At 39.6% G+C, this 72089-nt stretch overlaps 2 protein-coding genes across 2 annotated transcripts in view; one reads left to right on the forward strand and one right to left on the reverse strand.

Annotated features, from left to right (window-relative positions):
* The window catches only part of LOC131671671 (opsin, blue-sensitive), a 5320-nt gene extending 4612 nt beyond the window's left edge, over positions 1-708 (reverse strand). The window contains 2 exon segments of the mRNA XM_058948284.1: positions 242-478; positions 595-708. Of these exon segments, the coding sequence (XP_058804267.1) occupies positions 242-321 (80 nt within the window). The 5' untranslated portion in view covers positions 322-478; positions 595-708.
* A 16966-nt stretch (positions 709-17674) lies between these two features.
* LOC131671659 (cell adhesion molecule 3-like) lies at positions 17675-51846 on the forward strand. The gene is made up of 9 exons (XM_058948268.1): positions 17675-17971; positions 19758-19927; positions 26899-26974; positions 32826-32949; positions 40456-40591; positions 41777-41910; positions 44072-44190; positions 44346-44416; positions 47826-51846. Exons 2-9 carry the CDS (start codon positions 19864-19866, stop codon positions 47909-47911), a joined length of 810 nt encoding a protein of 269 aa, XP_058804251.1. The 5' UTR covers positions 17675-17971; positions 19758-19863; the 3' UTR covers positions 47912-51846.
* Positions 51847-72089: the final 20243 nt, after the last annotated feature.

Below are 72089 nucleotides of genomic sequence, written 5' to 3' on the forward strand. Positions count from 1 at the left end.
AGAGGCTCTGCAAAATTCGTGAAGGAGCACTTGCTGGGGCTTCGCGAAACTGAGTGAATTTTCTTATCAGTTCGCACTGTCTTCGCGTCTTATCTATCACTTGGCTCGTACTTTGTTCGATTCACTTTTGAAAATCCGATCAATGAGAGAGAGAGAGAAAGAGAAAGAGAGAGAGAGAGAGAGAGAGCGAGGGGGAGGGAGAGGGAAAACAAAATAATAAAGTCCGCTGCTGCTTTCTTACCCAACGTTTGGTCCTACGGAACCCATGCCGCCCATGACAAATGGCATTGTGTTCGACATCCGACTCTCGTTGTAGTACATCTCGACTGCTGCTGCTGCCACTGCTATTTGCTGATTGTTCTTAGTTGCTTTTACTTCGTCTCAAGCTTCCTTACCTCTTGCTAGGTTTATCACAGACTTAGTCGTCCTACACGGCAGCAAAGTGAGACGCGCTAGTGGCAATATAAGTCTCGGTCGGCTGCAATTTAAAAGCGGATCTGTTCAATGAAATCGTCGGGTTACATAGTCGACAAAAGTGAAGTCAAATAAACAAAAGTAATGATATTCAGCGGAGGTTGTCACCGTTACTTGTACCATTGATAGTCATCGGCGTCGCGAGCGGAGCTTTTGAAGTGAGACGTGGCGAAGGTTGACGGTGCGTTCCGCAGCTCACTCGAAGCTGACTGCGACCAGAGTGTTGGCTTTTATATGAGAGAGAGAGAGAGAGAGAGAGAGAGAGAGCGCGCAGAGCCTTTGAAAGGCCACGAGGGAGAGAAAGAAGGAAGGGTACTGCTGCTACTCGCTTCCAAGATCAGCGCTCGCGTGATGCATGAGAAGCTTTAATTCGATTGCGAGGGATCGCGGCGTATCCGAAAGGAAACCCTTCGCTTCGCATTCGTGCTGATACAAGCCCGTCACGCGATCCATTTGCAAAGTAGCCATATGCACCAAACGCATGCAACCTTAACGCGACTCTAACTGTAAATGTGTTAGTTTTATATCAGATTTTCTAGCCACCCGAGCCTCAACCCTCGCTCCCTTCTCTCATTAGCACGCGGCAGTGACCCCTTAACTTTGACCACTTTCCTCGCTTTAATTAGACTTCTTACTAGCATTATCAGTGTCCGCGTGATTCTCTGGTATTCTACGTGCCAATTAGAAAGTCGAATAACATACTCACGCATATTTCATTCTATCGACATGCACCTCGCTTCTCATCGCATTGCAATTGAACGTAACGGAAAATAATCACGCAGAGAGCAATTTGTTTGACTGTAAAGTAAAGAAGAAACTTACTTGGCAATTCCAACGGTCAGGATTATTTGGAGAGTAAAGTTGTTTTGTAGCACGAGCGCTGCTAGGACAGCTGTCGTCGAACAGTAGTAGTTTAGCTAGACTGAAAGCGATCGTTGATGTTTCAGTCGAATAAAAGCCTAAAGTATACTAACAATATTTTGGGAAAGGGAGAGATTTCCATGAATCTAAAGCTCATCGCTTTTATGGTTTCGTGCCTGCCTTCTTTCTTCTTCATTTTTTCGCCGGAGATCGTATCAATTACATACAGGAGCATATTAGTTTAGTTACTTCTATAGTTTTCCAATGTGAGCCCGTCCCTATTTGAAAATCGTGGCAAAGAGAAGCCATGAAATTGCCAGTGGGCATTAACCAAAGGAAATTCGGTTTAGAGTTTGGCTACAGTTGTATTTATATAAACACCTTCATCAGTCCTTTAATCCTACCTGATAAAAAAAAATTTCTGATATAATATTCAATAAGGTAAGTAATTCGATTATTGCTAGCGTCACGACGGCGTTGATTTGTTTTTATTGTAGATCCTTTTCGATTTAAAATAGCCGTGAGAGAGAAAGAGAGAGCGACATATTACGTGATGGATGCTAGCAAAGTGGAGAGTTTCGATCGTAAAATAGGAATAGGAAAAGAAGATAGGATAGATATAGAGAGCAAGTCGATGATGCATGCAGAAAGATATAGGAAGGGGAGGGGGAAAGGAGATTCGCATGGATAGAGAAATGTACATAGGTGAATTTTCCACATAGAGTCCAACTCCACCTGTGCTAACCTTGTCATTTGTTCCAGCCGTTTTCCTCCTCCTTGCGATCAACGCCAGCCCCGTGCAAAAGGGCTATATGTATGAGTCTCACCCCATCTCTTTCTCGCCAAGACAAAGAGAGAAAGCATTGCATAGGCTCTACTCGAAATTCTTCGGTATATTTCCATAATTTCGGCAATTGCCTTTTGATGTCGAAGATGAAAGACCTCTCGTAGTGGGTCTCCTCCTCCTTCTCCGGCTACACGTACACTAGTTCCTGCATGTTCATTCTTTTATCTTGTTTTTCTTTCTATCGATCTGCATTCTCGACTCTTGTCCTATTTTTCGTCGAAAACTCGCTTTACTGCTTTATATTTACGGCTAACTACTTGCTTAACTCGCATAGCTCATCCAAAGCACCTCTTTATTTAGTCCGCTGATTCTTTTTTTTTTCTTAGCTAACAATGAAAAGTTCACTAATTAAAGGGATGTAGTAGAAGCATTTTCATACTACTTTTCGTAATAACACGAATTATGAAAGATGAAATGCGCGCAAAAAAGGAGCCATTTGCAAAAGTCATCAGCGTGGAGATGTAGAACAGCGTGACTTAGGCTTGTGATGTTAATCGCGAAGGGTCCCGTAGATTCAACCCGAGGTTATGTAATCGACGTGCGGTGGATGAAAGTTAATGCCGTTCCGAAGGCACAAGCGGTCTCGCAGAAGGAAAAAGCCGGCAGAGAAAAAGCAAGTCCGCAAGTTAGTTAGTCATTCTGAGATGTGGGGAGTCATAGTTGGAGTTCGATTAGCGAGTGCTGCTCGCGCAGCCACTGATCGGTCCTATTAATCTGCGATCTGTCTGGGCGATAAGCGAGCAGCAGTAAATTATACATCGACTTGACTAGGACGCAGGAGACGTGAAAATATCATAGATATAATTCAAAGTAACGAGGTCCCTCGGTCCTTCCTCTTCTTCTCCAAGAGCATTTCCGGAATAGAGCTATTAAATGGATATTCTTTCTCTCTCGGCTCTTAATTCGCTTTTTTATCTCGGCAGTCCAAGAAGCTAAGCCGAAGAGATGTCTGTGAAAGCGATCCGCTTAATCGCCTGCTTTTCTTCAGCTCTTTCTCTTTTCCACCTCTCCACCTCCGCGCGCCTGTCCTAGTCCTTTTCCTTGCTTCTTCGCCCGCCATCTCAAGCTTGCGCTCAGCGCGCCGCACGCTTCAAGGAGCATTCACGTCTGCCGCGAGAGATGTTCCTCTCTACTGTGTCAGACACTTCACCTCTTCGCATACTCCAGACCTCCTTCTTTCTGCCACCTTTTCACTTTTTTTTCTTTTTGCTAAATGACTTTACTACCTTCGTTGAGACACCCATACACCTCCGTTATAATTCAGTTGTCGCTTGCTTTTTTTTGACAATACGGTCTATCGGTCAAATTGTTCGCCATATCATATTGACACAAATTGAAGCATGACAATCATTTTGTCTGTGAGATCATTGTCTGAGGTCTTGTAAGCTAAAAGCTACCTTGTAAGCGCATGAACGAAGACCTGTCTTTGGAAAACTTGATAGTGAAATCCCAAAGATTATTGTCTTGTGAAAATTGTAATCGTGGTATTCTTTCATAATTCTAGTCTAACTGGAGATTTCAGCAGCTAGAGTGGAAGGGCAATGTAAAAACGTTGTAACTCCTCCTTAATCTTGTCGAGGATTTTCTTTCTCTTAACTGGTTGCAGCCCATATTGTTAGATTCTCTTGCTTCCGATAGTTGAATACTTTCTCTTCCAACTTCCTATTTCAAGCTCAGCTTTTCCATATCACTAAAGATTAGTCAAAGAAGCAAGTATACGTAAATGCAAATTGTACTCCCGCTCCCTGCAGTTTATGTATAGTAGTTTAATAAAAGCAATATAAGAAATCGTATGTTTCTCTTCTGAAAAAAGTTCACCTTCTTATCCGTACAGTGATATAAATCTGAAAAGCAAAAACTATTCAAAATTTCACTAAACACTGTACAAATCGAATTGATCTAATGTATGTTCTCGGAGAAAATGTCATATTACGTGATAGCAGTTGTACGTTGAGGCGACAATTGTTCGTTATATAAAATAGTTTCAATGGTAATTTTAATAAAACTATCAGATGAAAAAACAAATGTAATGGAAAGAACTCTTAGGATGGTCTTTCATAGCGCCTGTGAGCTTAAAATTAAGTTCATTAAAAAAGTTGGATAACTCGCGCTTCCTTCCACTAATTTACAGATTCTTTTTTCATAAATGTCATTATGACTAGCTACCATGGAAGCACTTGAAATAACCAGCTTTTTTGCAGCAAGGTCATTCAAGAGCATTAGATGAACGAGGAAAATGAGTGGTAGTGCGGTGGTTTGTGAATTGGAATACTCGCTGGAATGCTCGAGATTCGCTAGGTTGAGGAGTTAATTCGGAAGTTTTAATAAATAGCAGTATCCTGGTTATGTGAAAGGTGAACCGGAGTTTAGAAGTTACGAGGCTTCCGGACTGCGGCGACTATGAGGGAAGAGCGGATGTGACGGTATATCTGCGTATGTACTCGTGTCTACCCACGTATACTGACAGCCACTCTTGTCCACTCTCTGCTTTTCTCGTCTCCTCTCCCTCCGTCCAAGCTCTTTCTTCTGGCGATGGGCAAGTGCTTTAAATAATTGATTAAAGAGCAGCAACTGCGCTGCGACTGTTTCTAAATCCGATGCTCCGATTCGTTTTCCCTGTGAAACTAGCAGTGCTTGCTATTTCAAAACCCATGCCAAACGACTCATCCACATTTGACTGCGGGAGCTTTTAAATTCGTTATTTTTTCCATTCCATCCAATTACTCTTTTCGCAAAGAAAATGTAATTTTATCGTCTTTTCTAAATTGCACAATTTTAAAGTCATCAAAGTAAAATTCTTCCGATTCAGTTAGATACTTTAAAGCCCGTAGTTTTGATTCAAGACTCTATAACTTTAAGTTGGAGTAGTTGCGCGCGTGATCAAATGAACTTTTCGACCGAATGCTATTATAACTTTCTACTTTATTTTTTCTAACCGTTTATAGTTAATATTTTATCCGAACGGAGCGGTTTGCTCTGAATTTATTTTATTTTTCCAAAAGTGTTAACTAATATACTCGAAATTGTACAGTGTTCTGTTTTCCACTTATACTCGTTTTAATTTTATTCAGTCTCTAGTCTATGTACAAATGCTTCAATAACGTAATTGTTAAACATATTCCTTAATAAAGTTCGGTATCAAACAGTGGTTTTAAATGAAAACGATAAAAATACTCTTAGTGCGGAGCTAAAAATATAATCCTGAGCGGCGGCTGACGAATAAAAGCCATTAAGTTTTTATACTGAAAGCATAGCTATAGACTTGACCGCCAGTGCAGTTGAGACAATTCGAAAGTTTCCCATGAACAAATAAAGAGCAGTCGCCGACCTAATCTTGCAGCGGAGTCCTTTGTTTTTCGTCTTTTCCACTTGGGAGCATCGTACGCTCGTAAAGTTTACGTGCTAATTTTGAAGTTGGCTGGGCGTACACACGTGCAGCAACTAGGTAGCTAGGAAAAAGAGGAGGCACTGAAAAGGCTGAGACTCCCGCAGAAGAATCAAGCAAATTACTCTATAACTTTATTTCCTTCGGTCACGAAAGAAAGATCAAATTAGCCAGTATTCATTCGTAAATCAACTAATAGAAGAGTACGACAATGCAAAATTAATTTAAGTGTTTGGTCTTGCTATTTGACGATTTTTCATTGCAAACGCAATCATAAAGGAAACGACTCGTAGAAATGCTGATGTTCTAGCAGAAAATGATGTGTGATTAGACGAGTGGCTTTTGCTAGTTCGTCGAGGCAGCGACTGGAGCAAGATAGCGGGTCGTATTTGCCAGTTGGCTATACTTAAACGAATGCTCGCGTGCGCGCGCTCGCCGAACGAGCTAGGCCAAAAGGCAGAGACGTTAGTGTCGCAGGTAAAACGTGCGGCGAAATATGCATGATATAGGCGAGGGAGGTGAACCAGCCGGGAGGTCACGCTCGGCGCATGCAAGTTCCACGCAATAAAAAGTGCATGCTTGTCTGCCGGGAGCAGAGCAGCCGCGTGCATTTTCGAGTGGTGCCACACTGACAAACGATCTTGCCTACTAGTCTCTCTCTCTCTCTCTCTCTCTCTCTCTTTCTCTGTTTGTATATGCGTACGTGCGTGACGCAAGAGAGCACCAGCTTTGGCGCCGTTTTGCAAACATATCGCACATCAACATGTATTCAGCTGAATTGAATGAAGCCTGTGGATGGAAAATATGGTGGGCGGTAGGAAAGGAGGGGGGTAGTTACGCTCGCCTAACTTACGGGTTTGGCAGTAAAAAATTTATTACGTTTACCAATGCTGATGTGTTCCACGTAACTTTATGCTCGTGGAATTCGCTTTTTATAGATAAAATTTGCCCGTGCGTTTTTTTTTGCAGATGTGTGTTTGCTTTTCCAGCTCTGCTGCTGTTTGTAATCTGAATACGGATATCGATGTCACATGCCCTACTTGATCGACAATGCATTTTATAGTAAAATTTGGATTGACTCATTCCACTGGTTCGATCGATAAATTAATCTGCCAGGTATTATTCAATCTCGACGTAGAGCGTTAAGTTTAGCGCCGTAAGTAGAGTAGGTCTGCGTTGAGTCGGACTTACTTGGGAAAGCCGACTAACAAGCGCGCTCGCCTTCCATTCGGCTTTCGACCGCAAACATTTCACTTCATTATTTCGAGTATCTTTGACAATTGACTTGCCTCATCTAAACTTCATTTTCTCTTAATAGAATGTTGAAAATACAGCGCACATCTGCGAAAAAGATCTATTTAGAAATATATTACAAGCAAACCCGTAGAAAGTCTTCTATGACTGCGAGCACGTTGAGTTGATTTTTAATTTTCCATGTTATACGTTTCAATAAAAAAATGTCAATAAAAGACAAATACGATTCGGCTTTGCATTTTGAACTCTCATAAAAGGAAACATGAGTTCAAAAGCTTTTACCGTTGTTTATACCAAGTGTAATCTTGCAATTGAAAAATATCTGGAACATGATTTTCCATCGAAAAAATGGATGAAGTAATGCGATTATTTGAGTTAGTAACATTATTATTGTAATCTATCGATTTAGACTAGTCTCGAAAGAAGGAGCGTTTCCAGCACTAATTTCAGCTAAGCTAAGCTAGCTAATGGAGAAAATGTATTTTCCTATACTATGCGTAAACTCACAGCTTCCAGCGTTTTCATGCAATCTTCCCACCCTTTGCTATAATTTGAAGTTAATGAATTCATGTTGCTGATGCTGACAAGCCTGCTTAACTATAATTGTGGGGGCCGCATAGATGTATTTGTTGCACAAAGTCAACCTATTAATAATTCCAATCTTTGATGAATACGCTTTAAATTTTTCATTGACTGGTTAAAGGTTCACTGACTTAATTATATAATATCAATTGCATGTTGGAATACTATGGCACAAGAAATATTCCATGTCCTTTCAAATATTTTATGGATCCTTATATCGAAGAATAGCGCGTACTTGTCAGATGCTTTTCCCGTACACTATTACTCAACATTTCCGTTTACTCAACAGAAGCAGCGTAAACTTACCAATCACATTAATATATGGCATTTAACAATTTTGTTCATCATTTTGATTTAATCGAAGTTTCTAATTCTCTTTTTTAATGATTATTATAAAAATTGCACGATATAATTATACATTCGACGTGATAGCAATGGTTCAACAGCTTCTAGTATAAAATAAAAAAATCTGAAAAAAAGATCAACCTTCAATCGATAATAAGACGCGTTAAGGAGCTAACTTCTGATTATAAATTACTATCGGGACTAGACGGGGCAATAAAGCTCTTAAAGAAATAGAAAGATGTGAAGCATAGATTAGAACATTAACGGCAGGCATATATAGCTGAGAAAGAAAAATTTCTCTAGTCTCTCGATGAAAATTACTTCAGGATCAACAATATTTTATTTTCATTAAAACTTACATTATAATAACATTAATTTGTTGTCGCCTCTTTATGATTTTCCGTTTTATTAACTTATTTTCGAGTATAAAATCTATAAGTGTATTATTCTCCTTATTAACTAAATTAGACTATTTTATAAAATAATGTATAATTAATATATAAGATTAGATCATTGTCCGGAGAGTTTGCGAAGAATGCACGAAGAATTAGGAGTGAAAATTAATCGCAATAACGACATGAAGAATTTATAATCGATAGTCAGAGCTGGAAGGGAAGTTGAATTTATTGAATGCATTGATTTTGATTGCCAAGAATGCAGTTTGGTTGTATCTCTGATCGGATCACCTTCTTGGCAGGACAAACTGGCTGGTACTTTTCTCTCTTTCTTTTCTGCTCCTTAGCTGATGAAGATAAAACGGGATAATTATAGAGTCGAGATCGCACGCCGCTAGTAAATTTCGCCGGAGCACGCGAGATTGTTCGGACATAAGCGCACTCTCCCGATAGAGCTAGCGAGAGAGAAACGATGTGTATATACGTGCGCGCGCGCGGAGAGAGCAGCCTATGCATTTTCACCGAAAGACCGGGGGATGGGGTTGAATAAAGGTCTAGATCGCATGGAGAAAAATCAAAGTTACTTAACAAAAGGTGCGAAGGCATTAACAGCGACACTGATGAATTGAAGACAGCTGCGGTCTCGGGCACGAGAAAATATGAGTTTTCTAAATGGTGCTCGATCCGACAAGATAGATTGAGCCTGGAGAATGATCGCATTCGAGCCGCGTACATTCGCGTTGCTTATTTTACGACGAAAGAGTATCTAATGTAACGGTCTCGGTATGAGCGAATATGCGATAACGTTATGTTACACAGGCATCGCGATGGAGAGGTCGACCGGCTCACGCAACTGTCACGGAAGTTTTTAGTATACTCTTCGGCCTTCGTTTTTGTTCCTCGTCTGTCGCAGGTAAAGCTCGCGCAGCCTGCATAGCTCCTGCGAGTGCTATAAAGACAAAAATCGGGTCTCGCGATTGTCTTATCACGGCTCGAGATTTACCGGTATTACTGGCGACGGGGGACACACGAGAACTACTACTGGCTTACCAGTATATACTGCTCGACACTCCTTACGCGATCATTTATATCTTTTCTTCTTCGACTGTTTCTGGCTGTTTCTCGTTCCTCGTCCACGAAATTTCATTGAATTCATACCGAAATTTCGTGGCTCATTTGACATCGCTTCCATCCAACAGTATATTAGCAAGTTGTTCTAATTCTCACATTAAGAGCTTCAAGTCCTGGTACTTTGACTGTATACACGCGTCAGAGATTGAATTTATTATTGTCTAAAATTGAACACTGATAGAGAATAAATATACTACAGGTCCGTGGCTCTCTTGGCCTTTAAGAAAACTTTTTATGTGCTCCAGCTCCAAGTTTTAGCACTTCTGAATTCCATACTGTTCGTCTCCTTCATTTCTGAGCCCTTAAAACTTTTCTGTTTTCTTATCACATTTAATGGCTTCCGGGAACAAGATATTCTCCTGCCGTATTCTAACCCGAGCGAGTCATTGCGGTAATCTCTTCAGACTTGCTTACATATTCGATTAAAAGACTGTTCGTAAACTTTCACTGATGTCTACCAGATCATGTAGTTGATGATCACTAATGGCCGCTAAAAAATCTGAGCTCGTTAACTTTATACATCTTGGGATCGTCTCTGTTGTTTTATAAGTCATACATCGGTCAATTCATGTTCATTCATGAATTTGAGGATTTCTCTGGCAAAGGCATTAATCACTGCTGACAAAGTACTCGTATATTTTTCTTCCACGATTTATTACTATGTTATGAAGTAATTACGAAAAGAAAATGAGAGAAATAAATGGCGCTGAATAAGTTGGTTAATAAATTGTTACGATCACGCTGCGTATTTTAGAATTGTTAGAGATGTAGAAAGTAAAAGGGTAAATAAGCCAGGCGAAAGCAGCTGTAGTACTATTAAGAAGTCGCGAGCTCGTTCAATCGTAACCACTAGCTACGCAATAATTAAACTTTCCATGGAGGAAAATCCGACGATATCACGTAGTTGCACTCAGAGTGTTCCAATCAGCCCTTTTCAAGTGCAGTTTATATATTCAACGCGTTAGACACTTGCTCCAACTGATTTCTGCTAATGGCGAGATTCGTAATCATATTTACGTGAGCAGCGATAACGAACCAAGTTTTAATTGAACTCTAGCGATTTGCCGGTTCTCGAGGCTTCGCCAATTATAAATGTGGCAGAGCGAAAAATCGCAGCGAGTTGTCGATTATGCCGCGCGCAATTTAAACACTCAAAGCGACGCGAGTCGGAATCGGGCAAACTGTTTCGCATCGAAAACTGCGCGGACGTGGGCTTTGAGGAGAGATCTCGGCGTGGAGGTAGCCGAGTGGAGGACGAGGCACGCGCTTCATTGAACCAGCAATGCAATAGAGATTCGCGGGAGTTCGGCCGAGAAAAAATTTATAGCGACGTTGGCAGCGCACAGACGGAAGGGCTCGGTGTATACGGGGGCGGTCGCGTACTGTAGGTACCCTCTGTTGCCGCCGCCGAGGCTCGGCGCTCATCGGACGTGCCAGGATCGATCGAGCCCCCGCCGCGCAACGGCAGTTTTATGACATCGAATAATAAGCCAAGCCATGACACGAGCCCTTTATGGCCGGCCATTATTCGTCCTCGCGATCGCACGCATACCTCTCAAGTTGCACGGTGGCACTTGACTCGCTCGCTCGTCCACGGCAGATCCTCAAGGGCAAGACATTAGCTGGCGTATCGTTACTTTTGCTCCCGACATTAATGAGTCTCACTTTGTGCGAGTTGGGCAGACGAAGATTCCGTGTACACAGCTGCAAGTTTTCCTTTCACATGATTTTGCTTGATCTATCATCCTAAGATTGATACTCGCCGAGTGATAAGAATTAACTCGCAAGCAGCGGGCCACTACGATATGCATGCGGTTATGTGTCACTGGACGTGTGGAAATGTGAAAATGTAAGAAAGATGTAGCGAGACGCAATTGTTGTGCTTCGCCAGGCGGTAAGTTTTCGAAGTAAGTTTCAGCCGGTGGGAGACCGAATGGGAATGGCAAGGTCCATTTTCTCAGAGTGCTAGAGTATACGTTAGAGAGAGAGAGAGAGAGAGAGAGAGCCCGAGGCAGGAGAAACTGTATAGACGATGGCGAGGAAGAGAGCGTAAGCAAGTTCCGCCGCAAGGAATCAGTGCACACCTCAACGTGGCGCAATAATAAACTCGACCAAAGGATTAACGATCAACTTGCACGCATTTATTCCAGCGTCTACTACTGTCATACCTAGGCTACTCTCGCACCTGTCACACTAGGTCTTTCTCCTGTAATGTTGTTTATAGTGATGCGCCAGCAGTGTGTTACTCGTTAATACGAAATAATGGTCTGGCGTTACAGGCGCGCCGAGCCGCCGAAAAAAGAGAAGAGAAGAAGAGAAACGAACAAGGAAAAAGAAAGCAAGCCAGAGACGCGCCTGCAAGCGGCGCGGCGTAGCGCGCGGGAGGGGAAAGAAGAGATGAGGCTCCCGCGAGAGCCGCCCGCAATATGAATGCGAATGTTACGCTCGCCTACCTCATCACCGACCCCATACCGGCATCCGCCCACCCCGTACGCGCAAGACCTGTACGTGTGTGCGCGCGTTGCCTATTTTTCTTCTCGCGTCTCATCGGCTGCCAGCCATTATTTACAATCGTTAGATTTATTTTAGTTGTCCTCGCGATAAACCCATGCTGGCAGCGGCTGTTATCAACGCCACATATATACTCTGTAGATTTATACACTCGCCAAGGGATTTAGCCGTAGTCATGCAGATCAAACAGAATCTAAGCGCTGCAACTGCTGCTGTGCATGCAGACAACAGTGATTCCGGAGGGCTATTGTGCTTCCTGTCTAAATACCCACTGTTCATGGACTCAGATTTTCAGGCTATTTGTAAGCAACTATCGCTTAAGATCTTCCGCCAAGAGGATGCTAACTGTTTATCGGTCGGCTGAAGCTGTATTTGCGACTAATCGCCGGATTCCAGATGCATGGAATTTTAATAAGTCTCGTGAAAGCGGCAATCAGGAAAGAAAAATTGGCGGCCAAATAAACTTGACGATAAATAACAGAAACAACGAGGACGATGCGAAAGCTCTCGATAATGCACATGATCACCAGCTCGAATTGTCTTGAGCTAATCAGCAGAAGCACCCGAGCCAGCAGTTGGTGGTTTCAACATGGATGGATGAGTTACAAGGCATAAGTCGTGTAGGTATCGCGGTGAGTTGAAGGAGGGAGGAGGAAGGACCGTTAAACCTGCAACGTATGTAAATTGGCTGGCATTTAATTACCATGAGTGGCTCCAAGCCACCAACACGCCAGGGCTTTTCTCCTCCCAAGATTCGCGCGTGTATGAGTTGCGCACACGAGTTCCAGCAGACGCTATACTAAATTCAACGGCTCATACATTGTTACTGTTCTTAACTGGCAGTCGGTCACATGGGCAATTCGCATGTTCGACTTAAAGTAGAATGAGCCTTGATACCAGTTTTTCTTTCTTTAACTCACATTGAGCCTCGCATCATGCAATTGATCTTCATACGTTTAAAATATATCTCATTCTCAAACTTTAATCTACTCCAAACTATATATATTTTTTATCTACAAGGTATAAATAAATTATATAAGAAAATAATTGTTATTGAACTTGTTCATTCTAATTTACTTTTCAAGAAATCAATCTATATATTTCTTGAAGTTGAAAAAAACCATATTTATTAGTTATAACACTAATTTTATAGCATATTGTTAAAAACGTAGATGTTATAAAAAACATTGTTGTAATTTTTTTTATTATCAAGGTAGACGTATACACATTTTCTTTATAAAGTATGGATCTTTAATATTTTTGTTGTGATAAATTGGAATTTATAGCTACAGTACCATCATTAAAATAAAAATAAAACCAATGATGAATGATAATTCACCATTACAACAATGCTTTGTATTTATTTATCAAATTGCTAGAAGTTTTCTTATTTCGATCGCAGCGTAATTTTCAATCTCCTACAAAATATCTCTTTCTCGATTCAATGTTTCAGTATAACTTTTTATGATCTGCAATTTCCGTACTTTTTTAGTTTATTAGTGATAACATTAAATACAAACTGTAGTTTATTAATAAAAATGACTTTTCAATTTCATAATACAATTTTTTATTAACCTACTAAAAAGTTTTAATCTTAAATATTCAAATATGAGGATTGTCTTTTTATTATCTACTGAAAACTACTAAAAGATCTTTTAGAAAAGTTTTATCAAAAACTGAGAATATTTCTTTAACAATAGAGTCGTTGCCTTATCTTAAAGGATTATCAAGTTTTATTCAAGAGTTTAAACTTTTATAGGCCTGAACAAGAACAGTATTCGTTGCTATCTAATGTAACTATATAATATTATTTTACATTTAACATTTGCTACGAAAGTTGATGTGATGATAAACGAGTATTTTTATGAATTTATGATTATACTGATGCAATAGCCATAAATAATACTATTGAACTTGTAAGTATTATGTTTCTTAAACATACTTGCATCGATAACGTTGTTCAGTTTTTCTTTATATTTTACAGAAAAATATCTGATTGCTACGTACCAAAGTAGATTCAAATATTGAAATTGATAAAAATATTTCAATTGCTCCATCAAAACGTAAATGTTTACTTTGTTCCATACGATGATCTATCAGGATTCCACATTGATAACATTTCCCGTCCAACATAGCCTTACCTTTGTGGTAGGCCGTCCACACATAGCAAGTTGAATGCCGTAGAGCGAGGGTGATATTGATATTCCGATGCATACATTACAGCATTTCAGTGCGTCATGCAATCAGATTCGCTGGAGGTAATTAAATCTCTACGAGCGTTTATCTGTGTGCCGTTCTACGTTCCATCGCTTGTCATATTTTTATATGCTTCTGTGGATCTTGTAGCTGTCTGTATCTGAATAAATCTAGAATCAAACTTTTACTCAAAAAATCGAATTAGAATCATGAAAGTTCGCAACTATTAAATATACATATTTTTAGATAAAAAACGAAAATGACGTGATTTTTCACCTGTCATTGAAAAAAATAGCACTAATTTTTAAATGTAATAGTGTTACGTTTAAACGTGATTTAAATCATATAGTTTTACGTTTAAATCACTAAAATCAGTTCATTAAATTCGCTTTTATTTCACTTTATGACGTAGAAAAGAAATTTTTTTAACTTGCAGTAATGAAATATATGCATCTCTAAGCTGAAAAGAACGAAGTATATTTTATAACTAGATTCACAAATAATATATCTAAAAGAGTTGATTTAGTGGTTTAAAGTTTCTTCACTTCAATTATGATATTCCACTAAGTACATTCTACATTGTGTGGGCGTAATAAGGTCAAGTGCATCTTGCCGAGTGTATCTCAAGTTCTATTGCTCATTCCATATTAACGTGTAACTGGTTTGCTAATTTCAAATTGTAAGATCACAGAACAGAATTAAACTTAGTAATTTAATGGAATGACTTTTACATCTTAATAATCTACAAATTGATGTAAGCAATAGTTCATATTAAAATAACAGTTTCTAGGAATGTTAAAATATTATAAAAAATGTCGTTTCAGGCAGTGTATATTAAACAAATAAAAATAGTAATAACGACATTTAAGTTTTGTTAAATAATTAAGGTAAAATAGAGATTAAGAATTGTTGTATTAAGTTAGTCGACGAGAATAATAAATGTATACTTTTTTTATTTATTTATAGTAGATAATTTACTCTCAAATTCATCAATTTGTGAACACATTGTTAAATTTTTACATTCTGTCAATTTACCAATTAAATTAATTATAAAATTTGTAAAATCTGTATATAACTGGATGAATTTATATTTTCTTAATAAAATTATAACAAAAATAAGACTCTAATTAGTCATGAAATGCTTATATAAAAAAGAATTAAGGCTTTTAGTACACTGAAAAACGATATTTACATAAGTTAATAGAAATGATGATTTCAGAACATGTTTGGATTAGTATATTTTTAATTACATAGTTATAACAAAAGAAATTCTATGTACATCCTTACACTATTTCTGCTTCATCTGCATTATTATTTGATTATTACTTGTGAATAATTAAAGTATCTGTAGCATTTATCAATCTGTCAGTTGATAATTGTGTATTAGAGTCCAGTTTTATAATTTATAAATTAAGCTATTGTATAACAAATGTACAAATCAAGAAAAATCTTAGAAATCTTATACTACTAATAAATAATTTAATAGATCTATATTTCTGTAAATCTAACCGAGTATTTCTCATTCAATATACAAATCTCCCGATTGTCCTTTTATAAAATTCTGGTTGAATAGACTTTATTTTATTGTACCATAGTATATTATAAGAAATCAATCTAGATTAATTGAACAGCTAAAAGTGTAAGTGGAGTAATATAAATAAATAACTTCCTTGTATTCAATACACTTAAGAAGATAAATAATCTATTTATACTTTCTATAAAAGAAACACTCTTGATCATTGTTCCTTCTGAAAGCGGATTTCGCTAGCTACATAGATGCGTTACAGATACGTAATCATTAGTGGAGAGAGCTTTTTGCAATTTAATGCCATCCGTTTGGTAAATATGTATAGAGGGCTATATCAGTAGCGATGCACAAAGACTAGACTATGTTCAAAACTCTAGGAAAGCTGGCGGACAACGTCGAACATTTTGTTTTGGTAAATAGATTCTGATTCTATGTAAAGTAAATTCATACTGCGATAGAAGACGATTTTTGGGTTTTGTGTTTTGATTTTGGCTTAGTGCATTCTCAATTAAAATGTTTTTTGGTCTTTCTTTCAATTAGCTAGTAGCTAGAGATTTTCTGTTTTATGTAGTTTTAAAGAAAGGAGACCTACAATCATAAAAATTCTACGTCGAACACTTACACGGTATATAGGTGGTCCTCTAAGGAGTGCTCAAACCTTTACTCGTACGTTAAGAGTAAATAAGCCAGGATATGCATAATATATACAGAACGCATTAGCTTCCTAACATAGTCACATACATATGCACAAATAAACATAGTTTTTCGCTTTAATTTTGCATGAGCAAATGCTTTTTGATTCAACTCTAAAGCTCAATTACTGGTAATAAATTCAAAGTTTCTGAACTTAACTTCAGTGGAAGCACAGAATCGAAACTTCGGCAGATTGTGGCACTGAAAATGTATGGAGTTCAGCAAAAACTTCGCCTATTTATGCACGAGAAACTATTTGCCTGACTCAGTTTTATGTTTAATTCAAATTGATGAGTCTCTAGTTTGCAAAATGGATAACGATACTGTATCTAATATAGATTCTATTGTCTACACATTTCACAAAGGCATTATACAGACTTATATATATATATATATATATATATATATATATATATATATATATATATATATATATATATATATATATATAAAACTAAATATATACTAAATAAATGAGTTTGTAACGAGTCTCAAATATATCATTGTTTTCTGACGAATACATTTTAACGCTCAACACTTATTTTTTGGAAGATACGCGCATGATTGATGTGAGAAGTACAGTATAAAATAAAAACTTTAAATATAGACTGATCCTGCTCACCTATTCAAGTTCAGTTCGGATAAATAAACGAATAAATTGTATGGATCGTAAAGCCCAGATATAAGATGATCAATGAAAGCAAAGAAGCGAAACTGCTTCTATACGTAGAAACAGAGTAGTTGACCCTTAGCTGTGCATAAGAAAGATCTACTCTGACTTTGCCATCTCTGTGGTCCGCAAATGTTTTACATAATTGATTAAAGACAAAAGAGCGCTGCACTTGCTTGTGCTGTTCAGATGCAGCCAACTTTCCAGAAAGCTGCGTTTCATTTTGTTTTCCTGCAAATGACAAAGCAAGTATAGTTTTTGTAATTAAATAAATAACTTTGTTCGAGCCATTAGCAAATTTAGTTGCATATTTTACATTGAATAATATTTGGAAAAGTTGAAAATAGAAGATTAGAAATGCGAATGATAATAAATCGTGTATGCAATAAAATCGCATTTTGTAATTTAAATTCTATATGTAATAAAGTACCACTTGAAAATAAAACCAGAGACCACGATGAATTCATCTGCAAGTAAAAAAAAATTTTATGAGAACATAGTTTTCTCGTGAAAAATAAAAATGCCAGAATAGTAAAGATGAAATTAAGTTGATTTATCAGTAGAAGTTCTAAAAGAAAACGAGGCATAGGTATAAAAGTACACGTGACCAAAGGATGTTTCCTACTCGTTACCCGTACAGTGTTCCCCTTCCCCCCTTCCATAAAATATAGCGCCGGAACGCCTGCGCGAGATCTGCAGGTGGCGTAAGACCGGCGCATGCGTTCAGGTGCGGGGGGTGAGCGCGCGTAAGCGCTCAAACACTGCCGAATGGTGTAGTGGCGTGTAGTCGGCTTTTGCCGCTCGCAAGGTACACTCTTATTACGTCGGATCGTCAATATTTTGCTGTGACAAACGTTAATGATTAGGTTTTTTTCGCGCTCCCTGTTTCATTTTGAACTGACTCCCCCCAGAAAATTAGTCGCGTCACTTCAGTATTTCTAGTTTTCTTCGGAATATTGCTTCGAACGTCAGCGAGTTATGTTGCTACTATGTGATGTGTGTGATACTGTTGCAATTACAGTGAGACACGATGTTCATGTCGATGGCAAGAGTAACGAAGACAAACATGTCAAGGAATTGCGAAGGATTTGTTGAAGAGGTATGTACCGCACATTCTTATAAGCCTAATAGTCTGATAATAATGCTATTAACAAAACAGATGAAAAAGACAACTTTCAAATTACAAAAGTCAATTACTAATTTGTTAGTGTAATATACGATTAATTCTTGTTTTAATTTCTAATGAAATTATAAATTAAAATTAGTTTTGAACTCTATTCTATCCACTCATGTTAATATTGTTCACGCTGACAACTGATTGAATTTCAATTCAATTTATTTTATAAAAATATATTTAATGTATCACAAAGTACAAGGCCGTCACGAATGGAGTTTTATTTAGTACATCCATTGCATTTATATTTCAGACAGAATTTTTGAGTATCAAAGCGGATGAACAATATTTTATTTTTGAATAGAACGTGTCGTGATATTAATACATTCTAATAGATGTATGTGGGAAAATTCTTCTGTAGGAATATTTAATAACCATTGAGCAAAATATTTTTACAAAAATTTCTTTTATTGACAGAACTCCATTTCAATTATCTAGATTCAATTTTTATACGGTATGGATACCAAAGAGATGGAGATAAAAGTCATGCAATGAAATTAAAAAAAGAATTTAATATGATTAAAAAAGTTTATACATACTTTTATAGCGACTTAAAAATTGTCAAATTGTAGTTCATATTAGTTCTGTTACAACTTCATTTGGATTTTAAAAATTGCGAGACATTAAATTGAGATACTAAAATATAATGCTTTATAAAAGAATAGAAAACTATTTTTTGGGTCATTTAAATCAATAACAACGATGCAGATTCGCTTATACTTAGTACTATTAAATTTATTATTGCTAATGACTTTGTCGTTATGATAGATCTATTCTCAGGTGCAATATTCCGCTGATAGGGAGACTATATGTAATCATAAACGTTCTTCTTCTCTCTTTTTTACTGGCTGTTTTGTTACGATTCGCAAGCGCTCGGTCAGCAAAACTATTTTGAACAGCATAAGCCTGTTGCATATCAGCGGCATAGCGGCCTAATTTTTGTGGTATTCTAGGCAGATAAATTTCACTCAATGGATGTTCTTATGGATGTATTATATGAAATGTAGATTTGAGAGTTTTAGTTAATATTCATCCTTGCATAATTTGATAAAAAAAAATTTTAAAAGTAATAAGAAAGTAAACGGCATAAAATTCAAAAATATTCTGTTACTATGTTTTACTGTGTGAATCTACTATATTGCTCTCAATATGAAGTGCGATTGAATGAATTGGGGAATCTCCATGTCTCGAGTGGCATGGACGGTTAGTATTGAAAAATTCTTTGACAGTATATGAGCGAAGTCTGATTACAAGTTTGTTCCATCAAAAAGTATTCGGTATATTACATTTACAACGTTTTTAAACATTTGCAAGTATAATTATCTAGCTTTCTGTTTTATAAACTCTACTGTTTTTACTTCGAATATAAGAAATATTCCTACCAATTAACTAATGTAACAGAAGCCTTTTAAATCTATCAACCAAATTGTTTTCTGGCGTCGTTTCATTTAGTGATTTTATCAATGCCTGTTATATTCCGTTAGAGTTGGGACAGTTTACGTTTATTATTTCTTATCGATCCCATTGCAAATGTTATATCCATTGTAGTTATTATATTACCATTGTTCAATTAGTTTAATATAGTGTATACATATTCTTTATTTGCGAAATTCTTTCATAGATAAGTTATGAAAGTGAGCGATATTTTAACGCCTCATTATATATATATTTATAAACGTAAATAGTAATGACTTTATAACTTATTTTCTAGGATAATTGGGAAACCAAAAATGAAGAGAATTTCAATAAAATAAAAGAAAATATAAGAGTACCCACGCCAATCATCTACGACGGAGGGAATTTCGTATACAACGAAAATGAATAATTCCAATATACCTGGATTATTGCTTACAATAGGGATTTTGTTGCTCATGTATCAAGGTAAGTTTTGCACGTAATGGTTTCAACTGTATTTGAAATTTAATATAATTAAACATATAGTTTGATAGCAGTTTGATAACAGAATATTAAAGAAACCGAGGTGTATTTGAGGTCCGTAACTTATGAATCACTTATTTATAAAATATTTATTTCCATGATTAAAAGCAATTGCAAATAAATGTTATTGTAATCTCATAAAAAATGTTTTAAATTATTGCTAAATATTTCTTGTAAAAATCGACAATTCAACGATACAAGTGCGATCTATAGAAATATAAAAAACGCCATTGCTTTCTCAACGTATAAAACAGAGTTTATTTGAAAGAGTTAAAATGTATAACCACGCGCTTGAAAACAAAGCATCTGCATCTCTACTTTTCTGTGTGAGAGTAATTTTAATACCACAGACCTTGGATGAATTTAGCATAAATAAATAAAAGATGAGTTGCAAACAGTACGAGAAGATAGGTGTTGAGTAAGAGAGAGGGTGGGGGGAAAGAAAGACGAAGGGGAAAGATATCCTTTTTTTGATCTACCAGATATCGTCAATGATTTAAACTGAACTTTTATGCGATTAATAAGTTATATAAGAAAGAATGTTTCGCATGGGACTTCTTAAAAAATTATAAAAGGCAAATGTTACGTCATAACACTTTGTTTGCATGTGTGTATGTATGAGTGAATGATGATTTGCAGTGACATTCGGTAGCAACGCTTGCTGGACGTGGCTTGTTGCTCGTCACTCGAGTGGTTACCCACCATGACCTTATCAGTACCGCTAGAGCCTCTGAACGGCGAGGACGTTTTGGATTTTTATCCATTAAAATCATGGCCGTCCGTGTCCCTCAATGAAGACACAAACAACGTATTGTGTAACCCTCTTTCGTTTTATATCATAATTAAATTCTTTCGGGCAGATTCTTTGTCGCGTTTCGCGCTCTAAAATGAAATATATTTTTGTCTTTAAAATTGAAATCATGCTTCCGACATCGTTGAATAATATATGTTTACCGAGCATTTAAAATGTTGATTAATGCACGAGTGCATGTATAATCATAATTTCAATTGATTTCCTCAATGAAAATAGATTTAGTGCATATACTGTGAATGTGTCCGTTGCACTGTCACTTAGTGATTGTGAATAGTGTTAATTTTAATTTTAATATTTTATTTGATCATTCATTTTTTACAAAAATATGATTTTTTATGCTTTTTCCATAAGTGCATATTTGACAAATAACAGATATTAAAAATAAATTCTTGAGTGTCGATGCCACCTAAAGCATGGCAGTCTACTTCGGATTATAAGAACACAATTGTACAAAAAAGAATGTTTTACATGATACTTTTAAGCAGTCTGTAAAAGAATAAAGGAGTTAAGAAAAAAGTATAATTAGTTTTATCACAATATTTTTTACGTCAAAAGAAATTTTCATTTGCTAGATACATCTTTAAGTTATTCTACTACCTTAAATAAATAAAATATACTAAATTCCCACTAGATAAAATCTTAGTAAATTAATTTACTAATTTTGTCCTGAGCGTATATTCACTAATTATATTTAATTATAATTATGAAAAATAATTTTTGTAAATAAATTATATTTAATTCAATAATATTCAGTGCAGTTGAGCTTTTTAAATGGATAACTGGTAATTTTTATAATAATATTTAATAATTAAAAAATAATATTCATTATTCTAAATACAATGTAAATTTAAAGTTTTTTTTACCGGTTATGAATATTTAGTTTATGTCTGGATGTGTACACACACTAGATTTAGAAAGAATGTCTTATCAAAAATAATCTTTTCAGATATTTCACACCGATTTTTAATATCCTGTTTTAACGACGAGATTTTTATCAATTTGAAGTATTGCCGGAAGTTTCGGTATTTACAATATTTTTTATCAGTTTTTTTATTCGGAGTACTATTTATGAATAGTATGAAATATAAACAAAAAAAGGAATGAAAATCAAACACTTGTACTGCATTGAATAGTTTTTGAAAGAACTAATGAATGAACATGCAGGAATATGAAGCTTTTCATTTTGTTTCCACTTTATAATTAACTACAGTCGCTATAACAATATTTTCGTATTTTGAAATATCTGTATGAATATATTATTCGCATTTTGTGGAAAAAGCAGATACTGAAAATAGCCCGTTTGAACGTTTAAAAGTAGACGGTCACGTACTGCACTGTGTAGATTGAACTACGGCATATGAAGATAATATTAAAATTTAAACAAAAGCTACCTACAATTAAAGCATGAAGTTTGACATAGCTAAAATTTATTTTTGCTGGCTCTTACCAAAATATTAATTTCGGGATTCAGTATACAAGGGAACTCGCGTTTATGTGAATATTATAGAATTGAGAGGGAAAATTTGAAAGCGAATAAGTACTTTGAAAAGCGCTATTTTTATGTCTAACCAAACGCTTCATTTTCTTGAAAAGCGAAAAGCTGATGGAATGCGTGAAAGATGATTTGAAGTAATGAAGATCTCAGAACGATTTGAACGTAATGCCTCAGCCTGTTAGAGTTAGTTCAGCCAACGTGAAGTTTGAAGTGAGATAATAAGGCAAGATGTCATTTTCTGATAGTTGAATGCGACGAAAAGATGAGGTGTGGCAATTTTTTAATTGAAAGTGGCGTCCGTATCATTTAACCTAGGCTGAAAGCCTCTGGTAGCTCACTAATTGTATCCAGCTCACCTTTTTAGCAGCAAGCTGTGCTCGCGTTCCAGTCCGTGCTTTCCTTATTTTCGAGGCCTTTGCTTCCCTCGCCACCACCCCTGCCCCATCTCTCGACTTTCTTTTTATCTAGACGTGCACGACTTGGTCCGCCACGACGCGGCTCGCATTCGTTAAAGCCGCTGGCTTTGGCTCTGGTCGAAAAAGGGGAAGGCGGCACAGCACAGCGTCAGCGCGACGTCTCCGACGATGAAAGAAATTTTTTACTCGAGCCAACAAAAAACAGCAAGGAAAAAAAATTGAAACGCCAGATGCCACTAGCGTTTCTTCATTTCTCCGCTTTCTTGTCAGATGCTGCTTCATTTCGTTTAGTTATTTCCAAATCAATATATCTTCAGTTTAGACAAAATGTGCACGGCTATATAGCTGTGCTCATTTCGTATATACTAGCAAAAAGAAATTACGCCATTTCCTCTTAGCTTATTGTATTAGACAGAGTCTTTGTTGCGTGCTCAGGTGTTTGCAACTTTTTCACTTCTGTTTTTAACGTAATTGTTGAATTCCGAGAACCATAAAAATAGAAGAGGAGGAGGAATAAACTTTAAAGGGATGAACATACGAGATCATATTCCGCGTTTGGAATTTGAAGCAAAATACCGCGCTTTGATATGCAAAGCGTTGCAAGTTTGCACATTAAATCCAGATTTCATCATTTGCCGAAATTATTAAACTTTAGAGATGATTTTATCGAAAAACGTTACACGTTGGTTTGTTCGCAAATCAGAGCACGCAGTAATGATTATCGATCAGACGCTCACTTATTAGTGGCGCAGCACCGAAATAGCGGTCGTTTGTATATTGTTCCGGCTGCGGATGAAAGGCAGCAACAATCGGTTATTGTTATTATCGCCATTGAAAGCCGGCTGGTTTTAATCTAGCAGCTACGACCTAGCACTCGCGGCCCAGCACAAACACACACATCATCGGTGCACGCAGGCCGAAACAAATAGGCGTAGTGCTTGCCTGTGGCTGGTTGCAAGCTCTCCAGAAGCCAAGTCACGCCACCAGCCGGAAGTTTCTGCCGTTCGCTTCGCCTTTCTCTTATTCTCGTAGGTACACCTTTGCTCCCCTTTCCCCTGCACAACCCCTGCGAGGATCATAAAGACAAAAATCAGGAGCCTTATCGCGCTTCTGAATTTATCGCCATAACAACCGACGAGGGACACACGAGAGCTACTGCTGCCCCCCCCCTACCCCCTCCCGCTTATTCTTTCTGACCTCGGGCATCGAGCTCGCTCTCTTGCTGTACGTCTATATAAATGCGTCAGCCTCCGTGTGTCTTCAGATTGATCAACAGACGCCATAAGTCGCCGTTATCAGCTAGCAGCGAAGAACGACAAGGGCTAATGAATGCACATTTGTTATGAGAAAAGCCCAGACGACGATACGCACGAAGAAGACTCGCAGTTACTCGATTACCGATTCACGAGCTCTCACAAATGAATCGTTACAAAATGAACCGAATGAATCCAATCGAAATGGCGGGCACATGAAGCGCGCAACCGCATCCATAAATAACGCGCGGCAAAAACGACCTCAGCTAAATAATACTGGAAGTGCTTCGCTTCCAGCATAACGCGACCAGGGTAAAGCCTCACAGGTAAAGCCTCGAGAAGAATGAGAAATTTACGAAATGACTTTCGCATAGGAAATGGGAAAACTAAAGTACAGCATAAATAGATTCAGCGAGCTTCGGAATTAATGAACTCCGAATTCGGCGAGGCAACCTTCAGCTTTCAACGCTGATTAACGACGAAAAAATGGAAATCGGAATTCGAAATCGAGGGCCGCTGCGGCCGTGTAATCGCAATAAGAAATCTCGCTACATCAGTGCTTTGAGCAAAGCCAAGCGCGTACAGTCGCGTGACCAGCTGTTCTACAGGTTGACGTATATAAAAAGGATACGCGTAAACATGAGCCACCTGTCGAAAATCGCTTTCTCGCGCGACAAGAGAAAATAAAGAGCGCGAGAAAGAAAATCCTCGATGAGAGCCGACTCGTGCCTGAAGGGAGAAGGAGAGGGGAAGAAAATGTCCTGTCGGAATAATCGGACGCTGGTTCGAGCCGAACAATTCAATTACCCAAGTCCCGGGACGGCTTGCCCCATTCGAGTGCTCGGCTTCCAGCTAGTTTGCCGAATCCCTGGTTTTCGGGACGTGACTTTCGCCGATTCAGCCCCGTGACTCATTCGCACTTGTACGCCGATTTGCATCTTTCGCTTTCGTTCTTGCTCAGTTCTAGACTTTTTTCGTTCGCTCATAAACTATGCATTAGCCGCGCCTCCCCAGCCCCGCCCCCGGAGTCTGTTCCCTTATATCCGACACGCAACAAATGTTTATTTTACATCTTTTTTCTTTCGTATGCTTTCGCTTTCCGGTGGTTTTCCCAGCATCAATCTTTCAGCCTGCGTTCGAGTGAAACGCTCGAGGATTATGATTTTCCATTCGGAACACATCCGAAGCAGAGGCCGCCGCACTGTTAATAATTCTAGATTGACAATTTAAATATCAATTGAAGTTTAATGTGATTGTCAACGTGGTGGTCGCCCGTAGAGGTCGCATGTCCGCAGGCGGCTCGTATAAATTTCAAATATTTCACAAGCTTTTACTCGCCGTGCAGCAAAGTTTTAACGGTCGTAGCGTTTTCCGCAGCACGAATTTATGCGTCCCTGCAGATAAGTTGAAATTAAAACGCGAGGGGCTCGCTCTCTTCATCTCTCATCCTTTTTCACTGCTTTACGATGCGCATCGTCCTCTGACTTATGATACAAACCACTTTATATAGCCGTTCACATAAATCTTTACTTTTCAAACGTCAACTTTATTCCTAGCACATTTATACGCACCGGTTATCCGCTCGCTGTCGCAAACTTGCACTCGAGATAAAAGAATTTTTTCGCTTTGCTCTCGGCTGCATCGTCATTTGATTTATGCATCTATGCGAATGAGTCAAAATTGCTGATGTATTACCACATTATGGAACGCGCTAAACTTGAAACTAAAAAAGTTGCAAGTTACGTGAAAAAAAGGTTGGCATTACACGCGCGTTGGTTTCGCTGTTGGCTGCAAAAATGTCGAGCGGCATATCGCGAATGCGGAAAAGTCGCGCGCGCGAGCGAGCGTTCCGGAGCGATTGGAGCAGTGGCAAAAGTTTTAGGTACTCGGCGATTGGTTTTTCTTAGTCGAGAACGAGCGGCAGCCAGGCCAGATCGGAGTTGGGCTATAAGTCGCGCGCGTCTTCGGCGCAAAGTGGCACGAGCGAACGAGGCGCGAAAACTCGACTGGCGCTACTTTATAAAGTTGTCGCGCCAAGGCACTCGTTCGCCGGCTTTCTCACAGTCACGGCTACTCAAAGTCTAACTGGCGCGCGATTAATTCTCCAGCAGCAGGATCAAGCAGAGTATATATATATATGTGTGTGTGTGTGTGTGTGCGTGTGCGTGTGTGTGTAGCTGCTTCGGTTTCTTGAGAGATAGTGCCGCCGCTGCTGCACGCTCCGCTAACTTGAGCCTCCTATATACATCGCGAACTTGCTCGCCCGTTCATTTACTTGTGCACCGAGCTACCGCCTACATCAATGAGCTGCTCGTTCACGGTGGAAGATTCAGACCACTCGATTCAATTTTACTTGCATCCAAGCTTTTCTAATTTTACCTCACGATCGTTTTTCACTTTCAGCAGGCTCACTCTGATTGTTAGCCAAGTGTTATTTTCGCAAAAACTCGCTGATTTATTCTCTGCAAGCTGAAAGTCTATTTAGTCTTTATTTTTTATACCTTTGTCGGTATTGCGCATCCAACTAGAGAGACTACACGTATGAGAAAAGAATAACAGAATTTAACAGAACATGAGTGATTATTGTTACTACACAATAGGATTGGCGTTGTAGGTCGAAAGTCTTGAAGTACTCACAGTTTGAACTACATTTTTCGAACGTGGGAGCAAATAAGATGTATGCCTACGAAAGTATTTTTTTTTTTAGTTAGAAACAATGGATTGGTGTCGTTGCATCGAGCTGCTCTGAACTATTTCCTCGGAATAATACTTGAAGCGAGCGTAGGCTCTTTGTTTGTCGCATCATTCAGAAGGGTAAAAGAGTACCGAAAAGATGTGTTACTATTCTTGCAGCAAATCGCGCGCGCATGTGGGAGGCACGTGTAGGTGTGTCCTCTTTCAGAGCTAACACTCTTCCTTTTCTTTGTATGTTGCAGTCGGTGCTCTAAAACTACTCGAGATAAGCGTTCCGCCGTACCTCCGGAGAGGTGAGTCTGCGCGTCTCGAATGCAGGTAAGAGGGCAATTCGTCCGCCTTTATTTCTTGCGTCTTTGCTCCATTTTTTACAACTGTTAACATGCATAAACGTTCATTTTTCTTTTATTCTGCAACAACTTCACTTTTCCCACGGAACCTTGCGTTTTATTAAATAACTTGATGTTTCATGCTAAATTATTTTACCGTAAAACGTGATGTTCATTCTTTTTCATGTATTAGGGATATTTTATTTATTTACAGATTCTAATAGAACATCGGTTTACTGCAAATTCATAATGTTATTTGTTATCAATCAATACTAAGTATGCACGATGTGTATAAAACGCTTATTCTATATGAGCCGCCGACGCTATCAAGAGTACGTGTTTGCGGTAATTAAATAACACGGTCAGATCGGTCATATTTTACCGTACGTCTATACGTTTGAACGGACGGAATAAAAATAAAATGAAAAAAATCGATACCCAGCGGAAATCAAAGGTGCGCTATAATATTGGCTTTCATCATTGTGCCGTATAGCATTTCAATGGTTTCCGAATGGAAGATAGTCGCGTAGAGTACCCTTAGTCGTTAGAATCTTCATTGAGTTGATCTACCTATTTCAAGAGACGGTTAACTTACTTTCAAAGTAAAAAAAATAACACATTGATAAAAAATTATGATTTGGTTTGTTAACAATTATTTCTGAATTTCATAGCTCGATTAGATTTCGATAATCAAAGAGATCCGATTCGCATAAAGTACATCGATGCGGAGGGTAAAGAATGCCACGAAGGTGGTTGAGGGCGAAGGGAGGGGTGGAAGTTGAGAAATTTGGTGTTCACGTGCCGCTCGTCTATCTTGGCGTTATCTTTACGAGATAGCTTCATTTATTGAGCGAAGTGGCAGTGTTCGGTACACGTCGATGCGACTTGACGCCGACGTGGCATGTCTCGAATGACATCGTGACTGACATACAGGCGAGCCGTCTTATGTGATTCTTTACAGGGTTTTACTATCCGCCACGTTGCCTTCTTCTCTTGCTTTGCTGAATTTTGCTTTCATGCCCGCCGCTTACGAGCGACCTTTAATTAACGGATATCTCGTGTTTATACGTGCTTTCTCATTATCTTTCCCATCACTTCTCGAAGGGAAAGAGAATGGATTCCTATAGAATATCTGGAACCTCGACTAGTAACGTTGACTCTTCTCTGTGGCGTGTAAAAATATTTATTTCGTGCTGTGAAATGTTATAACTGTAAATAGACTACAGGAGTATATACGGGGTAACCGAGAAGACTGATGTTCGATCCGACGTCCGCAGGATTATAGAAGCACAATGAGAAGCTTGCGTCGAGTCGACTGGAGAAACTACTAATTAACCGATATCCTGTTCGCTTGAGAGCAACTTGTTAATTAGCTTCCAAGCGCCAAAGTCTAGACAAATACATAAGGCTCCTTCTCGAACTGTGTATATGAGCATTGTTAATGTTTGTTGTATGCACGCTTCGCCTGCAACTATTAACTCTCATCTTTTGATTCAATAGCCATTTTTTGTCTACTAACTAGTGTGGGTTAAAATTACATTTTCAATTAGAATGTCTGTCACGTCGTTCATGCAGAGTAATTCATTTACTGAACATAAATTCTGAACAATATGTGGCAAAGAAACTTGTTGAAAACTGACGTTCGACTAAATAAAGCGCATATAACGCAGTGCGCATGTTCAGCTCTATTGAGATCGAGTACATATTTGCGAGAGAGAAATCGGAAAAATATATATCGCGATACTTGTCCGATAATCGATCTCGCACCTCTTCAGACATTTCTTAAGTGTCTACGTTGCTCCCCCTCTTTTTTCCAGCTTTCTCTCTCTCTCTCTCTCTCTATCTCTCTCCTTGCCAGAGCAGTGCCAACTCTGCAGTAATATCTCTGCAGAGATTTCCGTCTAGCCTCCAGCTCTTATTCAGACGCGTCTTGCATTCCGCCATAAAAGCAAAGCTTATAGCGGTGAAAATGGTATTATTGAAAAAATCTAGTCGAGGCATATAGAATTTTCCCGCTTTCTTGCTTGTATTTTGCCTTTGAGACGTTTAATTGATCCTGACCAGCTAACCAGTTCGAATCGCGTTCACTCGAGACTGCTCGTTAAGCAAGTCTTTATCAGTTAGCTACGTCTCGAAGAAAAGAGAAGTATAGTTGGAGTGAGACGAGCAGAGCTCGACTACGAGTGAACGTCGATTCGAAGAGATGAACGGAGAGTTGCTAAAGATCGCGCTCGATAGCGAACCGAGATAGCAGAAACGAAAGAAGGGAATCCCGTAGGAGGCGGCCCTCTGCAAATGAGCCGAGGGATGCAAATCAAACCCAAGTTGTGCGCAGAGGAACGTCTCTCTCTCTCTCTCACTCTCTCTCGAAACCTCAGCGGCAATCCCTTTCCCCGGCTGTGAGCGCAGCCAGCTACCCCCTGGGTACGAATGCCGCGCGTCACTGTTTCGCGTCGGCAGCCGGAGCGCGAATACGTCAGCCTCGTTATTACGCTTACGCCATATTATTGCTCCTGACAGCGAGCGCAGCGCTCTATGGTCCTCTGACACTTGACGGGGCCTCTTGCTCTATCAGTGTCCTGCTTGCTTTATCCATGCCACTCACCCCCCCCCCCCCCCCCGGCCCCGCTACTTCTTCTACTTCTACTTCTTCTTTCACTTCTACTTATCCACTCTGACTGTTCAAGACCCGGTGAACTTTTGTTAAAATTCTGACTTTTGTTTCAACCCTCTTAGAATATCGTCGAGTGCCCTCCTAATAAGTTACAGCGATCCATCAGCCGCGAAGAAGCCATAACGCCATTGATTTTATTCACATTATAGCACGCATCAAATGATCAAAACACACTTTGAGAGGCTTTTAAGCAACAACAAAATATTTCATTTCCAAACTGAAATATATTGCTATTTAAAAGAGATCGGTTAATTCATTCGGTTTGATTTATTATTTTCACGCGTTAGTAGCTCCGCTCAACACCACTTGAATATTAATAACAATATCCTCACATTGTGGAATTCGTTCAAATATTACCCTCATCAATATTTGATGAATGAATTGGTAGATACAATCACTTGCAATTTTAAAAAGTTTTACGATCCCCTCATTAAAAATGCAAACCCGTGTTTTCTTACTTATTCACTGTTTTCAATCTGCTATCTACGCGCGCGTATTTATTTTTTTCAGCCTCCCCGTCGCGATTCTTTGAGAGGATCTGGCTGCGGGTTGCTCCTTTGGGGATAAACGCTACTAAAATGAGTTACGAACGGAAGAATAAAGCAGGAGAAAAAGAACACCGATAGGTGCAGCGAGAGAAGGAAAGAGTGAGAGACCGCGTCGGGGATTGACGAAATCGAATATTTCCAATGGATTCGCACGCTGACTCGCTCCTTTGTTTTTTACCATCTTGCTGTTTTTTTCATTTTACAACTACGCGTATAGCAGGAAGGTTTACTGATATTTCGATATAACTTATAAAAGTAAATATATATGTGAAAAGTCAGTGCTGAGTTGATTCACAATCGAAATGACGTGTAGTCGGTCATGAATTTCGATAATTAAAAATTAAACAAACCACATTGATGAGCAAAATTCCATCGAATCAGGTATAACAAACAGCTTTGATGATGTATCCTTTTGAATTTCTTTTCGTGAAATTGCAGATCGCGAATCATTAACGTGGATTATGAGAAAATAAACATTGCAGTCGTTATTCAAGCCATTAGGCATTTCGCTAATTAATCAGCTGCAACATTGGCTATATTGAAATTTGAATAAAAACGGATTTACTAACGAACTACTTTGATTCTTTCTCGTTATAGGTACAACTGTATTTCCCATCAATCGCGTTGTAATTCATACGGTTATGTAAACGCATATAGTTGAGCCACGAAATAGCTTTGATTTACTATTACAATGATTATGTTCTGATATTATTGCATGTTTGAATTATATATTTGTTAAAAATTTCGAAAACCATATTGGAACTATTGCTCAGATAACAATTATCAAACCTCCGGATCTACTGCTAGTTACCATTATCAGTATGCTTTTTCTAAGAGTATAAAAATCTTCGCATATCAGAAACACTTCATTTTTCATAAAAATTAAAATAAAATCAAGAGTTTCTATGTCAACTGCGTGGATTTATAAATTTAAACAATGAGAGAATTCAAATCCAAAAGTCCCAATGTATACGAAGCTTCGCTATATACTTCTATATTTAGATTCATAGTTGGCGAAAAAAGTGTGTCTTAAAATAATTTAACCTAAATTTCAGATCGGATGAACTTTTAGCGATTAAATTTCATTATGCAGTTCGATATCTCTTAACAATTTTTAAAATAGTTAAAATTTTTATCTCGTATGATCGACGGAAAGTCATGCTTAAAGAATATTTATCGGCGTGCTCGAAACGTCCAGCTGACATGTTGCCTAGTTCAGATCTGATGCTCGTTGAAAGTAATTGTTTGCGATAAGTATTACGCACTCTGTGCTTGCAATTTTCATTCAATCTACTTGCGCGTAAGTGTGACCATATAATAATCACGGTTTTAATTAATTCGACAATTATTCAGCAGTGACGGCTAGCTTTAGAAGTTGTATGCAGATAATCCGCGCGAAATTTGTACGCGAGCAAATTGCTGCACGCCGTTGGACGAAAAACAAGCGAAAATTCTAGCGGGAATCATCTCGGTAATCGGTACAGGGAGTGGAAATTGGACGAATGGCTCGAGAAATACCGCGCTAATAGAGATATCTCGCCGATGAAATTCGCTAAACTCGAATGAAACTTGGCGAAACAGCCGTAATGGCAGCGTCAATGCGGGTAACTGGAGGCTGCTCCTCCTCTCCACTCCTTCGAGTGGTCAGTCTCGAATGCAGCGTCTCGCGGCGATTAGAATTCCACGCTTCGAGTATTACGGCTGAGGCAACGCGAACGCGCGCAATGGAATACCGATTGCTCTCTAGCTCTTGACAGAGAACAAAGCGCAAAGCTCAAGCAGCCACTATGCTATTTCCTCTCTCTCTCTCTCAAGACCAACAATCACCAGAATTCAAGCACTCATTCATCTCGCCATCATTTTAATAACTCAGATAGTAACAATTGACAATCAATGCCGAAGTAAGTTTCGTTAATCGTGCATATAATAACCGGACTATCGAAATGCAAACACTACCAACGACTACCGCTAATCTCTCACTTTTGGTCACCGGTTGAACATACGCGAGGATAAATTCTCATATCATTCCAAAATCGTTAACACGTATATTACAAACATTCGGCTTTTTGCAAGTTTTGCAGCAAATAATACAATAAAATAGTCAAAGGTACAAGGTTCACTCCACGTGATTGGATAATAGATATTGGTTAAGTATCAAAGGCGCTATAGCTGTATGTATATTGTTGACGATTGAATTACCAATAGACATCTGACCTGGAGGCCGTCGGCTCCTTACGTAAGTATTATATCGAATTTCGTTGTCGCGGCAAAAGCTTCATTTCAGAGGCCGATGCCAAATAATAAACTGCAGATTCCTTCCCTCCCTCCTCTTGCCAGTAGCCTGGAATATCCTACAGACAGTTATTACGATGACGCTTTACCTCGTGCTTCGGTTTATATCGATCGATACTCTTCATTTTTGTTGATTAAATTCAAGCTTTGCTGTGTAGCGTCACAGGATAGATTTAATGGCAGTGTACTCGTAATTTTGAACGTCCATATATCATCGCTAAAATAAAACCAGTCGTTTACGGCATCACGCCGTTGATCGTGCAAATTATGGATTTTTATATTATTAAACAAGGTATAACAATTTGTATTATTGCTTTCTGTTGCAGATACGACTTGGAATCGGATAAGCTGTATTCAGTAAGTTGGTACAAGGATCACGAGCACATCTACAGCTATCTCCGCAAGTCTGGCACGAAAAAAGCTTTCACGGTGGAAGGAGTCAAGATAGACGTGAGTAAACTTATATCTCATTGAGCGCAAGACAGAAGAGCGCGCGGCAGCTTGGCTAACGATTACTCGCGGTGGAAAAACCTCGGAAAATAGCTGCGGGCGAAGGAGTCCACGAGCGCGGTGGTAGCTCAGGGTCGAGAGTACCCTTTGAAAATTTATCCTGAATAAAAGCGGTCGCGCGTTACGCCTTGGTAAGCTCTCAAAATTCCAAGCTTTGCAAGTGACACAGAGACGACGACGCTTACAAAGCTGTCGCGCGCGAGGGCTTGCGCGCGCGTAGATCCCCCTTGTGTGACCGCACAGTGGGATTCCGATTACCACGGAGGTCACACACACAGTTACTGCTGCTTACGCCCAAGCAACTCGACAAAGTACGGCCCAAGGCTTGATCTATACTCGACGATTTCGCGGCAGTCCATAGCTACGTAACGTAGCCCGCAAACGAAAGAAGCATCCAGCGCGCGCGACTTGAATGATTTCCAGCTGGTCTGCCTCTCATCTGTTCTTTGAAGATTGATGGGTCGACTACGAGCTTCGATTACTTCCTTCTATCTCCGGACTCGAGCTTCTTTTATTTCGGGCACACAACCTATCCTGCGCGAGATCCGTAATGGATGTGCTCATCAAAATATTATCGCATCCGAGCAAATCACTCCGTGGTGAGCGCAGTGCTGTTTGTCTTAATGTTTTATAAGGCGTTCGTCGGGAGCGACGCCTTCCCTTTAAATTTTAACCAATTCTGAGTCTAATAACGTAGCAAAGAAGATATTATTTCAATGATGTATTTTAGTCATGAAACGTCGTAGTAGCTCGCAAGATCGATTCCCTTGGTTGCCAGTGCGCTTATCGATCTGTCCGGGTACCGCACAAACGAACGCTCGTTTGCACCTCCCATAGCCAAGCTGAATAGCCTTCTCGGCTTTGCGTCTTTGTGACTCAAGCGGGGTGTTACTCTTTGACTTCGAGATCAGCAGCACCAACAGTAGCAGCAGCAGCAGTTGGCGTTGTGCAATTGAATGTTGCGCGGCTGAAATCAGTATCAAGAAGCCGAAGCACTTGCGCGCACAGTCAGTGACATTAGTCTGCGTCTAACCGTTATAGGCACAAATATAATTAGTAAGAGGTCCATTGCCGAGGCGAGATTGCACAATTGCTACTGGCATTCCAAATGAAACCTAGACGCTTCGAGGAAGCAAGCAGTTCGTAGCGATAAGCTTATACAGCTATATGCATGAGCAAAGCAAGGCAGTCGAGAGAAAGAGGGAGAGAGAGTTGAAAGCATTTCGTAGCAGAGATTGCTAATTGCTTATAACTGGGTTATTCATTAGACTGAATCGATCGATTGTTGCCGCTCTCATCTTGGCTCGGCCAAGACCGAGCTTGCGTGATTATATTAAGCCATCGTGATTTCTCCCAATCACCTCTCCTCTCGTTTTATCCGCCAGCATTCACTCGACATTACGAGCTGCTAAAACCCCTCGCGATTGCGCAAGACAATCCTAAGCTTTGCCAAATGTACCATATCTATGCGCCGCACGACTCTTTAATCTCTCGCTAATCGAATGCTGTAACCCAGCCATTTGCATGCACTCGCCTACCTCGAGTCATTGCCCACTAAAGAAAAACAATCATTCTTCCCGGAGGAATACCAAAGCAGTCCAAATGCAGCGTTTCGCTGAAACAACGTCAAAGTAGCAAAAGTATGAAGTCGATTTTACTCCCTTTGTCCCGGTAAGTGAGCGAAAGAAAGAGGGCGATGTTTCAGACCAAAGTAGAGAAAGTTAAAAGATGCACGCGGGCTCGAAAAAAAAAGATAGAAAAGAGATAGAAAAGAGTTTTCACAGCGATAACAATTGCAAGAAACTTTTTCTTCTTTCAGTTCTTGCTTGCCTTTTTTTCCTTGACGCCTTTACTGAATTGCTTTGGTGTCCATGATTCTTCCTTTAATGCTAGTTCGTAAAACAATGTGCCGAGCCTTGACTAAATGATTCTCTGTGGATTATCAAGCTTTATACCTTATAATACTTATAACTTTGCCAGCAATACTCGTAACTTTTCATTAATTCAATTTTTTCACGCGATTTACCAAAAGTTATTAATCGCCTGCAGTGAGATTTTATCAGTCACCAGTCCAATAACCACAACGAATAAATTCAATTTTTGCGAAATACGACATTTTTTTTGCAAACATAGGGAAAAAAATGGATCCTCAGCATTACAATGCATTCAAAGCGCGCTTCATAAAAAGTAAACTTCTTGTACCAGCCGAAATTTTAAGAATGAAACTAATTTGAATGCCAAAGCGTGCTGATGTAAAACAAATTGGAAGCGATGATAATTTTGTGAGCAGAAAGTAAAGTATTGATGCTGGATATAACCTTCCGCGGGATGACAATATTTTTCTTAGCTTCAATCGAGACGGCACCGAGCCAATAACCCAACTTTCGATCTCGAGCAGCGTGCCCTCCAGCGTAAGTGCGTGAAGACGAAAATAGAACGAAACTTTAGGGGAGTTGCTAGCGCGTATACTCGCATCCCTTGGTTTTTCAACGGCTTCCGATATGCAAATAACCAGACTCGTCGTCAGCTCTTTTGTTTTTTTTTTTTTTCAAAATCTCATTCTATGATAAAAGTTTCGATGTTCGGAATGGTAAAAATCATGTTTACAGGATACATATAAAGATATAGGAGTCCTTCCGACCTTGCGTAAATTCATTGGATAGAAAATAGCCAATTTTATAAATAGCATTGTGTGTTACAGATAGAAACGTTTAACTGTGTTACAAGGAATTTATAGATTAGAGATTGAATTGGTCGGAAATTGCATTGAGCTGTCGTGTGATTTCTCCACTAGCTGGCAATAGTAGAATACATGCCAGAACGGTATAACGATTACTTACGGTGGAAAAACCTCGGAAAATAGCTGCGGGCGAAGAAGTCAACGAGCGTATACATGGATATAGCGCAGCAGCAGAGCGTGCATAAGTGAATCGAATATCATCGACGTTTTCCAGAGTCACTTGCTTTCAGTTTGCATCTTTATTGGCCAATGCAAGCAAAACTTGCGTATCAAGAATTGCGGTAGAGAGTCGCATGCGAGTAGGCACGATATAACTACGAAACAGCGACAGCGCATGATACTTTATACGCAGTAAACTGACGATTTTAGCCACTGTACAAATTATAAACTTATTTTTTCACTAACACGTAATCAATTGGTAATCAATTGGTGCTAATTAAGACTTTCGTTTTAATTAGCAAAATGTTTCAGATTATCGACGCAGTTTTGAAAAAATTATCTAGGCTATGCGATTTTACACATGTATTGTTTGGGCTTTTGCGTAAGACCGAAAAATTCGTCACCTTGTCGTGCATACATAATACATACAATAAGTTATTGATAATATCTTTCATCTGGAAGATTATCTTTCTAGATCTAGATAACTATACTGCAAGCTGCACTACTACATGTATCTACTGCTATGTATATGAGTCGGACTGGTGTTCATAATACTTAACCTAATACGTGGAGTCGAGAATTGGAGTGGAATCAAATGTTCATTTTGTAAAAGACAAATACGAGCGCATAATACATATATATGAATCTATAATCTTAGATCAGTGAGTGAAATTTCTTGCTCTCATAGCACATCGTTTTAGAAAGGAGAACTTCATTCTAGACTATAAAACCTAGAGATAGTTCCAAAATGATTATTCTTACAGCTGCATACAAGTGGTTAGGAACTGTAATGAAAATTATTTTTACGAAGCGCCAACTTTCTGTCGAACCCATCGATACAAATAGTTCAAAATTGGCGCTTCGTATAAGCAATTAAAATTACAATTTCTATGCACTTGCATGCAATTATAAAAATAATCATTTAGAAAATATGTATCTCTAGATTTTTTCAGCCTACTACTATAATGTTGTATCTTTTTAAAAGATAAAAAACGGAAATTCTTATTAGTCGAGATAGCAACCTAATGAAATTTCCATTCGATAAGTATTCATCGGAAGTGACAGATAAGAAGAATTAAAACAAAAATTTACTTTCTCTTGAAAACGAACTTAGTTTAGTTGAAAGCTTTCTCAATTTTTAAACGTTTAAAAAATGATTACAAGAATAATAAGTAGTAATACGTATTATTCTTGTAATTTAAGGCTGAATCATCTAAATTATTGTTCCCGCACACCAATAGAGCAGAATACCAGTTGCGAAAAAGCTGAGTAGCTGGATGTTAAGACTCGGATCGTTTTCACGCTCTAATTGCAACTATAAAGGATGTAATAATACACAAGCTTTTCTACTGAGAGAATTGCTAAGTATTACCCGGACCATAATAATAGAAGTGAGCTTCTATTCGCCAGTCAGGTTTGCTAATAAGCAGTTCATCTTGCTACAAAGAAGATATTTTTTGTTCGATAGCAAATTATAAAACTCATTGTACTCGAGTAGACGAAATTCAAAATGGTTTCTAAGAGATAATTAGGTCGCAGAATTTTCCGCATGAAATCCGTGGCTGAAAAAAGAAAATTGGGAGCTGGACTTTAGCGGGGCTGCATTGGCAAATGGATGTTTGCATGTCGACGATTATGGGGAGAGGCCGCAATTAACTTCTTCCTGTAGTCAAAGGAAATTATAAATTAATTGAGCTATTCTATTGAGATTGATGAGGTCTGGATGCCGAGGAGAGAAATTTACGCGAGCACGATCCAGGCACAGCTCGAGCAGATTTTGATAGTTACCGAGCACACAACCACAAGAGAAAGCAGCTACTTCCAAGCACCTTCCGCTCATCGGGCCGATATTGATCTATGCAGTTGCCCTCTATTCCCCTCCTCACCAACATAAATACGTGTACACATACACACAAACACATACATACACACGCACACGCTTACACATCAACGAATAATAACTAAGGCGGCTCGCACGAGAGTTACGCAGCTTTATTACCAGGCAAGCATCATGCTTCGGCCACGGCCATTCACGTTGCATCTCCATGCGCAGTTCACCCTCGGTCGGGAGCTTTCGAATAACGGAAGTCGTTGCACTTTCGAGCCTTGCAGTCCTTTGCTCACGGTCTACGTTGTCACTCTGTCCATCTGCGCATCCAACTTGAAATAAAGCGCATTTTTTTATGTCGTTCCATGATGTAACCATTTTTCATTATTATTACTATTTTTGCAACTCTACGGGGGCTATGCGTCAACAGATACATTTAATCCGCGTATACATTTCAATTAATTCAAATTTCTTTACTGTAATCATCAAATTGAACAGTTGTTCGTGCATAATATATAAGTTCTTTCTCATGATCGAGCATTAAAGTATTTATTTTTATTACTATTTCTTGTTTATTTTGTTATCCATGTTGTGACTGAATATTAATATCACGTCTACATGTTTTAAAAATCTCCTTTCGTAATCTTTGCTTCTAGAGCTTTCTTATTAAACATTTAGATGACAGTAAGATAGTAGAATTCATTTAAAGCTGCATAATTAATAATGTATTTGAGCCTTTTCGAAGACTTCACTTTTATAGAACACTCGATATCAATATTATATATTACTTTTTTTAGAAAATCTTGTTCGATGCATTTTTTGCAAAACGTGGACGAGATAATTTTCAGTAATGAGTAATCCTTACGACTCATTTAGAGTTTCCAAAAAGAGATTCCCTACACTAACATTTGCATTTCACTTCGCAAAGTGAGTACTTATTCACAATCGTCCTTGAATTCGGTTTTACAAGTTGTTTCGTGCAGTTAATACAATCCAGTTTTAAGTATTTATCTTATGTTCAATAAATTATATAAGCAGAGGCTTTCTACATAAAAAGATAGCGTACACTGGACAATGGATATCGGACGTGTACCGAGATTATATCCACATAAAAAACTAAGAAGAAAACAATTAAGAACTTTTAAGAAAACAATTATTATGGGTGGAAATATCAAAATTGGTCACTTGACAATATTGATAGATTGATTTTATATTTGACAGATAGCGGTTCTTATTTGATGGACTGAATTTATTATTAGTCTAAATATACCGAGTGAAAAAAAAGCAACAACAACGATTTCGTTAAAGTAAATTGAAAATAGCTCTGCGAGTAAAATGCCAGGAAAAAAAAGAGAAAGAGCTAAATTTCATTTTATTTGAAGCAAGATAAAGCACCAGTGGGAAAAAGGGAACGAGACGAGAGAGAGAAAGCTATATATATATATATACATTTATATATGTAAAGAGAGAGATAGATAGATAGATGGAACCTCTCGGAACTCCGAGTAATTTCTCATTATTTCATTACCTACGTAAAATCTAGGGAATACTGAAAATGTTCATTTTGCAATTCAGTGGAAAAAGAGAGAAAATAGAAAATGTACCGCGGTAATAAGGCAACGGTGAAGCGGTTAGGAAACGGAAAGTGGTGGAGGCGTAGCGCAGTACGAAGTGAAGCAAAAAAAGAGCAAAAAAATTACGATAGAGCGGGAACGATAAAACGAAATAGATTTACGTGTACGATGAATACCGCATCAATGATTCAACGCGAATAAGAGAAAATGAGAGCCCGCGAATTGCTTAGCAAACTCGATCGTGCAACGCGGCAGCACAGGCGATTTCAGAACATAGCAAGCTCGAGTAGATAATGGCAAGGCAAAGTTTGACGAAAGTTGCGGGGCAAATAATTTGAGAGGTCTAATTAAGTAAACAATGCGCCGGAAATGAGCCGACGACAAGTCGAGCAAGTCGCGCGCATGGGCAACAAACAGAGGCAAAGCCTCAAAGTAGAGGAAAACGCGCAGGTATGATAGAGAGACGACTGCGGACAAACTGAAATTGAGTGACTGAGAGGGGGGGGGGCGAGCTTTGCCGAGAGGCAGCGCAGGATATTCAAATGCAATTTTGTCCAGTAAGAGAGAGCGAGAGAGAGAGAGAGAGAGAGAGAATGCATCCAAAGGAAGTTTGACAATGAGAGCGAGCCGCACAGTGATTCCCACGAGCTGTTCGTCGTCGCGCATATATAAGGACTACGCATGGCCCATGGAGACTGCCGCACGAGCGCTCACAATGATAAACTCCGCGGCAAAGAGTTAGCCGTCGTTGCTGTTGCAGCTGCTTCGTTTCAGCCGTCATCCGGGCGTATTGTTGTTTATAGCCAAGCACCACATGCCAGCGACGTGGCGGAGGCAAATGTAAAATAATGGATCTGCGCAGCGCGGGCACTAGTAAAAAAAAGGAGAGCGAGAAATAAAGTAAAGAGGCAAGGGATGCAGGACCAAAAGGCCGCATCACCGCTATTATGCCGCCGCGCGGCGCCAACTAGTTTTCATACACGACGCTTCTCCTTTTTACGGTGCCGTATTTTCCCCCGCCTACCCTCTTTTGCTCGCTTGCTTGCGGCTTATACGATGTAATCATTATAGAAAGCAGGGAAGCACGCGATATATGCGAGCTCGTAGAAAGCTAAATTAACGGCATCGATTTCTCTTTGTTTTAGACGTACAAATCCAACAATCAAGCTCTGCAGCTGCTCAACGTCAGTCTCAATTCAACCGGCTATTATGCTTGCGAGGTGCACACCGAAACCAAACCCTTCAAGTCTGTTAAAGGCGACGCTTACATGGAAGTTGTAGGTAAGCCGTATTTCATTCTGCCTTTTTTTCCGCGACGAGTCCATAATATTTTCTAACGAAGAAAAACAGCTCGGAGAATTTTTACGCACGTCCCTATAAATTATGCTTCTTACAAAAGAGACTGCTATTTAAGTGCTTTAGATCTCTGGAAAAATCTAAGAAATGCGTCACCTAATTGATTTGTTAAAGATGAGACAATTCTCGGGCTTTGGAAATGAAAGGTCTTATGGTTGTCTGACGAAATATTTACTCGTACCACTGATATACTTTCCTGTTCGGCGTTACAATACATTAAAAGAAAATGTAAATCTAACTTACATTCAATTAACTATTTATTTATTTATTATGATTTCTCGTACTGAATAAAAATCACATTATAGTCATAAAAACCCTAATGAACTGAGTACCATGAAGTACGTAACGGATATAGTCACAACTAAACTAAATGAGACAATTATTTAAAAAAAAACTCAAATATAAATTTTAGATATTTTGATAGATGATAGATATGGAAATTGGTAGCTTTTGCATAAACGATAAAAGTCGTGAGAGGCCGATTTGGCTGGTTCACAAGACGTTTGCTAGCGTTAAGTCAAAAGAAGAGGTGGAGTAAGCGTGCGCGCGGTAAAAGGAGCTGCAGAAAGGAAAAGGACTGCAAAGTAAGGCGCATTATGAGCATGATTGCTGGAACGACGCTGGTCTGGCTGTTCGCCTACAAAGCCTCTTACACTTACAAGTAGCTGCGTGCTCGCACCAAATTACACACACGTGAATACACTCGAGAGTCACGGCTCGTTCTTAAAGCTCGCTGCCGACACAGTCAGTTGGCAGGCAAGAAAATGCTGTCCAGTAATTAAAATGCTAGTATCGCCGTAATTAAGCGAGCCACCTGAGCACCTCATTTAAAGCCGCTATGCCATCGTCAAGTTTACTTTCGAGCGGCAAGCGTTTATTAATGAAAAGCGCCCAAGCGAGAAACTTGGCCGTTACGCCTTTCGACCTATCGGCCGCGCTAATGCCAATGCACTGGCGCAGCCGCAACTGTACGAACGCGTACTGGCACACAGCAAACAAAGAAATGCATGAAAGGGAACTAGCGAATAGCGCGACACAGGCTGACCACGAACGACGTCCGTTTCCGCGATCCGACCTATTGAAAATTTGCGACGATTTTTCTGTTGGCAGAGGTACCACGGGAAGATCCGAAAATCACTGGCGAAGAGAAGATTTACGCCTCTGGCGATATTCTGGCGCTCAACTGCACCAGCGGCTTTTCGTTTCCGGCAGCTCAGTTGCAGTGGTTCGTCAACGATGTTCCGGTAAGTTTAACTTTTCTACCTGCAATCTTCTTTCCTCTTCGCCTTGCTTCTCAAATTCTTTTTTTACCGTCTCACTTTTTTCTTTCGACGTTGCACTACACAAACTAGCAGAAAAGAAACAAATGATTTACAGTTAGATGATAAGATAATTTTGAAAAAGTGATCTAGATACAAAACTATATATTTTTAAGTACTGATTTCAGCGATTTATTATATGTTTATCCAGTAAAACATTCCAAAATAAATCATGATGCTTTTCAATTCATTAGCATGCTTTTAAGTAATTATCGTTAGACTGTTTGTATAAAAATATATTACGCGTTGATTCTGTTAACAAAAAAAAAAAAATAAAGCGGCCAGAGTAGAGCAACATTTGATTGGTCGTTGAAAAATGTACATACTCTCGAATTCCCTTTGATGTCAAGCTGCTGCAAGCGACTCAAAAGTTTATGCAAATTTTTTAGCGGCTCCATGTAAATATCATTAAGCTGTACTTTGCACAGAAGCGTTCTTGATGAAGCAAAGCATCGTCACACATTAATTGCAAAGTCGACTTTCTTTTTTTAACTGCATTTGCAGCGGCTTATAAACGTGCATTGAAACGCCGATGAAAGCTCGTTTTAGTCGTTTAGAAAGCGAAAGAAATGCAAGGCGCAGGAACATTGAAAAATGTGATTGAAATGCGAGACTCGGTAGGACCGTAAAAAACCTTGTCTGAAGACAAATTCTGATTCGCTACGAGAATCAGGTGTATAAGAATTTTATTAGGATAGAGATGCGGGTCTAGAGTAGAGCATTTCTCAAGAATGAACTCGGCCAGTACTTTTCTTAGGCAGGTTACTTACTGATAGATTACACAAAACGATAAGCTAAAACTCGTATAAAAGAGATGGTAATAGCACTAGCATTAGCAGCAGCAGAGCGGTACGACAGTAAGTGAGACTCCACGTAGATGCAATCGGAGCGAGGAAAAGGGACGGGACGACGGGGAGGGGGTGGCAGATCAAGACCTGTGACGGAGCTTTCTCTCTCTCTCAGTGGCTTAAAAATGATTTAATCTCCAGTTACTCGCACTCCTGGCCCGTTTATCTCTTTAGCTTCCATTTAGCCAAGAGGAGTCATCGAGGCTTGGCCTACACGACGATAAAGTCACTCCTCTTTGAGAGGCTTATAACCCAAAGCCAGATTAATATAAGTCCGCCGATGCCGCCTCGTTAATTGCAAAGTTCCGTTATCATCCTCTCGTTCACTCCACCCCCTCCATCCGCACTCGTCTTCTTTCTCTCTCGCTCTCTCTCTCTCTCTCTCTCTCTCTCTCTCTCTCTCTCTCTCTCTCTCTCTCGTTCCTATTTTGCAGTGTTCCCGAGCCAACAAATTTCGCGACGCGCAGAAAATCCCGTGCACGCCGTGCCCTCCCCCGCCGGCCTTTTAGAAACTAGATCCAGCAGCTATATAGGCAACAGACAACTGCGCTCGCTAATGAATTCTCTTTATCGTGTGCGCCTCTGTACACAGCTGTACCTCCTCCTCCTTCCCATACCCCTTCCTCGTCTCCCCCTCGTCGCCTGTTTCGGCGCCAAAAAATAAAGCTCTTTGTGGTTGCCAAAGTGTTTGTCTTTGATGTCGAGACGATTACTCGTCCGCTTTGACAACACCATGTTATTTTACTGATTAACATTTGATATGATTTGGTCTCGCTGACTTCAATCACGTTTCTTCTAAATTTACTATCGTCAATTGATGATCGATTCCGATGAATGGATAATGCCGGGCGTTTAACCCAATTCATCAAATGGTAGCTGCTACAATGCCGCACTTTAAAACTGTTACTAATTACAGTAAGTGGTCTCTCGTCGCGTCTACAGGAGCTCGCGTTCTCTGAAAAAATCGATACATTGCTAGCGACAATTGTGGTTCAAAGCCCGTTATTTACATAACATTCTTACTCGCGCGACTGCAGCAAGAGAAGAACCCTTACCTGACACTAAACTTAGAACAACTCCTTTCCTTCTAATTTAATACGTCGGTTGAATTATTGTGTTTTGCTTATCGATTACTCTCGGTATTACTACATTTTATCCCTCTAAATTTTTTATTTATGCTTACTTCATCTTCGGTACACTATTCCATTTAATTCAATCTCTTCTCAATTTATTTACAGATTGACGATCCAGACCAGGAAGTCATATTCTCTACCTCGCGAGGCCTTCACAGTACCAGATCGAGTCTCCGATTAGAGCTCAATCCTTTACATTTAGCCGAAGAAAGGATTCAAGTGAAGTAAGATACTCTTCCGTCTATATATAGTTAATAATATTTCTAGCAAAAAAAATTACGATAACTATCTAAGATTACACAAGAAGAATTTTTTAAATTTATTATTGTACATTTGCTACAACTAATACTGAACAATGGAATAACTTTTGTTTGTGCAGGTGCATTTCGACTGTACGGACTACAAATCCAGAAGCACCTTTTGTGGATACGCGAATGACAAAAATTTATGGTAAATATATATTTCTATTTTATGTAATTTGTTATTTATCAAGATTTTTACAATTCAAAAAAGAATAACATAAAGGTTCTCCACGAGTACACTTTAGAATTTCTTTGATTCCAAATATTATAGTTTAGGCACCTTGTCTATTGATAAAATATTACCTCCACATCGTTACAGAAATTCTAAAGAGAGGACGCTGATTCTTTTGTTCGTCTTATAAGACCTTTCTCGATTTAGAAAATTTGAGATTTAATTGAATTTTCATGTCGATCTTGAGGCAATCGTGAATTATTGAAATGTTCGAAATGGACGTAAAAATCCATCAAGAACGGGAAATTCGAACTTTTCTTGGTGTTATATGATACCGTAAAATATCCTTTGGAAAGATTTTCTGATACAGTAATTAAAAGTAATAGAATGAAAGATCAAAGTGCTGTGAACAACTGTTATTAAACGATACAGCATCGTAATTCCTCTGGAATGAAATTCACGGAAATAACCATTGGATCAGATTTAATTACAAAGCTGGTTTATTAATCTCATCAAGTCGTACTGAGTAATTAAGCAAACGAGGAAAGGCTCGATAAACGGCGAGACCGCAAACGACAAAACGAAAGGGGGCGACACTCGCGCAAGAAAAACCCCGTAAAAATATCTGAAAATAAAGTGTCGAAAGCAAAAAGTGTTCGGCGATTAACGACAAATTACCGGTAAGCTGTAGCTGGTGGAAGGGCAAGCTGGATTTTCTGGCTGGCGCGGCTGGCGTTCTTGTTTGGTGGCTAGCGGAATAACGAGCTAGCTCGTCGAAGCCCGCGAGCAGTCGTGTCGTGTGCGGAATCGATTTCTGCGGCTGCCGTTGCCGCTGCCCGCCAGTCGAGCCACGAATTAACAATCGTTCGTTTACACCCGCGCCTCCGCCACTTAAGCAAATTAACGGACTTTATGGATTTGCAAGTCCATAAAATTAGCCTGCCTCTCTGGCGTACCCCCTGCCCGCCCGCCCTCCAGCGGGCACACCTTTCCTATGCCGCTTTCCACCTTCGCCACGGACTGCTATCGCCCTGCCGCCCTTTCTTATTTTCCCTCGCCTGGCGCACCATTCATGTTGATTCTTCAAACAATTTCCTGCTTTCGTAAGGTTCTTTTCACCTCCCCTCGTCGGAACTTTCACGTTATTCCGCTGCAATTTGCCCCGACAGTGACGCATAACGAGGCTCCTCCACGATGGCGATAGGCGAGTTGCTTTCCTCGACTGTTGTTTTCTTAATCGAATACCGCACTACTACTCACGGGCGATTACCGTGTCCTTGATCGCGTGGACCCACTATTGCTCGCATATGGAGGTGTAACAAGTTGAATAAATGTGCGCGATGCATGGCCATCCACGTGCGAGTATAACGAATTCAGTTCGCTTTGAGAATTATCGAGGGTGAAATGAGTAGGAAGGAGGTGAGTGCAAGCAAGCAGGCAGGCAGGCACGCGCGGCAAGAGAAGAAAAAAATGAGATGCGAGGCGAGGTGAGCGTCGGGCACGAGCATCGGGTCGAGGCGGCGGGCGTGCGCGTGCAGCAATGCGGGAAAGAAGGGGTAATTCGAATGCGGGCAGCGTGCGCGACGGAGAATCGAGTCCATCACGGCATCGCATCATCTGGGGCTGGAGCTGAGCGGCGCTGGGCCAGGCCACGGTGATTTACAGGTTGGTGCATTATTTCGCACGAGTCATTTGGCGCCTATTGATTGGGAGGGAGGCGCAATAGCCGAAACCCATTGACGAAGTTGCGAGCGAGGGAGGGAGAGAGAGAGAGAGAGAGAGAGAGAGAGAGAGAGAGAGAGAGAGAGAGAGAGAGGAAAAGAGGGACACAGAGACAATGATTGGTCGCTTATTAACGATGCAGAGTACCGTTCGGAATGAATCCCCTAGAGGGCCTGCGGCAAACGTCGATTCACTGACTATTGCCCGAGCGCTCGCGCTTGTATACAAGATGACGACATTGTGCAAGCCGTCGAATGTACCGAAGCCCGGCGAATTAATCAAGCGACGGCCGCGCAGTCAACCACATCGTGCTTTACAACAGCTTCGATACGCTCTCTCTACCACTGATTGTATACTTGTTTCGACCAATGCCACGCATCGCTATGCCATAAAATTTCTACGTGCGCGCGCGCCACCCACCACATCCTTTCACTCGCATCGCGCCTATGCCATTTGCCAATTATACCTCTGCAAACTGTACGCGCACAAATCGGAATCGAGCCCGCGGATACTTTGGGAATCGGAAATGTCAGCTTTTCAACGAACTCATCAGCCTATCTTCTTTGTTCCGTTGGGACGCTACGCCACATGGATGGAAAACAAAGCGAATAACGTCAAACGTAGCAAGAAAAACACACGGAGAGAGAAATATGAGGCACGAAGCACAAGATGCTGCAAATTCAAAGGCGGTTGGCCAAAACGGCATGGCTTATATTCTCTCGGAAAGGAATCTTCCGCAGCGGTTACGCGACCGAGCAAGAGAGCGAATGTTGGAAGAACGCTTGCGGAAGGCTGAGAAGCCGTAGATAGACTCGGCAGGAATTGCCCTTAACGATCTTCGATTTTCTCGTTAGGCTAAATCGTTCGCGAAATGCTTCTTACGTCGTTCGCTCAACTCGCACCTTTAACCTTTTTCTTTTTTGATTCCTTTGCCATTTTAGCTCTATAAGCGCATCAAGATTACAAATAAAATATAATGTGTCTTTTTACTTAATAAATCATAAATGAGTTTTAGTTGATCGATATAGTTTCATTTAATACGGCCTAGTAGCTTAGCTTTTTCAGTACAAATAGTTCTAACTTCGTCTTAAGTTTTAAAACATGTGTTAAATCAATCAACAGTTTATTGCAAGATAAATATTATTGACTTTCTGAATTTGCAAGCTAAAATTTATGTATTTCTCTTTATTTATAAGTTACTATATACTCAAAATTATTTATTATTTCCAATGTAATTCATTATTCTTTAAGGTGTTATAAAATAAGAATGTAGAATAATGTATTTATATGTTCTACAAATTAATCGTTACAGACGATTTAATCTTTAAAATACAGTTTTAGATAAAATTAAATGTGTATGCAGGTATGGCTGCCTATGAATAATTTCCTGTGCATTATTCTGTCCTTAGTTAATTTTTTATACAATGAATGCTTGTTTATGACTGTAAGTTATTTATTTATTTGAAGTGCTGAAATTGGTACTATCACCTTATGAGTCAAATTTACCAGTATCTGGCCATAACTGGCTATACGTATATTTCTTTGAAATATATAATTGTAGATCACATTACACTGTTAAGCTTGTATACTAATTTTATATAAAGTCGAATACAGATTATATTATTCTTTTTTCTTTTATTGGACAATTATTTATTTGTTTCAGTTCAAGGATACGCCAGTTTATCATCGCCATCGACTTCGCTGCTAATGTTCACACTATTGCTACTTACACTTTCAAGGAGACATTAAAAAGACAAAGAGAGAGCTTGTTACTGCTAGCTGGAAATGGGGCTTATGACAAATGGTGCCGCCTGGTATATGACGTTAATATGAAAAAAGAGAAAATTAATAGCATGGTTACGTGTACATGAGACAAAGACAATCATCAATCAATTTTGCACCAGCATCAAAGCTTTTCAGAAGAAAATCACTTTTCAGTTACGCAAAAGTTGCAGTAAGTACAGGCTTCCACATTTTTATTCAAGTTGATCGCGAAAGCCTATTAATGTCATTGCAACCACGATATATCGCAAGAGTTGTTATAACCATTCCTTTGAAAGTAAGAATTTCTTTTAAAGATCAGTTTGGAAAAATATGTTGCTAGTTAGTTAGCAAAACATGAGCAGAGTCTCACCTGAAGAGTATCAAAAGAATATATAAGTGTACATGTGTCTCTGAATATATACGGATAGAAAACAATATAGTACTTACTTAATAATTGTGCCTGAGTCAGTTCGTGAGCCTCTTATGGATATTAGATACATTGTAAAATGTTTTAAGCCAAATAATAATATTGGTAAATGAATTTTAAGATAAACAACCAACAAATGAAAAAATTGTTTCACTCCAAGATGTTGTCTTGTTGGTTTGGTTATTTTGTTTTAGCTTTGTAAATAAAATTATATAGTAGATAAGGTATTAAAAATAAAAGTATTCATTGCACTAAAATATATATTTGAGAGTGTATATAAGCAAGTGCGAATCCATTTATCAGTATAAACAAGTGTAAAATATTCATGTGATGCTAAAATATTTCTTTCAGCAAATTGGCTTACAAAAAGTGAACGTAAAAACTTCAAAACTTTCTTCCTCAGCGTACATCAAACTGATATTTCTTAAATCTATAATATTTTCATCACTTTCATTAGAATAAAAACTATTCAAATGAAAATCAAATTATTTTGACCATACTCAACTCCCGCATATATACTCAAAGTCTATATTTTTATTATTTCTTTGAGGTGTTATAAAATGGAAGTGTAGAATAATCTATTTTATATGTTTAACAAAATTAATCGAAACTTCCAATTTAATCTTTAAAATACAATTTTAGACCAATTAAAACGTACATGCAGGAATAGCTGCCTATGAATAATTTCCTGTGTATTATTCTGTCCTTATTTAATTTTTTTTATAATAAACGCTTGTTTCTAACTTTAAGTTATTTATTTATTTATTTATTTCAAATACTGAAATTGATATTATCACCTTGTAAGTCAAATATATCAGTATCTGGCTATAAATGGCTATAGATTTTCGGTGGAAAAAAAGCGCTAAAGGTAATGAAAAATTGATAGATCACGATGGCGAAAAATCAAAAAAACATTAATTTAATAAGTATAAACTTTATTGAAAATTGAATACATCTAAAAGTTGTCAAATTTAATTTGAAAAATATTAATTTTGAGTATTATTTTATTAGAACAAACTACAGTTATAGTCGCTAGAATATACGTCAATATGTAACTGGAAATCGCTGCTTAGTCTGCAAGCATAGACTTTTATCTAATCTCATTTCGTGGGCTCATTTTTAGTCACATTAACTTTAATATTTAATTAGTGCTAATTTTACGTTAAACGTTATTGAAGGGCAATAAAAAATTCATAAATTTATAAAATTGTAATGAGATATATTCGTTTTAATTTTATAGTATTGAATATAATTAATTAATTTTTATCTTTACAGTCTAACTTGCCTAATAATTAAAACTAACTGAAGGCAGCGCCGGTTGCTATACAATCTAATTTTTATTTTCATAGTTCATTATTAATGATAGAAAATTACTTTTTAAATAAAGAAAACGTAACATTTTATAAAATCTGAAAATGAAGGATAGAAGACCACTTATCAGTCATATTTGTGATTAAGGAGTAGATCAATATTTTTAAGTGACAGTAATAAATCCATCTGTTATCTTTAGAAAGAAAGTATTGCATGTACTCTTAAAATATTACTTAAATTTTACCAAAATTATCAAGTATTCACAAAATACAAAGACTTTTCCAAAGTTTATTATATTCATGTTGTTATTTTTACAGTAATTAATTAGTACATAATTTTGTAGCAAAAATAGCCAATAGTGAACATAGCCGAATCTTTAATTTTATTAAAAAAATATTCAATATTTGACTAAAATTACTGATAAAATTTTTATATAAATTAATTTTTAATCGAATAAAATAGTATTGAATATAAAAAAATATATAGATCTACTTCTCCGCTATTATTACGCTAAATAAAATTGAAGATCAAAGTGTGACAATACACTTATACCGTGTATCTTATTTTTAAGTTTTTTTTTAGCCATTTAATCATTGCCATCTGTTTCTGAGGAAGTATTTATTCAACGATTTTTTTACTTTACATTTGATAAAACAAAATTTTTTTTACTACGATATGTAATACGCACACAGTACTCCTCAGCGTTACATTACGCAAAGAATATTTTACGTATCTAACAAAAAAAAAGATACAAATATAGTAAACAAACATGGGAAGGAAAAAAGCAAGATCTCAGCGGATTTTTCATCATATTATTAACTTGACACTACTTTTCCTTCCTAGGTTATGAACGTGCTATTTTCATGTTACCAAAAAAATAATAATTACATTGTGGACGTGAAATCTTATATTCTCAGGCAAACCACGCGTGATTGTATAATATTAATACTATTGTTATGAAAAAATTGTACCTTGATAAGCATGTTATTATAATATTTTATCTATACAAATTTCAATTAAGTTTATTTTGGATCCTGTTATTGTATAATTTGTGGCATCAAATAATGTTATACTAAATGTATAAGCGAAAAATACTCAATCAATCAACTAAAGAGACGGAAACAGCTTAGTCGCTCTATATTAATACAAATTATGAATATTTATCAGAAATATGATGCACAGAATTTATGAATATGCTTAATATACATTTGTACAAAATATTTCTAATACGCCATCTACTGTTCATATATTCACATCGAAGTGGATACAGAAATAAGATATATATAAATATATATATGTAATGTAAGTGTACATATATAAAAATACATATTCATACAAATAGAAAGATTTAGGTAAACCAAAAAAGCTGTTACAATTGCATATATATACATGTGCTTTTTATGGTAGCGCAATCACAAAGAAAGTATTAAAAATACGGGCTTCATCTTCGAGTATAAGAAGATAATAACTAAAAGGAAGCTAAAATAAAGAAGCGCTCGATTCAGAATATCAATTAAGACACAATACTATTCTCAACGACAAGATATATTTTATTGAGAATTGTATTGAAATTGTTTATTTTTAATATTAGTAATGTTGCACGCAATGTCACGTTATTTTATTCAAAATTTTGTATATCATGCTACATAATTGAAATAATATAACATACTTTTTAAACAGAAACTGCATGATAATTTCAACAGAGCTTACATAATATGGCTGCATTGATTAAATAGATCAAATCATAATAATGATCACAGTAGAAATATATGTTGGCTCGGATTACGTGACTTACTCGCAAACATAATATGCGTTTTAATAGTTAAATATGCATTATTGTTAGCACAAAATATTATTCTTTGGAAATGAAAAAATAAGATAATGCCAAAACTAATAATTTTAATGGATATTAGCTTCGCAAATACTTATAGTCAGAATTGTTTATAGAAGTTATTAATACTAACGCACTTAATAACAATGTAATCTTAGTGAAGTATGCACATTTTTCTAAAGCATACAGATCATTACTAATGTTAAAATGAAAAAAAAAATATTGAATGAAAAATGGTATAATACTGAATGAAAAAATATGGTGCAGGAATTGGGTGTATGAGGGTTATTGTATCAACATTGTTGTCTACCCATGTAAAATCATGTGTATGGCCTAATGTATATAATTCATATATTGAGTAATAAATCATATTTCAATAATAAATTATGTTTTGAAGTCACTGTTTTTCCTTGAATCACTCCAAATAATTTTTCCTGACATGTATGTATTTATGAAAACATTTTTATTTCAGAAATGATCAGCAGTTCTATTATTATTTTTTGTCGGGGAAGTTTTGTACAATCACGATTATCTTGTGATCAAAAATTCATTTTTGCCGGTAGAATAAATTTGAAAATTGGTAATATGCTCATCAAACGAATATGAGTTTCAACGAAAAATATATACGTTAAATGATGAGCATACAAGTTTAGCGCTACAACTCTGCAAATGCAGGTAGGTAATGCATCATTCTATAAAAATTGGACAGAGAGGCTGGCTTCATCATTTCAGTTAAAAAAGAAGCCAGCGAGTGAGTAGTATTAAAATGCCTGTACTGCGTGTCCTAGCCGTCTTTTTTTACTACCAACCGAGTGAAATAGAATCGCTTCACTTTATCACCAGTCGTGCGCATCGCGCCATTGTGCACGGATTCGTAGATCGAGCGCAAGAGCGGCCACGAAATCCCCGAACATAAAATGCATTTTACGAGTGCTTTTCTCTCTCTCTCGCTCTCGCCCTCTGTGTCTTTCTCACTCACCCGCGCAATTGTCCAACTGTGGAAGCGAGCGACGCGGTCCACAGCTGAAGGCTCGCTCTTCGCTATTCGGGTACAATGTTACTATGGGTATGCGCTTGCCGCAAAGAATTTACTCCAGGTATTATGTCGCAGCGCGCAAATTGTCATATAATTGTGCCACTGCAATTTCAACCGGTTTCCCATGCTAGCCACTATTATGTGCTTATTATTTCAAATCATTTATTTTGAACTGCACTTGACAAATCCCTTTTTTAAACTATATAATAACATTCGAAAACGTTATTTTTCCACCCTTTTGCACATCTGCATTTAGGCTGTTGCCTAACTTTTGTTTGAATATTTTTGTCTTAAACTGAATTATCATTATTTTATTATTGAAAAATTTTGAAAGTTTTAAAATTATATAATGTTATGTATTATAGTTAAATAAATCTTTTACTGTAGCAAGCATTTTAGTAAATTTACCTTAGTTTATTTATCAAGACATTATTTTCGATTTATTTGGATAATTGATGTCGTTCTTCAATTATTCAAATACTGCTCAGAATCATGAGATTTTATCGTATCTGTCAATTGTGGCTTTACTTATTTTACTAATATTGATTTTGTATATAATTCATTTTTCGATGACAAATTCATATCCTAAAATAGCGCCAGATCAGACAAATCGATAATCATAAACAATTAATGTAATCTAAAAAAATATTGGATTGACGCCATTGGATTGAAAAAGAACAAATACGTAATACATAAGAAAATATAGACAGTCGATGACGCAGAACAACGTTCTCGAATCTACGGTAAATGAATACATCGACGCCTTTTTAAAATAAACGCAATATATTTTTACGACTCAGTCGAACCTGACAAACAGACTTTAACAGTAGATGAGTATTTTGCGAGAAAAGAAATGCTAGAATAAAGTTGCATTAAAGAGGGTGTTATTGCAGATATGAAAATCGGGAGCGCTCAGCGGTTCCACGACTACATAGACAAAAAGGAAGGACGGGTAGGAAACGAAGTCGAGAGCTGGAAAAATAGCGGAGCCTTTTTTAATATCAGCTGAAGCTTTGAGAGCGAGTCCCTAAAGAGACATTGGCCATAGGAGCGAGAAAAGCGAGGCGGATCTTCTTCGGCTCAAGAAGGTGTGAGCAGGACTTATTTGCGTTTACTTCTCACTTCAACTTTGCCTTGAATCTGCTTGCATAGCCAGTTCATCTCTTGTCTTTCTCACTTTGAGAGCTGCGTAGGTACGACCACTTTATTAAAATTATTCCGATACTCTCTCTCTCTCTCTCTCTCTCTCTCTCTCGTAAGCTGGAGTCATAATTATTTATAACTTTTCTCGCAACTTGGAGCGTAAAATTTCATACCATCCACTCGCAAACCATGTATGAAATGGGAGGGTCGTTTTAATAATTATTAAAGCTCACGGCTGTATGCGAGCGAATCAGCATTCATCGAGTTTGTATAGCTGAGGTAATCTCGTGATTTACTGCATTCTCATTGCAGGGACCTGAGTAATAGTGAAGAAAAAAATGCTATCACGACTGGAATTAATATGTAGGACTCGCTACAGCAAAGCATGCAGTTTGCCATACCTTGAAGTGGAAAAAATTGAAGTCAAGAGTACAAAACAAACTCGGTGTTTCAGAAAAATTTCGATAATACATCAAAGCGTTCAAGTGATCATGCATTCAACGAATACAGACAGTCCGCCGTCGAATTGAAATTCAACTGGCTGGATTTTCTGAAAACAAAAGCAGTCGTTGAAGCATTTTAGCAGTGGATGCCAAACTCTGCGGAAAATAAAGAAGATTGGCAGGCCACTCGAACCTTTCCGATGCATCGTGAATCGCATTTTATGAAGAGGCAGCAGCAGCGGCAACTCCATCGCTATCCCTCTCCTTCTCGTTCTCCCTTAATTTAGCGCGCGGCAACGTCCGCCGAGACTGCGAGAGTCCCTCGGTGACCACCTCTACCCCCAGCCTATGAGCGCTACCATCCCACGCGTGAATGACTTTGAGCGTGAACGGAGCCTTTTAATTAAATTTTCCAGCAAATCGCTTCCCACTCGAGCTCCCAGTCGGCTCTCTTTTTCTTTCTCTTTACGCCTCTCTTTCGCTCTCGCTCTTCGCTCGGCCCCGCTTACTCATGAACACGCAGGTATGTGCAATTTGTCCGTAAGCTCGCTTTTCCCTACGCGTGCCAATCGTTCGTCATGAATACACCTCGTAATTTGGCTTGAAAAATGTCAGACGATAAAAATCAGCATGAAGTTATTTATCCACGGTCGAATCAGCAATCAAATCAACATTACCGTTTAACGGAGAAAAATAGTCTGTGTCGACCGCGGCGAAATGATAGCGAGACATCCGAAAGAATCTGCACACTGCATCCGTCGTCGTCACACGGTCATTGTACAAAAGTCGTTATGTTCCGTAGCTTCGTTATATGGATGGCCTGTTGCAGAACCGCCCGCGGCACGGTCGACCAGACGGGAATCGAGTGAACGAGCTGTGGTCACATAATCAGCGCTATTGACGCCATTACGGTCGTCCGCGTGAGAGCTAACTGACAGACTCGCCTCTCTGTCCTCTCTATTTCCCACCGCGCTTATCTTCTTTCGTATTGTAGCCGGTAACCAAAAGTTGAAAAAGAAACTTTTTTTCGTTGCTTTCGTCTGGGAAAAATTCTCGTATTGATGCTGATGGACGTGTTTTGCTCATAAAAAAGCACGTAAAAATGAAGACCAACAAGTGTAAAAATCTCTGCATTTGGGAATCGATTATCTCAATACGCATAACGAGACATTGAACAAGTGAGAAATATTTCGAAAAGAATCTGCAAAGACGTATCTGTTCTTCTGTTTCATTATACAATGTTGCCAGCTGAATCATATACGCGTAAGTGAGATATCGCCGTAAGAGCCGCAAAATAGTCTGGCATTCAATTAGCACGAAGTGCGGGAACGGAGGTGAGCCGGCAGGGCAAAGGCTTTTCTAGTTGAAGCCGCGCCATACGTGTACGAGTGCAAGACGTCGCTAAATTAAACGACTCCATTCCTCATCCACTCGGTCAGCACGCGGCTCGCGACTCGACTCGGCTCGGAATACTTCTTCATTTTTTTGTAATTAGACTGAGCTACGATGCGCCGCGTCCTTATAAACGCGCATACATACGTATAAGCCAGGCAGAACTATGCCAGGCCACTTCTCTTTAGTCGAGTCACTTGTCTTGGAAAAAAAGCAGCAGTCAAGCACCTCTTTTCCGCACCCTCAGAGGCTACACTTACATCTTGTTCTTTGCCTTTACTGGTCCCTTCGACTTTTTACACTTATTTTATTTGTCGGATGGAGATGTCGTCAGAATACAGATGAGGTTATTCAGAAAAGCAGTAAACAGGAAGGTGCTCGATAACATGCCGCGACTACTCGTATATACGGACAATGTTTAATGCCAGCGACAGAGCGCAAGTTCCGACGTGTGCATTTGATAGAGTGAGATCGTCGCTAATTTGCCGTTTATATTCGGTGCGCGACTCGAACGAGAGAGAGGGAGAGAAAGAGAGAGAGAGAGAGAGAGAGAGAGAGACGCGGCAACAGCGGCACGTTGTTTCGAAAATAATTAGCGCGAAACGGGCAGGCAGCGGGCAATGCAAGGCGTGCGGCTGACAAATTAAACATTGCCGTAGGGAGAGACTTGTGCAGGGGTCATTTGGCTTCGAAAATGTTCAATCGCGCGCTCGTATATATCCAAAGCGCGCGTCAACGCGACGATGCCGTTTTTATCTTGACCGCGTTAAATAGCAGTGTTCTATAATTCGTCTTATCTCATCTTGCTGCGGAGATAGAAGGAGCTTTATCGGCCATTTCTTTTTTTCCGTTCTTTCTTTTGTGCCGATCTGGAACCATTCGTTTGGTCTGTCAGTAAATCCGCGGCACAGTTAGCGAATCGAATGTCACGGCAAATCGGGCCGAGGAGCTACGGTCTTAACCGTAAGAGAGACAGCCCGCTACTGGCAATGAACAGGGCATTACCCAAGTCCTTATCTCGCCAAGCTCCTAGCTTTTCTGCTTTCTCACGGAGGATTTACTGTTTGCGCTGCCAATCGACCTTTCCCTTTTAAACATTCCTTTTTACGCCTGGCCTCCCCTGCCCAATCGAGCTGTACACCACCGTTATGTATCCTCATTTCAATTCCTCGTTTATTCTCTCGACTCTGCCGGCCGCTGCTGTTTCGCGAGCGGAACAACAAAAACACCACGTACACCTGCGAATCTACAAAATACCGAGCACATTTCTACGTGTAACTTAGACAAAACACAACTGCTCCCTTTCTTTCTTGCGAAAAAAAAAAAAAATGCAGGCTGAAATCATGTACGGCACATCATTCTGCTGTATGCTAAACCAGTCGAGAGGCCAGCTTCATGCAAAACTTTCCACTTGAAAATCAGAAGAGGGTAAAAAAAGGGAGTTTGCGAGCTTTACGCGAACGCACAAGTACAAAGACTGCAATTTTTTCAACTTTACTTTTACATGCCCACTGCTGTTTTTGTTTCTATTCCTGGACGTGAATTTTAAATGTTTCGCCACCCGACAGCTACCACTTTGCACAAGCAAATATTGACTATTTCGATCACTTCAATTAATTTGACAGTGACAGCGATGATGTTGCTGTTCTCGCCTCCGCGCTATATCGAAAGAGGCCAACTGGCCGCCGAATATCGATTCGCTTTAATGGTTATGGCGTTGCTTGACCAAAGTATTTTCATGACTGTAAGCGCGAAAAATTGTCCATTCTAAACGTTGTTACACCCAACTACAGCGACTAAATGAAATCTCCATCGCTAATGCGCGACCCAAAGATTCAGCGAAATCAGGTTGCAAACAGGACGATTGATGACCGACGTAATTCTAGCCTTCAACGGCGAAAAGACTGCACAAGGAGAATGCCATTTTCTGCCCGAAAATACTACAGCAGGCGAGCCAGCATACGTAATGCCAAGTATGAGGTGGCAAACGCACTTTCGCCACCGAGATTGGCTAATGATAGACTGAGCTGTTTTGATTGCAGGCAGCCAAGCCGTAAGAGCATAGGATTGTAAAAGGAGGCGGCAAGTATCGTTAAGGGATTACAGCCAGGAATCGTGTGTTATGGCATACGGGCGCGGAGCAGGCAGGCACCCGGTCTACGTGCTTGCCTGCTCGCGCGAGCAAGCGTGCGGGGATACAGGAAATTATTGCCACGCGAGACGGTCCGAAAGGCGGTTCGCAGGCTCGACGTGTAAAGGGGAACAACGATGCTCTACTGTAATTGCTGCCGCTCGCTCGGCTTGGCTTCGGTAATACTCATAAACGCTCTCTCACGTGCGTGCATCAAGAGGCCAACATCCTGCCTTCGCTTTCCTGGAGCGCTGTGCGGCAACAAAATCACGCTTCGTCCCGATACGACTGCGAGCGCCTCGAGATCGCGAGCACTCGCGAGCGAGAGAGAGAGAGAGAGAGAGAGAGAAGCCGTTGCCTAGCTAAACGCGAGTGTAGCGAAGCCGAAGATTCGCCGCTAAATTATCTGACACGAAACAGCCTGTGTTATACACGTCGCTGATGAACTCGTCGGTTTATCGCTCTAAGCGCTGGCAACACGAGCCCGGCCAATCTGTCGCCTACAGACTCTGACACGCCGCCGCTCCGCCCGGCGAATTCGAAACTTTCCTGCCTTTTACTTCAACTCGATGTACCCTTCCTTTCTTATTTTCGGCTTGACTGGTTTTTTGCGGATTGCCTTTACATACAAAGCCACAAACGATCGGACATCTGTTCGATTTTCATTTCACATTGGCGTTTGCGCTATATACTTGTCCGTTTCGCCTCTTCTAGCCGGCAAACTTGTTGGCCTTAACGAACACATTTAATTAAAGTGTCGATTGCTAGCAAACGAGCGAGATCGCGCCGCGAGTGTGTCTGGCTGTCCCGCGTCTGTTAGTGCCTTTAGTTTTTCGTGCGGAAGCCTAAAAGAAACGTATCTAACTATATGGTTTGCGCTTCATTTTTCTCCAACCCTCGGTCTTTATCTAACCCCCCCCCCCCCCCCCCCCCCCAACTTTCTTTTCTCGTTTTGCTTCGTTGACTGCATGCTATAATAACACTGGAAAAAAAGAAACTCACACATTCACTCACAATAGTCCGCGGTCGCTATTCATAAAGGAAAAGTTTGATACGGCCTCGCAAAACGAATGTCCAGACTGTCAAACGAAAAGTGAGACGACTAGCGCCGCGTCATGCTGTAGCGAATGAAAAAGTTTCTGATGGCTTTTCAGTACCGTTGAATTCGTAAAAATGACGCGAATCGTCAGGACCCTAAATGCCCTGCGAGTTCCTCTCAATGCACGTCAATGCTACACGCTTTAATTTTTTTTTCCTTTTTTGCCTCTTAAATAATACGACTGAATCGATGTTGGTTCATCCTTCTCGCATAAATTTAAAATTTTTGTAAACAATGGTATGTCTGAGTAAAAGTGTACGTCTAGATTTCTTTCCATGCCGATTTTATTTTTAATGTAACTACGATTCAATAGTGTTCAATGAACGACTCAATTGGAATTCAATGGACAATTCAATTTACGAATGCAGACAAACCATTTTATGACAGATATTTGATAATGTAGGCTTTAAAAATATAAATGTCTACGAGCTTTCCCTAAAAATTGCCTAAAAGTTAAGCGTATGCTGTATCTACCTAATAATTATGAATGAAAATCAGGACTTTTGCATGAAATAGCCACGCAAAGAGGTTACATAAGTTGAATGAAGCTTTAAAATGGATTTCAACTGATAAGTGGCAATGATGAAAATGATCGAAGAAAACTCCAATGGACCCGGCATTTGACCAAAATTTTAGAAACAAAAAACGAAGCAACGTTTTTCAAAAAGGGTACACCAACATTTTCGGATGAGCTGTGGTCATCGGAATAAATACAAATAAAAAAATAGTGTGAGATAAGAGCAGGTTGGTGGCGTGTGATACAAAAAAATAGTCTTTAAAGGGATGAGTGTTTCTACTGGGAACATCGAGGGACGGCGGCAAAATAGAAAGTGGTGTCGCGCTCTCGTGTTTCACCTTGACGAAAACACGTATTTATGCATACGCGAACCCGCATTTTTGGGGAAAATATGATTATGACGTCCAACTCGATCGCGAATAATCGAGATGCACGAACGAGAATAAATCGTTGGAAAACCAGTGGCTTATCGGCAAAGGGAGAGGGTCAAGAGGCAGAGGGGAAAGGAGATTAGCACAGCCGAGCTGGGGCGTAACGGCAAAGTCGCATATATTTATCTAAATAGAGAATGGAAAGCCGTGAGCGGCTGCGCGGAACTCATTGCCGGGGCGCTGACTGCTTGCGACCTGGCCGGCTGGCTCTGCCCGTACGTAGGACTGGTTATATGCTCGGCTCTCTCGGTAGCCCCGGCGCGCCGGTGTACCGCCTCCGAAACGTGCAGCTCGTAAATTTTCTAGCGAGAATATAGCCCTTGATGTGCGGCTGCGAGCTCCGTGTGACCGTGCAAGCGCTCGCGCAAACCATCATATATTCCAGCCGAGCAAACGCAAGCCAGAGCAAACGAAGGCAAACTCGCTGCCTCTTTGCCGGCCCAGCCCTCCTCGCGCGCTGCAGCAGCCAGCCGCCGCGCGTGTCTCGTGCGCCTCTTTCAGCGTCTGCGCTGAATTACACTTGCTGCCGCGAACCCCTTGGCCGCGCGCGCCAGCTTGCCAACTTTGTCGCGGCAATTAATAGCGATTTCAAGCGCTTCGCTACGATCGAGGATATCCAATAAAGACAACGACGCCCGGCGCCCGCGACCATTTGGAATATCTTTCTCCGTGCCGCCGAGCGGTGGAGCAGTCGATTTGTAGTCTGCTAACGAAGCGTCTGTTACATGCAGCTATTAGAGAAGGAGAGAAGAGGACGTGCGTGCGATGCTGAAGCAGACGCCGCCACTGCCGCCGCCGCCGCCGCCGTTCCGTCGTATAGTCGCGAGGCGAGGCAATTAGCGCGCGAGGGGCGCGTGCGAAAGACAAACACACCAGAGCTGTCCCCTTGTCCGAGACTAAGTGGCCCGAGCTCAATTTGCCCAGCCCTTTAAATGCACCTTGCCTCTGCTCCTCGATCTTATCGGCGCCACCCGTGCCCTCGCTGCTCCGACAATCGCCAAAAGCAAACAATCAACTCTGCTTTACTGTCTGAGCTGCTTTTCCTCCCTTTTCTTCCCAACCCACGTATACCTTGCCCTTCCAATTCCTTTGCACCTCTAATCTCGAGGCAAAGTCAATCGTGTATTGATGACTCGGGCAACGCTCACGAATCCTACCCTCGATTTCTTTGAACGAAGGTAGTCTTGGTAGGAAATAGATTCTACATCTTCGCCGAGATATGTTGCCAGGAAAAATGCCATGAATTTAAACGAACGATAATCTATGCTCCCCTCTTGACTTTCAGTTATGCGAGTAAACGCCAATAAAGCATCGAGCGCGGGTGGTTTCCTCTCAAACATACGCTTAACGAATGGTTTTGACGGGAATAACGAACAGCACGACAACATTACGAGTCGACTGAAAAAGGTTGCAAGCGAGACTGGTCAATATTACAATACAAATATAAACTTGTATTATAGAAGGAAAAATTCTCTATAGGATAAGTTAAATCTATAAAATAGACAACGTAAATAAAAATTGGATTTCGAAAGGCAAAAAACGCGCATTAAAGTATTGAACGAGGGAGTCAAGAGTCACGAGGGTGGGAGGAGGTAGATAGCGCGGGGAAGTTGGGCAGGAGTTGAGGAAATAGCTAGTTATCGCGGTTGCATCTTAACCGGAATGAATTTCCCTCGCAGGAACGGCGATGGCAGCGGCGGCGTACGTCATGCAATCGAACTGCTTGTTGCTTCTGTGCCTCGCGTTCATACATCTTGCTCGTTTTCCTCCTCCTTCCTTTTTCGTGTAGAGCTACCGTTGCGCTATCCTGTACGAGTATTCAGATCCTCAGCTCCGTTCTCGCTGTTGCACTCTCTCTCTCTCTCTCTCTCTCTCTCTCTCTCTCTCTCTCTCTCTCTCTCTCTCTTGTGTTAATGCTATCTCAGTCGAGGCTATATGCTTTCTCTTGCTGTGCGGCAAACTACAAGGACAACTTTGCCTGCCTGCAAAGTGTACTTTGACATAGACGCATCGTCGCTACGTGCGAATCTACTGTATATAGATATATACTGCATGGAAAGTACAGGCTCAAAATATTATATAGACGTACGCACCTAGCAAGTTGTAATGTATAGATAGGGATATACTTAACTATTATCGTCTCCAATATACCTTCTATCTTCAGAGATGCCAACTATTAAAAAAACGTTTAGCTACTTACACGTAATCCCTATGCGTAATTTAATGTCCTTTTGATAATTAATCGTTCTTTAAAGAATCGAACGTCTCAAAAGTAAATAAACTTTTGATGGCGATACAAGTTGGCAGTGTGATTTGTGGAATAACAAGTTGAATCGATGAATTGGGTACAAAATGGAAGAAAATAAAAGTATGAGTAACTTGCCGCAAGAGTTCTGAAGAAACCAATAGGCATAGTGTGAACGGGACCTTTATTTCGTTCAAATATCTTCGTCCGTGCATCGATTATGCAATTAGCAACACTGATGAGCAGCCAAGTAAAAAGGTTGGAGCACGCGATACTTGCATTAAGCTGAGACCACGGGCTGGCCACGCTCACGATGACAGCGCGGTTAATTCCGTAACGTGACCTATGCAATTCTAACTATTAATGGATACAAGATTTCACCTGCTTGCCTTAAGATCTTATCACTTAACATCCAGCTTCTTTTGATTTTTCAGTTAACAACTCTATTTATGGTCTTGAGATTCCTTTTGCGCTCGTTGTCTGATAGGAAATAGATTTAGTGATTATTTAAAACCGATAAGTCAAGACTTTTTCCTGTTGACTTTTCTTGTAACAAATTGCCTTCGTTGCGGCAATTGTTACCTTTTGAATTTCGGATATACCTGGAGAGCACAAAAGAAGTATCGTAAAATATCAGAGGCGACATAATTTCCGAAGGCCGTAATACACTCGACAGTGAAAGCGCAAACGATCCAGTTCATATGAAGAAAATGTCTCTAAAAGCTTCTTCGTGGAATTTGAAACCGGAAATTCGAAGTTGGTCCGGCAGAGCGACAATTGAATAGACGCCGTGGCCACGTGACTGGAATCTTCCTAGTGAAACCTGTAAAAATGGTCTTGTCCCCTGGTTTTATTTCAACCGACCAACTTTTCCTCCTGTCCCGTCCTCCTACCTCCTTTTTTTGTACACTTTCTTCGTCGAATATTTATTGCTGGTTTGTAAAAAGTTACGCTACGCGTTCAGATTTAATTTACGTAGATAAAAAAAAGCAATGAAATGGAAAACTTTAAAAAATCGTGCGGCGCAAAACAAAAGAAAAAAAAAACAGAAAATCGAACTATACGAGATTTGAAAACAATAAAACTTCGTAATTGTATCTGAAAAAAGAAATGCATTACCGGCGTACGAGAGAAGCTCACATACAAAGGAAGCACGCACACGTTTATAGAAGGTTTGCTGCGGAAATCAAATGATTATTCGAACACATGCACAGCCTCGTCCAATTGTGGATTCTCTTCCCATGATTATAATCTTTCGCAATCCTCTCGGCTACGAGAGCACGAACGAGCGCGTGAGAAGTGAAGCCTATGCGCGTTCACTTTCCATGCAAAGCTCTTTCTCGTAATTCTCTGCGCTCGTGTATTGCGCGTCGGTTGTGTTGAGGCAGTCAGTGAAAGGGCGACCGGTGGTGCGGAAGAGAGGAAGAACAAAACATAAACAATCGATTCAAGCGTAGGCCATTAGCTTGGCTAATAAACATTCAATCCGCGCAAGCTGTAATCGAGCCGCTAACCTTCGACCTCATCCTACATCCTTTCTCATTACTCACACACTCACACACACACACACACACATAAATACAATGCAATTTACTTACTGATTATTTATGACTCTGAATTCCAGTAGAGACTTTTTTTATTACTTTAGTTTTAACTAGGTTAATCGCAATACCGTTAGCTTACTGGAGTGGTCTAAATCCAATTATTTTCAAAATTTACAATTCACTGTGAATGTCAACGAATGCAATTAATATCACTGCGGTGTTGTTTTGAAAATATCATATTTTTTCGAACAGACAGTTACATGTTTTTATCTAATCTTTCAGTCTCACCGCAAAACTATAAACAAAATATACTCAGAATGTGCTACAATAATGACTTATTGTGACTGTAGATTCCATTTAAATTATGACAAATATTTTTTGTAATATTTTTTTTGTAAAAAAATCCCTTTACTTATGCTTAAAAATTGGACAGAATTCTATTGGTAGTACTCTATAATATTATTCATAAGTATCTTAATATTCTAAAGTTATATCGTAAATCCCATTCAAAAGAGATTATTCAAAAAGCTAATGGATATTATTTCATCTCAAAGTATATAATACATTGCTCTGAGAGTATTTTCTATAATCAAATAACTAATCTCTATTTCAGTAATATATTGACAAGAAAATTATAAACATCTATCGAAATATGTTTATAAATTACCCTTACTCGTAACTTTTTAAGCAAAATTTTACCAGTAGTACAATGATTAGATTCAATAATTGGCAATTAGGTGCAAGATGTACCAATAATTGTATTGTTATTGATGCTGGAATTGGCCATTCTACATCGCCATAGCCAGCACGGTAACAAGCGTTTTCGAATCAACGAAGCTCACCGTAGATTTACATGAATTAATTTCACGTAACAATTAGAAGACTACGTCATATTCTATCTCATATTACATGTACACACTCGTTGTTTATGAATTATCAGAATGTATACGAGCTGGCAAATAGTCAATCAATATTAATGAGACGATAGTATACAAAAACAAGCTTTCCAGTTTATCCATTCAATGGATCAGTTTGCTACATTGCTTTTCTTGCTAGGCCATGAACTTTTCTCTTGATTATTTAAAAGTCAAACAAAGTTTTTACTTAGTAGCAGAGCTGAAAATAGTAAGATATTCGATACGATACCCAACGGTGTGCGCCAGTCATCGTAAACCTTGAACGACCAAGGTCGTACAAGTTGCAAAATGAGGAGATCTAATGAAAGATCGCCATGAGATTACGAAGATGCGAGAGAAAAGAGGAGGAAAAATAATAGTTATGTGATGGATGAAAGGCCGCGCGAGAGAAGAAAAAAGGTAAGTAATAGAAAGAAAATGAATGAAGGGTCGGGCAAGAAAGAGAAAGCAAAAGTTGGCGAAACACTCTGGAAGCGCGTGCTGAGAGGAAAACGTGCTGTGAATTTAACGGGCGATCACTCTTACGCGCGCAGCGATGACAACGGCGACGAGTCGTCTTCCTTTTCCTTGTTCCTCAGTTTGGCGCGCGCGAGCTTACTTTTGAAACTCGCGGCTTTCTTCGAGAGCGGGGTCTTTTTCTCCTTTCTGGCTTCGCTTGCTTTGCGCTACAAATCCATTAGCGGTCTGTATACATCAAGCTTCTAGCCGCGTCGCTGCAACAATGATTCTTAGCCATTCGATTATCTGCAGCGACGACGAACATTTTAAATGAAACTACCAACTTTCAGCGCACACATCAAATTGCAAAGGCGCGGAAAAATCGCTCTTCAGCAATTTTGTCGAGAAAAACGGCGCAGCGAGCTCTAGCAACGTAGAACTTGTCATCGATGTATCTAAGTCGCGCCTGACACTGCTGATATAACGTTACGTCCTGAGTGTTTTATCCCTTCAATCCTCAAGAAAAATGCTGGCTAAAAGGCAATCACTCACTGGGCACTCATGTCAATTGTCAATGGCAAGACAATTTTTTTTTCCGTCAAATACTTATAACTTGTTCAAGAATTATTCAATAAGTCAATAATATCTATACTCTACTTTTTTGAATTTTTATTACCCAATGACCAATCATTATAAAAACGTCGCGATGATTAACGGTAGCGAAAATACCATTGCATTTTATCACTAATAACCGTAGTAAAATCATAGGATAGTTGTTTTAAAACATTTATACTCGCCATATTTGAAAAGCATATTAAAGTCTTGTAAAAATAGTTAGAAGACTCTATATCAGACCAAGCAATTATCGTTTTTCTTCGTGCTTTACCGTTTCCACACTCGCGCAGCCGTTATCGCGACGATTTGCGACGCGTCCTCTCGTCCAATAGAGCCATAGCCTCAAGCTCTTTACTTGAGTTCTACCTTCGCCCCTTCTTTCGGCAGCTCCTTTCTATAACTTGAATATATTTTTTTCAACATTGCTCTACATACATTTCGAACAATTCTATTCTATTCCATTTTGTTTGAAGATCAAAAAAATTGTTATTCGAAGCGTGAGTAAATTGCATGTGGACGTGGAATAGTATAAGCATGATATTCGTACGACGTAATTTGATTTTTTCAAAGCAGATGAGATAACGATATGATGTGAACGTTGACTGATGAAAACCAAAATGAAAATATAATATTTAAAAAAGTCACGCCTGACCGGTTCGGATTTATACTACTTATTCAGTGAGTATACCTGGGACTATTTTCATTCGTAAATATTTGAAATGACAAATTTCCATTGATGAAAATTCATGAGGAAATTAGTTAATAGATTAGCGAAAGTTTGTCGAGATTTATGATAATGAAGAGAAAGGGTGGTAGAGGCGGAAGAGGGGAAGAAGATAGGGCAAAGGTAAACAAGGCGGAAAATCGGAGCGAAAATGAAGCGCAAGCTCGGTGATGTCGGAGTAGCCAGGCGGCGAAGTTACGAAACACTCAATGTAGGAACGAAAGGGGCGAGCTAGTGGAGGCAGGCGATACTCTGGAGAGCAAATGAGAAAGGAAGAATAGGGGCAAGCGAGTGCTTACATGGTTGGCATCCGAAACAAGCCACGAAGCAACAAAGATATGAATTCATTCAATTACTCAAGCGCCAACGGTGGCCCATGTGTGTCGCAGCCACACGAATACAAAGGAGTTTTGCCTTGGCCTGTTGACACTCAGCCGTTATCCCTCCCCCCACAGTTACCACCTCCCCTCCCCCATCTCCAACTCGCCGCGAGACTCGCGATTCCACTCTATCCGCTTGCTCGAACTTTGCGATACTACCTCCACAGCTATGCACTTTCGCTCCTTAGGGATATACCTTCCCTTCTGAGCTTCCCTGGCCGCTGGCTGACTAAATTTTTCATAGCAACCCTCTCCACTTCCTTCCGATTTCCTTCTCTTTTTTCCTTTTCCTTCGACCTTTCCCCCTTCTTCTTCTTCTTCTTCTGCTTTTTTCCTTTTTCCTTTTTAGTTTTCACTTCCAGTGCCGGTACATGTGCCTTTTTTTATTTAACTCCAGTCACACTGTACCCCTGTTTACTTCTCTCCCGCGCTTTTCACTTCCTTTTTTTCGCTAGCCAACTCTTATTGTTTGCCCGAGACTGTGTGTTCCCTTATTATGTAATAATGAGTAAACATGTTGGCTTTGCTGCATTTGCCCACGCGTACCATGAGACAGCAGCAGCAATTGTTTTTCAAGGCTTGCCCACACAGAATACTAGATACCGTGTGAACACTTGAAATTAGAATTTAAAGTACTTCCTCTGTCTTTCTGTCTATCTCTCCCTCTCTCTCTCTCTCTCTCTCTCCCTCTCTTTCTCACTCTATCTATCTATCTCTTTCTCTGTCTCCACTACACTTGGATTCTTTTTTGCTTTTTCTTTCCTCGTTTCTTCATTTTTTTTTAATCTCGTCGCATCTTCTGACTAACCACGCCACTGTCAAGTATTATTAGAGGAAGCTCATTTGAATAATAGAATAACTTGCATGAATATAAATGAACCTAATTATATTCTTCTCGTAAGTGCGGAAAATAAGAAGAATTATCTTTTTTTTTTCTTTCTTCAACTCCGGTGATGAATCGTTGAATAAGCGTCGGCTAATTTCTCCAATTTGATTATCCAGGTAGTAAGTATGGTTAGCATATCGACTGTGGATGCAATCGGCCGGAGTGCACAAGCGACTGAGCGCTAGTTAATCCGAACGATGAGGGCGGTCTGATTGAAGTATATGTCATCGCACGAGCTACCGCGCAGCTGAAAGTTGGTAGATTTGGTAAGTGGGCGCTAGGCAGCCAATTGATTCGCCAGCGTTGCCCGAGTGAATAACTCGTTTATCACGCCAACTCCGCAGTTAATTTACTTCTTTCTTGTCCGCGTTTTCTTTCATCAGCCGATTTTTCGGCGACGTCAGGATCTTTATATTGTCACAATGTATAACATTGTGGAACAATACTGATTTTCAATAGGGTTATATTCTAAGTTAAATGGAGATCAGCATTAAGAGAGAATATTCGGGGAGAAGCAAACAGGACATTCATACGAATCTATCTAGCTTCACGAGTCTCACGTTTAATTGTGCATCATCATTATCATTGTCTGCCAGATAAGCGAACTATCAGTCATACAGATAAGCACAATAAGCTTATTAATAGCTCGACAGCTTTTCATTCGTTCGATTGATCCCCTCTCCGCCAACTAAAAACTTCTTTTTGAGCCATTCACTAATGGTCAGCATTAAAGCTTGGTGATATGTGAGCAAAAGAGATATGTTTCATCGCTAACGCTGTATAAACTATAAAAGTTTAATGACTATATTGTTTGAGCTATAAATAATATTTACGCGCGCGTCGTACCTTTAGTTAATACAGCAATCTGTAAAAATTATGAATGCATAAAAGCTACGGATATCGTTCATTTTTTAAGCTCATATAGGCTGCACTCGAAATCTCCATCGCGATGAGAGAGATAAAATATTTTCAGGCGTGCGGTCGTTCGTACGGCGAATATTCACTATACCAATATATTTAATCTAGCAACAAATATAGAAAACATTAATACTTTTAGTGCTTCAAAGAATAGCAAATTACTATGCACTCGAGTTATCAGCGGAGGCGTTCAAAATGTCGGAATTCTCGGTCGAGCAATCGTTGACTGCTATTCCCAGTGCGATTTATCGAATTAAAAAAATTTAAACGAGCGCGATTGACGCAGAGAAAAGGTGCATAGCGTGTAGCATTGAGTAGAATTTAGTTGAAAAAATATAAGGGAGGAGAGAAAAGCAGATACACTAAGCACTCGGCCGTCGATGAGTCATGAGAGGCTAATTCACTTATCCATCGGATTTTCTCTTTGGCCGCTTATCCGCAACGGATTTCTCGGCACGCATTCTCGTTCCATGGATGTTATCACCGTTCGTCATATCGACCATCAACTGTATACACTCGCACGCTCTCGTTCTCTCATCTCCCTCGTATAGCATGTCGAGATCCTCTGGCGCAGCGGAAATTATCTATCTGTTGTGTCAATGCTCTCGAGACCGAGAATAGACGCATACCCTCTAACATAAAAGTAGCAATGCAGCTAGCAGTTGCATCATCGATTGTTCCATAACCATCTGAGATCGCTCAGTTCGACGACATTTTTACTGAAAGAACGACTCTGAATCAATTGCTCGGAATCCACTTTCACGCAAGATGTAGGACAGATATAGATGTCGAGTTTCGATAAGTTTAGACTTGAGCAATTCCAATCTATCAATTTGCTATTGCAATTATAGCAGCTATGTGATAAAAGCGCCACAATATATCTTATATGGCGCGGCACAGATCCTTCTTCGATATGACAGTTTGGCTTAACGTGCAAAGGAATCACCACACTCAGCCTGAAATTGAATGTTTTCCAGTTATGTGTATAAATAAAGATGCCTCTATACACCATTGGCTCAGCTTCGACGTAACAATACATGTCTATGGACTGACTATCAAAGTATCTTTCCTTTCGAGTTTCCTCTATTTTTGCGGTTCTACCAAAATACATCGTAGATCCAATGGTTATTTTTAAAGAATAAATCTGAGTACGCAATATTCAAGAAAAATGCATATTGACCAACGTGAAATGAACGCTCGTAATTATCAAATTAAAAATGAACCGACCCGATTCAGTTTTTAAGTTTTAATACTTTTCAAACTGCGGTAAAAGCTTCCGAGTTAGACTGAGGTGGAACTTTTAAAAAATCTACAGAGATCTAATAGCTTCGATAAATCAAATACAAACCTCTCTCTCTCTCTTTAAAAACGCTCTTGGTTTATTTATCAAAGTATATTCTATTTCAATTCAAGATCCCAATATTTGATACATTTGAAAAGAGAAAAAATATTCTTAGCGTCGTTAAATCAATGTTTAATTAAAAACTTCATTTTGCTCTCAACGGGAATGGTTTTTCAATCATAACATATTCAATATTGATAAGCTACCACAAGCAGATAGTTAGCAGAATAATGCCGAATAATTAATAAATTTGATACGGTAAAGTAATCAAGTGAATCAAGTATTCACGAAGTTATTTCTATGGGTTTAAGCGATAAATAAGTAGAAAAGTATATCGATCGTATGCATATACGTAGCGAGCGCTTGTTGCTGTGGTGTGTGGTACTTCAGCTTTTCAGTGTAAACGCCAGTGGATTTTGCAGCAAGCGTTCATAGATATGCGGCTGCGATTTCAAGAGGCGTTTACTGTGACTCTAATTTGTCATAAATATTTATGTGCGGTCATTATCGCAGCTACGGCGCCGCCGCCGCCGCCGCCACCACCAGTCGCGCTACCGCGACGATCAAGCCTACCTTTACACGCGCTCCGCTTCTGCTTTTGCTCTGCTTTATCGGCTCTCTATGTCACCCAAGCGCCACTAACCGTTAATTCATGTTTGCCATATTTCCCAAGCGAAATGCGCGCGATCTATTAACTAAACTATAAATCGCCCTCCCTCTCTCACGGCTATTTACTCAAAGCTCCACTAATCCTCGTCTTTCGAACGTTACATGCTTTTTTCCATTGTGGACGTTCGTTTCATGATAATAGTTTCCAAGAATTCATTAAATTTTTTTTCATTAAAAGACAAAGTCTGGGTAAAAGTGTCTTTCTGAAGCGAGGCAGAGAGAGCGAGAGAGAGCGAGAGAGAGAGAGAGAGCGAGAGAGAGCGAGCGAGAGAGCGAGCGAGAGAGAGAGAGAGAGAGAGAGAGAGAGAGAGAGAGAGAGAGAGAGAGAGAGAGAGAGAGAGAGAGAGAGAGAGAGAGAGAGAGAGGCAAATGAGAGGAAGAAACAAGCGCGTAGCGGGCGTCGCAATAAAAGAGCTTAGTTCCCCAGAGAAAAATCTCGTCGTCGCAAGCAAATAACGCGGAGGTGAGCTGGGGGATGAGCATCTCCCTGGCTGTCGATAATGAAGGCCTTATCACCGTGGCGCCCAAGAAATGCTACATTTCCGCGACAGCCCTAATCAAATTTTCAAAAAATTATCCGGCGCAGGCGAAAGTCCGCCGGTGATGAACGAGAGCCACTCCACGCGCCAGCTCGAATTTTTACATCCCCCCTCCGCGCGCGATACTCCACCGGGAAACGAAATGCAAACCCTCGTCATTGCTAAAGTTGCGAGAAATCGTTCGTCAGCTTTTGTGAGTCTGTTGAGCTCGCCTAGCCACTGCTGCGCGGAGAAGAACCTAATAATAATTTCATCGGCACGACGTGAATAACAGATGAGTCAGTTCATACATCATGTCGAGCTATCGATTAATCATCGCTTCAGGAAAGAGAGAGTGAGAGAGAGAGAAGGGAAGGGGGCTCGAAGCGACACGATGCGGCATGGTGGCCAGCAATACGCATGCGTTAGCATGGATGATCGTGTGCTTCGACCCGCACAAGGTAATGACACGGCAATATTTATATTTGCATATCGCTCGCCGCGTTTAGCTTGGCTTTTTATTTTGATTTTCCGTGCGTAATAACAGGTTTTGGTCGAATGTGATGTGCCCCAGCGCGAGCAGCGTGATGCAGTCAAGAGAAACGGGGGAGAAAAAAAACAAGGACGAGGACGGCTTCTCTGGTCTCTGTCCGGAAGAGGGCTGCAGGACAGTTCCATTGTAGTCCCGGCAAATTCGTTCGCAGCTGAGCGTAATTCGAGAGAGAGAGAGAGAGAGAGAGAGAGCATTACACGCGGTGACAAATGACCGTGCGCCGCGGCGACGCGCGCATCGCACCTAATCTCCAAGGAATTGCGCTTTCTTTGTCGCCGGCGCCACTCGAACGCTTGCCCGCCGCTGTGCTCGCTCGCGTCCTCGCCCGTTCAAATGAAAGCCCACATACCTGCAGCGATTCGATGGAGGTGGCATTTTATACTGGAAAGCAAAAGCATACTAAGGTGAGGAATGTGGTAGTGGCGTCCACAGGTGGCAGTACGCCCGGCTAAGACTCCGCGTATACAAGCGAAAGCTGCAGCCCTGAGAAATTTATATAGCTGACTCCATAGATATACGTATATGGTCGGCTGCACGCTCCGTAAGCTTCCCTCCTCGCCGACTCGATTCGCGCTCGGCTACGGGCCAATAAAATATGCCGAGCGCACGCCGTATTTCGCGGCCGATTACACGGTAAACTCACGTGAAAATAT

Source organism: Phymastichus coffea, unplaced genomic scaffold, assembly GCF_024137745.1.
Source record: "Phymastichus coffea isolate CEN01 unplaced genomic scaffold, Cenicafe_Pcof_1.1 PCOF00132, whole genome shotgun sequence".
NCBI lineage: Eukaryota > Metazoa > Arthropoda > Insecta > Hymenoptera > Eulophidae > Phymastichus > Phymastichus coffea.

Coding starts and splice junctions, on each gene's coding strand:
- LOC131671659 (XM_058948268.1), top strand. CDS start 19,864: ATGAATAATTCCAATATACCTGGATTATTGCTTACAATAGGGATTTTG. Junction 19,928..26,898: donor TTTGTTGCTCATGTATCAAG/GTAAGTTTTGCA, acceptor TGTATGTTGCAG/TCGGTGCTCTAAAACTACTC. Junction 32,950..40,455: donor TGGAAGGAGTCAAGATAGAC/GTGAGTAAACTT, acceptor TCTTTGTTTTAG/ACGTACAAATCCAACAATCA.